This window comes from Pelobates fuscus, chromosome 8 (genome assembly GCF_036172605.1).
Source record: "Pelobates fuscus isolate aPelFus1 chromosome 8, aPelFus1.pri, whole genome shotgun sequence".
Taxonomy (NCBI): domain Eukaryota; kingdom Metazoa; phylum Chordata; class Amphibia; order Anura; family Pelobatidae; genus Pelobates; species Pelobates fuscus.
Window position 1 is genome coordinate 52,568,157 of NC_086324.1, and position 72,089 is coordinate 52,640,245.

Consider the following 72,089-nt stretch of genomic DNA (forward strand, 5'->3'; position numbering starts at 1 on the left):
TCTAGTGAACCAAAGGACCACGGCTGTGGCCAAAATACACCTCTTCTGTTGAAAACAAACAATTTTTAAAGGGTTTGAACAAAATAGGGGGGGGGGGGCACTTGAAAATACAAGGAAAGGCAAATGAGATAAGAAGATAAAAAGAAAAAAATAATATCCTACATATCCCTACATCAGAGTCATTCATATTATTATTATTATTATTATTATTATTATTATTATTATTATACACGAAAATATAAAATAAGTTTGTTTAACTCTGATACTGTGATAACCATGGGTAGTTCAACCATAAAATACTTACCTGTTTTTACAGGGCAGTGAATCAAGAAATAGAAGATTTACTGCATTGAACTTTCGAATTATAAAATAACTAATATAGAAACAAAAAACTGTGATGTGAACATAAAGTAAATCAATTCTGACTGGTTCTTAGCAGCACTGTATTACATTATGATTAATATCAATGTGAGGGAATGTTTAGAAAAACACAGAGAAATAGTTCGAAAACAATGATATATAATTATTTAGATGCAAATGCAGGGGTTGCAAGCAATGTTTTTATAAACCGTGAATCTTACTGATTTAACAAGTACATTCTATGTTACATAGTTACATAGCTGAAAAGAGACTTGCATCCATCAAGTTCAGCCTTCCTCAAATTAGTTTTTTGCTGTTGATCCAAAAGAAGGCAAAAAAAACCAGTTTGAAGCACTTCCAATTTTGCAACAAGCTAGGAAAAAAATTCCTTCTTGACCCCAGAATGGCAGTCAGATTTATCCATGGATCAAGCAGTTATTACCCTACATTGAAAGATTATATCCTTGAATATTCTGTTTTTGCAAGTATGCATCTAGTAGCTGTTTGAACATCTGTATGGACTCTGACTATGGACTATGTATTCATAATTTGTTCAGTTGCACAGGACAATCATTTACTTTATTTTAAAAAAAAAAAACCCTCTCTTATTTGAATACACATAACATTGTTTAGGAATGTTGAATTAGACAGTTTAGTCTGGGTTCCACATCACGTTTCTCGTGCTGGATCGTATATTTCTCCCTTTGACCTATATATCAGGAAAAAGAGTGTATTTTCCAAGATGTTCCGGTAATGATTCTACACAAGTCTATTCCCGTTGGCCATGGTGTGATGTGACCTGAATGTCAAGTCAGTGGCAAGTTCCTTTGGGTAGACTGCCAAGAAGAACCAAGTGAACGTTGGTTTGGAACAAGGTAGACTAGATCAGCCAGGTCTTGGTACCACTAACTAGACAATCTATCCTGGGCTGCCGATGTATAAAGGGAAGGGGAAGGTATATTGGGGAAGTAATTTTGCATAGACAGAAAAGTCTTATAATGGCTTATCTTACTGACTTTCATAGTGCTCTTATAAATGCTATGCTTTGGAGGACTTTCCTGTGTATCCCCCACATTAGGACCACAGAAGGATTGAGATCCCAAAAGGCCCTAGGCAGTTTCCCAGTACATTCCCCACCCTTTAGTCTTCATATAGGGATAGTTAATGTGGCCAACCAAATGAATGTTTCTTGGGCCCCTGTCTAACCCCTGGGCCCTAGGCAGCTTCCACCTTATGGTTAATCCTGCTCTGATTAGAACATCAGATTACAAAATAAAACATGAAGTTATAAAATGGGTTGCAAAATTGGGATTATTTATCCAGATATGAGGCTGTTTGAAGCTATGTTATCTTATTATTTCTAAAAGTGTTTTATAGGGAGAGAACTATCATTAGTTCATTCTGAACTTTGCATGATTCTGATCACTGGCTATAATTTACATTCCTGCTCTATTCTTTTCTGTTTAGAACACCAAGACGGTGCAGCTTTCAATTCAAATAGTTTAAACACTTTGGGGGAGATTTATCAAAGTGATGCAGACAATCCTACACCAGTTTGACGTTGTTTTGGGACAATTTATTAAATATGTTTGGAGCTCTTTGAAAATGGGTATGTCTGTGAAAATGCCAAAATTTAGACAGAGAAAAGCCAAAACCTTTTTAAAAATTATTTTTAAAAATATAAACAAATCAAAGACCAACATTAAAAGACACATTTCAGAACAACTTTTATTAATCTCTTCCTCTCTGCCCCCTTCCCCCGTCCCCCACGCTCATTATTTTATTCCTTATTGCAAGTATTATATCCAGATTTCTCTATCAAACCACCGGCAACTATTTTACAGTTATTTTTCTCCAACACACTTGCTCCCCAACCCAACACTAAATGATAACTCCTCACTTTAATTGCATGGTGTAATTATCCAGTTACTCTAGACCAATCAGGTCTTCTGCTGTTTAAAACAGCTCTGCGTTGTTATTGGCCTAATGTACAACAATTCAACTAAACATCCAACCATCAGTGAGAAACCCATACAGGAACTATTTCCTTTGACTTCAATACATTCAAAATCCATTGAAGTCGATGACAAAAAAAACACTGTGCAACGCTCGTGCACGTATATCCAAAGTCAATGTACTGTTCAATGCTCAGTGGTTTGATGAGAGATTTCTCTATGATTTGCAGGATGTAGTTATTTTGTTTGTTTGTTTTTGTTAGAACAGGACTGTAATAATAGCATTATCACAGCAGGTATTTAAAAACGTTAGTTAACAAGAGTGCATGAGAATATTTGACATAAAGGGGATTTATATATAGAAATTATCATGTTCAATTTTAGATTTGCACTGATTTTGTGCATATAAAAAGCAGTTACTCCATTCTAAATATGAAAAAAAAAATGCAACAGGAATATAAAATAATAAAATAAACAATAAAATAATGGAAGAGGCGGAGGCGGAGCCTGAACGCCGAGGAGAACGGTTGCAAGCAAAGCGAGCTCCGAGGCTCACGCAGGGAAAAACACGCTGAACAACCTACCCCACAACCCACCCGAAAGGCAATCACCCCAGGACCACATGGGGAGAAAGGGGGGGAAAAAAACGGTACCAAACAAGCCCGCCCCGGGCCTCACGATCGGGGAGATGTGGAAGCAAACACGTGGAGTCACTGCATCAAGCATGGCGGCACTACATGGCGGGTGCTCAGACTTCTCGGAGGAGATGTCTGACGACGCGGAGGAGGTGCACCCACAGCCCTCTTACCCACCACGGAAGGTAAAATACCAAGGTCTGGAGGCAGACTCTGCCCCAATCACCACAGCGACCATGAAAACATTGCTGGAGGATCTGAAGAAAAGCTTCCATGACGATGTCACAGCGCTACGTGCAGACCTCAGAGGCCTGACAGGCCGCATCACCAAACTGGAGGGCTCCTCACAATCGCAGGCCCAAACCATAGCCACACTGCAGCACAATATGCTGGACCTGAAACAGCAAACCCAACAATGCGAACACCGCCTCGCTGAACTGGAGGATGCCAGGCGTAGCCCTAACATCAAAATCAGGGGAGTCCCTGAGGACATCCCAGGGACAGAACGGCCGAACCTAATGGGGCGCCTGCTACTAACAATCTTGCCACACAGGCCGCCACGACCACCACAGAAGAGGTCTTCAGAGTCCCCAAACCGAAAGGAGCACCACCCACAGCTACGAGGGACGTCATTGTCACCCTCCGCAGTGGCAGGGACAAGGCGGCGATAATGGCCTCCCTCCGCGGTAAAACCCCCTACCGCTTCGAGAACATGGATCTCTCGTTCTATGCAGATCTGTCCAATGGCACCCTGGCCTGGAGAAGATCGCTCAAACCGCTCACCTCAGTACTCCGCACTCACAAAATAGAGTACCGCTGGCGCCCCTCCAGAGCACTGACAGTCCAACGAGGATCGAACATCTACACCATCCGAGACATCCAGGACGCTCCGGCCATGCTGATTTCCTTGAACCTGCCCCAGGACTCATTACGCCCAGTAGGACCAGCAGGTACCAATAACAACTCCCCAGCTTGCACCCACTCCTGGAATCCAGAGCGGATTACTCCTTTCGTCCCCCAGCACTCCACTCCTGACACATATGCCGCGGTCACAACCTAAGACCACAAGCTGCTTACCTGCAGAAGTATCCTGCCACATACCCTTTTATCTTCGGTCCGGAGGATGGGGCCCCAAGTAACTACCTGACTTACCCTTGCTACACTATGCAGAAACCGTACGTGCCCCTGCCTGGGATCACAGTAAGCCATCACTGCAGTCATGACGGATGTGACATTTAGAAAGCAAAGAGCTTGGGTTATATATTGGTGTTCACTTTTAAAGTTAAATTCTTATTTTAAATACAGCACACCCATACAAAACAAAGCTATCCAGTCTAAAGTCACACGACTGCTAACTCTCTTGTAAACGCAACACCAAACAACCATAACCTTAAACTCCATTCCTGCGGCAGTAGACATTTCCAACCTTGTCCCCTTTAACACACGCGACATAGACGGCATAGACTGCTACACTACCAGATCTGTGTTTCTGCTGTCGGCACAGCATGTTACCCACAGCCCCTAGCATACCCCGTAAGTGTTCTCCCTCTGTGAAGGCTGCACACTCAAACCCATAATACCCAAAATATTATTAGCGAATAGGCACCAACCGTCAACATACATTATACAGCCTGGCGGCTTCATTGCATGGCTGCTTCACTTACCTAAACTCTTCTAATGAACAAGCATAGGGGGCTACCCGTCAATCAGCTACCAAATTGAATACCTCCAAACACCCCGCCTGTATCACACACGATGCCATCTGATCCTGCAATACTGATACACTAGTACACTAGAATTCGTACACGATACTCACCAGCTAAAACATGCCTATTCTCTTTTTCCTTTTTCCCTTTTTAGTTTCCTTTTCTTAAATCAAAACTAAGCGCTGTACACTTACCCATGCAAAGGTTTAAACTGTCTAAATTTTTAGCACACTGTCGAAACGTCGGACCCTATTAGACTCTCTCATACAACTTAAAATGTGCTGTATGATTATATGCCACGTTACGTTATCTCTGTTTGACGTATTACTGCTTGTGTCACATAAGCTAAGCGATCTCACTGGGTGTCATTTATTGCATTAATTGCATGTGTAATCCAGCATGTTACTCAATGTTAATAATATTTAGGCAGTGTGACGAAATGCCTTCCGTCACTGAGTTTATTGGTGACAAGCTGCCCTTTACCCATGGCTATTGGAGGAGCCTGATTGCCAGCCTCCTACCTGTTGACTATGGTCCCTGGGAGATTTGGCCCTTCAGGTGCATCATTTGGGCATATTGTACTTTATTGTGCGACTGCTGGCCCTTTAAGAACTGTCGGGGGACATATTGAGACTTTGGGTAATAATACCCGTTAAGACTATGGCCCCTGGAAGGTATTACCCGTTAAAGACTCGGTTAGCAGATTGGATTTTATTAGACTGTACCTTTAAATAATATGGAACAATTCTGCAGCTTTAAATGGGCACTTTGGATGCAGCCGAAGTGCCGAAGTAGTCGAAGTGGCCGCCATTCGACAAACGAACACGTGGCGGCGGCCATCTTTGTTCCTTCGAACGAGGTCAGCGGTGTGTGTAGCCAAATCCATGGAACTGAAATCGGCTACACACTCTACCGAACACCGCTGACCCTTACCTTCTTTTACGCTTCGTTTTTAAGCTTCAGAGACTAAGTCCCGTTCGAATATTCGAACGGCCGTTCGAATGGGACTTAGCCGTTTTTCTGCATGGAATTGACCGACCGCACAGCCCAAATCTATGGAACTGTTTTGGGCAGGAAATTGTGCTTGCAGTCGGTCATAAAGGACTTCCACCTAACTTTTGATTCACTGGAGGGATCTGTGTGATTTTTGGAAGGGTTTATGTTTAAAGTGTGCTGATTCTAAACATGCAGTTTAGGGCGATTGGATGTATGGATTTAAAGTTATAGCCCATGTATAAAAACTGTAGTTTTCTTAGCTGTATAATTATGTGAACTGGTTATCTGAGGGGAGGGAACTTGTGGGTTGCAACCGTTATGCTATTGGCTGTTTTACCCCGCCCCTGTGGGCGGTCTTTTATGTGTAAGATGGAAATAAAAGCAGACTGTGTGTGCTAGCACCTCAGATCATCTTGTACCTTCCTGAAGTCTCGACTCATGTTTGGGGGATTGGAGAACTACACTCTGGGGATTGCTATAATCACTATACTCCCCAGGGTTTTATTGCTGAGCTCTGCTAAGAGCTGTTCCTGTGCCTGCCCTCTGGAATTCGGAGAGGTCCATCTACTGGAAGCTAGACCCTGGTCTTGGGTCCAGAGTGGGAAGCGTGGCGAGACCCCAACCAAGCTGCGGCGGTTCGTGGGAGTCTACAGTGGTTATGGTGTCTGGTGGAGCGCTTGGAGTCCTTGGAAAGCACTAGGAGCATCCGTCAGCGGAAGGTACCCGGTCGGGGTGCAGCGGTTCCGTTACAGTGGTGGCAGCGGTGGGATGGCGTCCTAGTGCGTGGAGAAGCAGCTCGGAGACACTGGTAACGTTTGGAATTACAATTGAGGGCAACGCTAGTATCCGTACAGCACCCCTGGCTACAGCAGGATGGAATCGGCTAGTTTTCGGACAGCGTTCCATGATGAGGAGGAGGAGGCGGCCGCAGATTACAGGGATACAGACAGAAAGGAACTCTGGTATGATGCCCTGGAAGACGCCCAGTGGCGGCGAGGTGAGAGTCTCCCCAGTGATGAGCAGCAGCTACAGAAGCGTGTGGCGATGCGGATGTATCTATTGGGAGAGCAGCCCCTGGATGAGTGGGTGACAAGACTAGAGACCCTGGTAGGGCGAGAGATCTGGCTAGACAACGCATACCAGGCCCTCTGGTGGCATACCATTCGACTTACCCCCTGGACGGCCGAGCACGACTTACCGGAGGGGGATGATTATGATGGCCCGTGTCTATTATGGGATGCCTTGGAGGACGGCATTGATCTTGGCAGCACAGAGGGGTCTAGGTTTTGGGACATCTACAACTACCGGATGGGCATGTATGTCTGGGCTGACGAACGTGAGGTGAGCAAAGACATGACCCACCTAGTAACAAGGTAGTGGGAGCTGGAACAGGACTACCAACACCTGCTCAGCTACGTGCAGCCCCAACCTACCCGACAAGCAGAATCAGACCTCACTGACTGGTCCTGCAATGACCTCCAGATGTAGAGATGGGACCGAGGTCTCTCTACCGGCCCTACAGGGGGACTGGGCACCCGGCCCAGATCCCCAGCGGCAGTGTGTGTTACAGGGAGCCGAAGGTGTCGTCCTTCCTCCCCAGCGGCCGTGTGTGTTACAGGGAGCCGAAGGTGTCGTCCTTCCTCCCCAGCGGCCGTGTGAGTTACAGGGAGCCGAAGGTGTCGTCCTTCCTCCCCAGCGGCCGTGTGAGTTACAGGGAGCCGAAGGTGTCGTCCTTCCTCCCCAGCAGCAGTGTGTGTTACAGGGAGCCGAAGGTGTCGTCCTTCCTCCCCAGCGGCCGTGTGAGTTACAGGGAGCCGAAGGTGTCGTCCTTCCTCCCCAGCGGCAGTGTGTGTTACAGGGAGCCGAAGGTGTCGTCCTTCCTCCCCAGCGGCCGTGTGAGTTACAGGGAGCCGAAGGTGTCGTCCTTCCTCCCCAGCGGCAGTGTGTGTTACAGGGAGCCGAAGGTGTCGTCCTTCCTCCCCAGCGGCCGCGTGAGTTACAGGGAGCCGAAGGTGTCGTCCTTCCTCCCCAGCGGCAGTGTGTACCCCAGGGGGCCGAAGGTGTCGTCCTTCCCCCCCCAGCGGCAGTGTGAACCACCGGGAGCTGGAGGTGTCGTCCCTCCTCCCCAGCGGCAGTGTGAGTTACAGGGGGCCGAAGTTGTCATCCTTTCCCCCCAGCAGTAGTGTGTCCTACAGAGAGCAGAGACAGTTGGTCCCTCTCTCCAGCAGCAGGACAATGTTACGGGAGTGGAGACAGGCGGTCTCCCTCTCCAGCGGCAGCCTGTGTTTCAGGGAGAGGAGCACAGCACCCCCTCTCCCCAGCGGCAGCGTACCCTAACAAGGGGAGACACCAATCTCCCAGACGGCGCAGATGGGACCGTGGTCTCTGTGCCTGACCTACAGGGATACTGGCCAGCCTGTCCAGATCCCCAACTACCCTCACAAGAACACCGGGTGGAAGAGGTAAGCGATGTCTCTCCTCCCCAACCAAGTTGCGTCCAGGCTACCTCAGCAGAAGCGCTGGCATCGGGGCAGAACGCAGTTGGCCTCTGCCCCCCCAGTCTCCACCACGTGTTGCCCAGCAGCACCAAAGGAACCACCAGGTGCAGTAAATGTGTGTTGTGAGTGGGCGACTCCAGTACTTGTTCACTGTGGGTGGGTTTATCGACTAACTCAGGCACTGACCGAGAGGTCAGGTACCTGGTTAGTCTCCCCCCCAAAGGGGAGATATGTGACGAAATGCCTTCCGTCACTGAGTTTATTGGTGACAAGCTGCCCTTTACCCATGGCTATTGGAGGAGCCTGATTGACAGCCTCCTACTTGTTGACTATGGTCCCTGGGAGATTTGGCCCTTCAGGTGCATCATTTGGGCATATTGTACTTTATTGTGCGACTGCTGGCCCTTTAAGAACTGTCGGGGGACATATTGAGACTTTGGGTAATAATACCCGTTAAGACTATGGCCCCTGGAAGGTATTACCCGTTAAAGACTCGGTTAGCAGATTGGATTTTATAAGACTGTACCTTTAAATAATATGGAACAATTCTGCAGCTTTAAATGGGCACTTCGGATGCAGCCGAAGTGCCGAAGTAGTCGAAGTGGCCGCCATTCGACAAACGAACACGTGGCGGCGGCCATCTTTGTTCCTTCGAACGAGGTCAGCGGTGTGTGTAGCCAAATCCATGGAACTGAAATCGGCTACACACACTACCGAACACCGCTGACCCTTACCTTCTTTTACGCTTCATTTTTCAGCTTCCGAGACTAAGTCCCGTTCGAATATTCGAACGGCCGTTCGAATGGGACTTAGCCGTTTTTCTGCATGGAATTGACCGACCGCACAGCCCAAATCTATGGAACTGTTTTGGGCAGGAAATTGTGCTTGCGGTCGGTCATAAAGGACTTCCACCTAACTTTTGATTCACTGGAGGGATCTGTTTGATTTTTGGAAGGGTTTATGTTTAAAGTGTGCTGATTCTAAACATGCAGTTTTTAGGAAGATGTATGGATTTAAAGTTATAGCCCATGTATAAAAACTGTAGTTTTCTTAGCTGTATAATTATGTTAACTGGTTATCTGAGGGGAGGGAACTTGTGGGTTGCAACCGTTATGCTATTGGCTGTTTTACCCCGCCCCTGTGGGCGGTCTTTTATGTGTAAGATGGAAATAAAAGCAGACTTGGTGTGCTAGCACCTCAGATCATCTTGTACCTTCCTGAAGTCTCGACTCATGTTTGGGGGATTGGAGAACTACACTCTGGGGATTGCTATAATCACTATACTCCCCAGGGTTTTATTGCTGAGCTCTGCTAAGAGCTGTTCCTGTGCCTGCCCTCTGGAATTCGGAGAGGTCCATCTACTGGAAGCTAGACCCTGGTCTTGGGTCCAGAGTGGGAAGCGTGGCGAGACCCCAACCAAGCTGCGGCGGTTCGTGGGAGTCTACAGTGGTTATGGTGTCTGGTGGAGCGCTTGGAGTCCTTGGAAAGCACTAGGAGCATCCGTCAGCGGAAGGTACCCGGTCGGGGTGCAGCGGTTCCGTTACAGGCAGTCTTATTTAAAAAAACAATCTACACGTTTTAAGCACTGGGCATAGCCTACATGTTCAATACCTACTAACTGGCTTTACATAGCTACTTGGATAAAGCGACTTACTTTAATATATAAAATGAAACAGCCCCGCATAGGAGAATATATATATTGTTGTTTTATTTCTGCTTAATTACTCTAGCATGCCATGTACTATAAGATCTTGAAATCGCATGTACAACCACAGCCTATATTATACTATATTGGTCATCTACTGTAACCTAGCCTGAAATTGCTGGTCTAGCCTGCGATGGAGTAATCCTACCAATACCTCTGCATAAAGCTAACCCCCTGTAAGCATACCCCACTAAGTGCAGTGCCCCGTTAATCGCATGGGCTACATGCTGTTTCCCTGCAGATTTTTAAGGCTCGACTGTACCCAATAATGAGACTACACCTGCATCTACCGGTTTAACCAGTATAGTAATACACTGTCGTGACATTCAACGCAACTTAAGCGACTATATCATGCCTGCCCATTGATATGCCTTATAACAAGACAGAGCGCCTTACCGCATTTGAACAGGCATATATGTCTATTGACACGTCTGTTGCCCTAACGTGCCTTACCACCTCAGATACGCTACATCAACCTATACTACTTTAACTTTATTTGCCTACAAATATGCACCTACTTTTTGCTGTGTTAATTAGTTAGCATGTTACCATTCGGATCATATGATCCATAACTTGTACTTTCAAACTCTAGGCCAACGACAAAACTTTAAAAAAAGCAAACAACCTGTCTAGCTTGTATAGTACTACTGTTGTAACGCTCATAAAATGAGGCCGTCTTACCCTGGATTATATGCAACAATTGTACAATCAGTTATGCATTCCGTACGTATTTCATGCATTAACCCCTTGTTTTATTTTCTGTACTGACCCATCTTATGCCTCAATAAAAACAAAGATTGACAAAAAAAAAAAAATAATAATGGAAGAGGCACAAAAAGGAATATTTTGGCACAAATATGGGAATATATAAGAGCAAATAGGAAAGGGAGGCACCCTAAGAGCGCTTATACCGTCTACATCTTGTGAGTGCAAAAGATTGCTGCGCACAGAATACTTTGTTTTATAACAATATCACACTATGTTTTGTTTTATGTTTTCTCTGTAGATTTACACAGCCATATCCCGAATCTTCTTTGTCTTGGTTCGACCTTGGGTAGCGACCTAGGGAGGCTGTTACACATCTTTATAAGCTAAGTACTATTGCTTTTTATATTATTTTATTTTTTGTATATTGTTTGAGATATACTTGTTAGCCAAATAGGAAAGTGCCAGAAACTGTTTGTACATAACCTCCATAGTGCAGACATTCACTTGAAACAAAATACAATTTAAATATGAACCAAACAATAACAAATGTCAATGCTAAAAAGATTAAGACCAGTGCTTATGCAGTCGCTTGCTACAAAAGCAAAAAGAGTCCCATATCAGAAATAAAAAACAGAAATTATTTTTGGACACACTTTTCAGATTGTTTAATATTTTTGGATAAACTAATAAAATATTTTTTCCAAAATACTAAAATATCAAAAAATATATAATTAAATATGCCAATATATAAAACTCATATTTTAAATTATATTTTAATATTTTGATACTTTTTTTTAAAATGTATCTATACATATTAAATCATTTGAAATGCCATACTTTGTAAGATAACATCACTTAACTATCAAGCACTTTTAGATTGAAAAAATATTAGCATAGCATTTCTTTTAAGCAAGAGTTGTATACACAAATAATAAAACTGCAAATTTGCGTCTAGATTGCTTTTCAGGCAAACTGAAATGTAAAATCTTGGATATTTTGTAAATTTTTATTTTTCACTTATTTGTTTAACCTTTATAAAACATTTTGTAGAATGAAAAGCTTTAGACAGTAAACGGTGTCCTTTATCTTCCAATATTTCACTGACTGTCTGAAATGATTTTATAAACATAAAAATGTAGTGTTTCTCACATATAGCAGATGTAACAAAAATAGGTAAATAAAGCTGATCAAATGACTTGTTTATAGGTATTTGTAAGGGTCCTGACAATATTACTAGCAGTACAGCTGAGGTTAGCAAAATGACAACAGAATGTGAAATGAATATCTGCATTTGAGCACAATGCGCACATTTAGTAAATACTGTTAAATAATATATTTCTAAAATAAATGTATTCAAAGCTGCTTTAGCAGTCTTTATCAATCTCTAGAATGCTAATAATGAGTCTATTCACTCCTCTTCCCTCCCTGATTGTAGGCATGATATGATCCATTGAAACTCCATTCTCTGTGCTGTGGGGGTTAATTCCCCTGCAGCATGGAGTCTGTTATACGAACGAAAAGGTAATGCATTCGGCATTTGCCCTTTCGTTTCGCTTATATTTCGTTTGTAGGGCTTTCATTTACGTTTTAGTAAACGAATTCGAAAAAAACGGAATTTTCGGACGAAATCATATTCATATAAAAACGAATAAATATGTCTCATATGATCAGCCACCGATCTACTAACTTACCTTTAATGTGCAGGCTTCCCAGGATCCTGCTGACTGAGGCTGATATTATTATTATTATTATTATTATTATTATTATTATTATGATATTTATAGAGCGCCGTCAAATTCCACAGCGCTTTACAATGGGTGGACGAACAGACATGTAGTTGTAACCAGACAAGTTGGACACACAGGAACAGAGGGGTTGAGGGCCCTGCTCAATGAGCTTACATGCTAGAGGGAGTGGGGTAAAGTGATACAAAAGGTAAGGAGAGTATTAGACTAGTGACAGTTGCAGAAGAGGAATCAGTTGGGAGATATTAACAGTTTAATTGATACGCTTTTATGAAGAAGTGGGTTTTTAATGATTTTTTGAAGGAATGGAGACTGGGTGAGCATCTAACGGAGGAGGGAAGAGAGTTCCACAGGAACGGTGCCGCCCTTGAGAAATCTTGAAGGCGAACATCAGAGGTGGGAGTACGGACATAAGATAGACGTAAGTCTTCAGCAGATCGTAAGGGCCTAGACGGGACATACTTGTGTATAAGGGAGGATAGATAGGTGGGAGCAGCATTATGTAGAGATTTGAAAGCAAGAACCAGAATTTTAAATTGAGCTCTATATTTTATAGGAAGCCAATGTAGGGACTGACAGAAGGGTGAGGCATGGGAGGTGCGGGTGGACAGGAAGATGAGCCTCGCCGCCACATTCATTATGGACTGTAACGGCGCAAGTTGGGAGCATGTAAGACCACTGAGAAGCGGATTACAGTAGTCAAGGCGAGAAAGGACAGTGGAATGGACCAACACCTTAGTCACATCTGGCGTTAAGTAGGGGCGGATGCGCGCAATGTTTTGGAGATGGAAATGACAGGATTTGGAGATAGATTGAACATGAGGCTTGAAGGAGAGGTCGGCGTCAAAGAGAACACCTAGGCAGTGAGCCTGCGTGGTGGAGCTGATGGTAGCACCATTGACTTGGAGGGAGACAGACACAGGAGTAACAACACTTGAGGGAGGAAAGACCAGAATTTCAGTTTTGGTCAAGTTTAGTTTAAGGAAGTGGGCAGCCATCCTGTCAGAAACAGCAGAGAGGCAATCAGACACACTAGTCAAGAGGGACGGGGAGAGATCAGGAGAGGACAGGTAGATTTGCGTGTCATCTGCATAGAAATTATATTGGAATCCAAAAGAGCTAATGAGCTTACCAAGGGAGGCAGTATAGATGGAGAACAGTAGGGGACCAAGGGGGACACCAACAGAGAGGAGTTGGGGAGAAGAAGCAGAGCCAGAGAAAGAAACACTGAAAGAGCGCTGGGAGAGGTAGGAGGAGCACCAGGAGAGAGCAATATCTGGTAGACCGATATTGCGGAGAATGAGAAGAAGCAGTTGATGATCAACAGTGCCAAAAGCCGCAGACAGGTCAAGGAGAATTAGGATAGAGTAGTGACCATGAGATTTTGCAGTGAGTAGATCATTGGATACTTTGGTCAGTGCCGTTTCCACAGAGTGCTTAGCGCGGAAACCAAACTGAAGCGGGTCTAGCAGAGAGTTGTCAATCTCGCATACACAATACATTCAAGGAAATTGGAAGCAAAAGGCAGTAGCGAGATAGGACGATAGTTGGATGGGGAGTTAGGGTCAAGATTGGGCTTCTTTAGCATTGGGGTTACAGTTGCATGTTTGAAGGGCGATGGAAATATACCAGAGGAGAGAGAGATTGAGAATTTTAGTGAGAGGTGGCCGCCTAAGCCTGAATCTGCGTTTAGGCGGCTGCTGCACGTGGGACAAGAGGCGGCACAGAGAGTACAGCAGAGGCGGTCGATGGACCCCCTTCTCCAATGTAACCCTAGGTTACTGCCTATCTCGCCTATAGGAAGCGCCACCACTGTGTGTCAGTCACCAAAATAGTTTGTTTTCTTTATGGGAAAGGGGGGCCATCCCCCTGGTTTTTAGGTATCGATCGTTGGCTTGTCCCTCCTCTACCTCCCCTCCACAAAGTGCTCTTGTAGATGTTAATTTGAGGGAGTAGAAACTGACATTAGTTTTACCAGGCAGCCGCACTGGACCAGGCCGACTTAAATCTTTATGTAATTTCTGCCTGGTCCCACTGGAGGTATTGTGACTAGTGATGTACCGAACTGTCCGCCGGCGAACAGTTCCCGGAGAAATTAGCGTGTTCGCGTTCGCCGCGGCGGGCGGACACATGCACAGTTCGATCCGCTCCCTATTCGTCATCATTGGGCAAACTTTGACCCTGTGCCTCTCGGTCAGCAGACACATTCCAGCCAATCAGCAGCACTCCCTCCCTTCCACACCCTCCAACCTCCCTCCCAGCATCCATTTTCGATTCATTCGGAAGATGCATGCTTAGTGAGAGGAGGGAAAGTTTAGCTGCTGCTGATTAGATAGGGAAATTGATAGCTAGGCTAGGGTATTCAGTGTCCACTACAATCCTGAAGGACTCATCTGATCTCTGCTGTAAGGACAGCACCCCAAAAAGCCCTTTTTAGGGCTATAACATCAGGCTGCTTTTTTTTTTTTTCCTGTGTAATGTAATTGCAGGTGCCTGCCTGCCAGCTTCTGTGTGAGGTTCACATTGGATACTGTGCCTACTTGCCCAGTGCCACCACTCATATCTGTTTTAACAATAGGTTAAGCTTTACATTTAAAATAAATATTTTTTTTTCACTGTAATAGAAGAGCAGTTGCCTGCCTGCCAGCTTCTGTGTGAGGTTCACATTGGATACTGTGCCCACTTGCCCAGTGCCACCACTCATATCTGTTTTAACAATTGGTTAAGCTTTAGATTTAAAATAAATCATTTTTTTTCACTGTAATAGAAGAGCAGTTGCCTGCCTGCCAGCTTCTGTGTCAGGTTGGATGCCTTGCCCATTTGCACAGTCAGTGCCACCACTCATATCTGTTTTAACAATTGGTTAAGCTTTAGATTTTAAATAAATAATTTTTTTTCACTGTAATAGAAGAGCAGTTGCCTGCCTGCCAGCTGCTGTGTGAGGTTCACATTGGATACTGTGCCCACTAGCCCAGTGCCACCACTCATATCTGTTTTAACAATTGGTTAAGCTTTAGATTTAAAATAAATAATTTTTTTTCACTGTAATAGAAGAGCAGTTGCCTGCCTGCCAGCTTCTGTGTCAGGTTGGATGCCTTGCCCATTTGCACAGTCAGTGCCACCACTCATATCTGTTTTAACAATAGCTTAAGCTTTAGATTTTAAAGAAATCATTTTTTTTCACTGTAATAGAAGATCAGTTAGTTGTCTGCAAGCATCTGGGTGTCAGGCCTACTTCAGCGTGTGCTCTGCAGACCTGTGCCAGCGTGCTTTGACAGTTGCCAATCATATCTGGTGTCTCTTTAGCGTGCTTTTACAAAGAAAAAAGGTTTCCAGTGTAAGCTAATAGCAGACAGTCAGTGTCCTTCAAGCGGCTCTGTCAGGCCTTCCTTCAGCGTGTGCCCTGCACAACCCTGCCAGCGTACTTTGACAGTTGCCACTCATATCTGGTGTCTCTATAGCGTGCTTTTACAACCAAAATTTTGTTTCCACTGTAATAGAAGAGCAGTTGCCTGCCTGCCAGCTTCTGTGTGAGGTTCACATTGGATACTGTGCCTACTTGCCCAGTGCCACCACTCATATCTGTTTTAACAATTGGTTAAGCTTTACATTTAAAATAAATATTTTTTTTTCACTGTAATAGAAGAGCAGTTAGTTGTCTGCAAGCGTCTGGGTGTCAGGCCTACTTCAGCGTGTGCTCTGCAGACCTGTGCCAGCGTGCTTTGACAGCGTTCACATTGGATACTGGATTCAGGATACTGGATTCACATTGGATACAGCGTTCACATTGGATACTGTGCCTACTTGCCCAGTGCCACCACTCATATCTGTTTTAACAATTGGTTAAGCTTTACATTTAAAATAAATATTTTTTTTTCACTGTAATAGAAGAGCAGTTAGTTGTCTGCAAGCGTCTGGGTGTCAGGCCTACTTCAGCGTGTGCTCTGCAGACCTGTGCCAGCGTGCTTTGACAGTTGCCACTCATATCTGGTGTCTCTTTAGCGTGCTTTTACAAAGAAAAAAGTTTTCCAGTGTAAGCTAATAGCAGACAGTCAGTGTCCTTCAAGCGGCTCTGTCAGGCCTTCCTTCAGCGTGTGCCCTGCACAACCCTGCCAGCGTACTTTGACAGTTGCCACTCATATCTGGTGTCTCTATAGCGTGCTTTTACAACCAAAATTTTGTTTCCACTGTAATTGCACTGTAATAGAAGAGCAAGTTGTCTGCAAGCGTCTGGGTGTCAGGCCTACTTCAGCATGTGCTCTGCAGACCTGTGCCAGCGTGCTTTGACAGTTGCCACTCATATCTTGTGTCTCTATAGCGTGCTTTTACAACCAAAATTTAGTTTCCACTGTAATAGAAGAGTAGTTGCCTGCCTGCCAGCTTCTGTGTGAGGTTCACATTGGATACTGTGCCTACTTGCCCAGTGCCACCACTCATATCTGTTTTAACAATTGGTTAAGCTTTACATTTAAAATAAATATTTTTTTTTCACTGTAATAGAAGAGCAGTTAGTTGTCTGCAAGCGTCTGGGTGTCAGGCCTACTTCAGCGTGTGCTCTGCAGACCTGTGCCAGCGTGCTTTGACAGTTGCCACTCATATCTGGTGTCTCTTTAGCGTGCTTTTACAAAGAAAAAAGTTTTCCAGTGTAAGCTAATAGCAGACAGTCAGTGTCCTTCAAGCGGCTCTGTCAGGCCTTCCTTCAGCGTGTGCCCTGCACAACCCTGCCAGCGTACTTTGACAGTTGCCACTCATATCTGGTGTCTCTATAGCGTGCTTTTACAACCAAAATTTTGTTTCCACTGTAATAGAAGAGCAGTTGCCTGCCTGCCAGCTTCTGTGTGAGGTTCACATTGGATAATGTGCCTACTTGCCCAGTGCCACCACTCATATCTGTTTTAACAATTGGTTAAGCTTTACATTTAAAATAAATAATTTGTTTTCACTGTAATAGAAGAGCAGTTGCCTGCCTGCCAGCTTCTGTGTCAGGTTGGATGCCTTGCCCATTTGCACAGTCAGTGCCACCACTCATATCTGTTTTAACAATAGCTTAAGCTTTAGATTTTAAAGAAATCATTTTTTTTCACTGTAATAGAAGATCAATTAGTTGTCTGCAAGCATCTGGGTGTCAGGCCTACTTCAGCGTGTGCTCTGCAGACCTGTGCCAGCGTGCTTTGACAGTTGCCAATCATATCTGGTGTCTCTTTAGCGTGCTTTTACAAAGAAAAAAGGTTTCCAGTGTAAGCTAATAGCAGACAGTCAGTGTCCTTCAAGCGGCTCTGTCAGGCCTTCCTTCAGCGTGTGCCCTGCACAACCCTGCCAGCGTACTTTGACAGTTGCCACTCATATCTGGTGTCTCTATAGCGTGCTTTTACAACCAAAATTTTGTTTCCACTGTAATAGAAGAGCAGTTGCCTGCCTGCCAGCTTCTGTGTGAGGTTCACATTGGATACTGTGCCCACTTGCCCAGTGCCACCACTCATATCTGTTTTAACAATAGCTTAAGCTTTAGATTTTAAAGAAATCATTTTTTTTCACTGTAATAGAAGATCAGTTAGTTGTCTGCAAGCGTCTGGGTGTCAGGCCTACTTCAGCGTGTGCTCTGTAGACCTGTTCCAGCGTGCTTTGACAGTTGCCAATCATATTTGGTGTCTCTATAGCGTGCTTTTAAAACCAAAATTAGTTTTTCACTGTTATAGATTGAATAGCAGTTACTTGTCTTCAAGCGGCTCTGTCAGTCCTTCCTTCAGCGTGTGCTCTGCAGAACTGTTCCAGTGCACATTGCCAATCATATCTGGTCTCACAGTAGCTTGCACGCATAGTACCACTAATCCCCCAAAAAATGACAGGCAGAGGCAGGCCACCCCGCAGGGGCCGTCGTGGTCATGGTGCTGTGATTCCCTTTTGCCCTAGAATAATGCCCAGTTTTCAGAAGCCACGTACCCTGAACTTGAAAAGTTCTGAGGACTTAGTTGACTGGCTAACACAGGACACCCAATCTTGTACAGCCTCCGCTCGGAACCTTGACGCACCATCCTCCTCCAGCTTAGCTTCAGGCACCTCTCAAGATACCACTCACCCGCCTGCCGCCACCACCAAAACTAGCACCACAGCCGCTTTGCTTGGTATGTCAGAGGAGTTATTCACACACCCGTTTGAAGAAATGAGTGATGCGCAACCATTATTGCTAGAGGATGTAGATAACAGGGATATGTCTCAGGCAGGACGCATTAAACACATGGAGGTACGGTGTGATGATGATGATGTTGTACCCGCTGCTGCTTCCTTTTCTGAGTTGTCAGATACAAGCGAAGCGGTTGATGATGACGATGCGTCCATGGATGTCACGTGGGTGCCCGCTCGGCAAGAAGAAGAACAGGGCGAAAGTTCAGATGGGGAGACAGAGAGGAGGAGGAGACGAGTTGGAAGCAGGGGGGGTCGTCGCAAGGAGCTAGTGGCACAGTCAGACAGCATGCATCGGCACCCGGGGTCAGCCCGACAGCACGCCAATCAACGCATGCTGTGTCCACCACCAGAATGCCGTCATTGCAGAGCTCAGCAGTGTGGCATTTTTCTTGTGTGTCTGCCTCTGACAACAGCGATGCCATTTGCAACCTGTGCCAAAGGAAACTGAGTCGTGGGAGGTCCAACACCCACCTAGGTACAACTGCTTTGCGTAGGCACATGATCTCACATCACAAACGCCTATGGGATCAACACATGAGTATAAGCAGCACGCCTACTCTAAGCCGCCATCCTCCTCCTGGTCCAGCATCTTCAGCCACGTCAACCACTGCTGTCCTTCTTGCCCCCTCTCAACCATCCGCCACTCCGTCTCCCGCCTTGAGCAGTTCCCGCTCATCTGCCCACAGTCATGTGTCTGTCAAGGACATGTTTGAGCGTAAGAAGCCAATGTCACCAAGTTACCCCCTTGCCCAGCGTCTGACAGCTGGCTTGTCCGAACTATTAGCCCGCCAGCTTTTACCATACAATATGGTTGAGTCTGAGGCGTTCAAAAAATTTGTAGCTATTGGGACACCGCAGTGGAAGGTACCCGGCCGGAATTTCTTTTCACAAAAGGCAATCCCCAACTTGTACTCGATTGTGCAAAAGGAAGTCATGGCATGTCTGGCACACAGTGTTGGGGCAAGGGTCCATCTGACCACTGATACCTGGTCTGCAAAGCATGGTCAGGGCAGGTATATCACCTACACTGCGCACTGGGTAAACCTGCTGACGGCTGACAAGCAAGGAATGCGTGGCATTGCAGAGGAGTTGGTGACACCGCCACGAATTGCAGGCAGTCCTGCTGCCACCTCCTCTACTCCTCCTACTCCATCCTCTTCCATAACCTCCTCGGCTGAGTCCTCTTGTGCCGCTGCTTCTTGCTCCACATCAACGGCACCCCCCCAGCTCCCCAGGTACTATTCCACATCCCGGATACGGCAGTGTCACGCCGTCTTGGGTTTGACTTGCTTGAAAGCAGAGAGTCACACCGGACAAGCACTCCTGTCCGCCCTGAATGCACAGGTGGAAAAGTGGCTGACTCCGCAGCAACTGGATATCGGCAAAGTGGTGTGTGACAACGGAAAAAATTTGATAGCGACATTGAAGTTGGGCAAGTTGACACATGTGCCGTGCATGGCACATGTGTGTAATCTGATCGTACAACGCTTTGTGCATAAGTACACAGGCTTACAGGACGTCCTGAAGCAGGCCAGGAAGGTGTGTGGCCATTTCAGGCGTTCCTACACGGCCATGGCTCACTTTGCCGATATCCAGCGGCGAAACAACATGCCAGTGAGGCGCTTGATTTGCGACAGCCCTACGCGTTGGAATTCAACACTCCTAATGTTCGACCGCCTGCTCCAACAAGAAAAAGCTGTTAATGAATATTTGTATGACCGGGGTGCTAGGACAGCCTCTGGGGAGCTGGGAATTTTTTTGCCACGTTACTGGACGCTCATGCGCAATGCCTGTAGGCTCATGCGTCCTTTTGAGGAGGTGACAAACCTAGTCAGTCACAGTTGTGTGTGTGCGTGTGTATGGCTGTCTGCCTGTGTGTGTGTGTGTGACAGGGTGAAGATTTCTTGCACATGGGTGTGACAGGGTGAAGATTTCTTGCACAGGGCGCCCAAAGGCCTAAGGCCCTGCGCATGGGTCAGTGGCTCTGCACCAGACTTCCCTCCAATTGATCAAAGTTAAAGGATTTCAAGTGGACTGATTACAATTACAGGGCCTCTAAAGAGTCCTGTATTGTTATTTGTCGTCACTACCTTCCCGCGTCGGGAGTGGGTAATTTGCGCCCCTGCTGCCTTCCTTGCATGTGGTAGCTGTTTGTCAGGGATTTGTCAATCCATATCTGCCAAGTGACCCTATGTAGGGGTAACAGTCCCTATTCTGCTCTGTGTCAGTGTGTATCATGGCCTCTGTGGACAGGGAACAGTCTCTATTCTGCTCTGTGTCAGTGTGTATCAGGGGTTTTGAGGACAGGTGTCAATCCATATCTGCCAAGTGACCCTATGTAGGGGGAACAGTCCCTATTCTGCTCTGTGTCAGTGTGTATCATGGTCTCTGTGGACGGTGAACAGTCTCTATTCTGCTCTGTGTCAGTGTGTATCATGGTCTCTGTGGACAGGGAACAGTCTCTATTCTGCTCTGTGTCAGTGTGTATCAGGGGCTTTGAGGACAGGTGTCAATCCATACCTGCCAAGTGACCCTATGTAGGGGGGACAGTCTCTATTCTGCTCTGTGTCAGTGTGTAGCATGGTCTCTGTGGACAGGGAACAGTCTCTATTCTGCTCTGTGTCAGTGTGTATCAGGGGTTTTGAGGACAGGTGTCAATCCATATATGCCAAGTGACCCTATGTAGGAGGAACAGTCCCTATTCTGCTCTGTGTCAGTGTGTATCAGGGGCTTTGAGGACAGGTGTCAATCCATACCTGCCAAGTGACCCTATGTAGGGGGGACAGTCTCTATTCTGCTCTGTGTCAGTGTGTATTATGGTCTCTGTGGACGGTGAACAGTCTCTATTCTGCTCTGTGTCAGTGTGTATCATGGTCTCTGTGGACAGGGAACAGTCTCTATTCTGCTCTGTGTCAGTGTGTATCATGGTCTCTGTGGACGGTGAACAGTCTCTATTCTGCTCTGTGTCAGTGTGTATCATGGTCTCTGTGGACAGGGAACAGTCTCTATTCTGCTCTGTGTCAGTGTGTATCAGGGGTTTTGAGGACAGGTGTCAATCCATATCTGCCAAGTGACCCTATGTAGGGGGAACAGTCCCTATTCTGCTCTGTGTCAGTGTGTATCATGGTCTCTGTGGACAGGGAACAGTCTCTATTCTGCTCTGTGTCAGTGTGTATCAGGGGTTTTGAGGACAGGTGTCAATCCATATCTGCCAAGTGACCCTATGTAGGGGTAACAGTCCCTATTCTACTCTGTGTCAGTGTGTATCATGGTCTCTGTGGACGGTGAACAGTCGCTATTCTGCTCTGTGTCAGTGTGTATCATGGTCTCTGTGGACAGGGAACAGTCTCTATTCTGCTCTGTGTCAGTGTGTATCAGGGGTTTTGAGGACAGGTGTCAATCCATATCTGCCAAGTGACCCTATGTAGGGGTAACAGTACCTATTCTGCTCTGTGTCAGTGTGTATCATGGTCTCTGTGGACAGGGAACAGTCTCTATTCTGCTCTGTGTCAGTGTGTATCAGGGGTTTTGAGGACAGGTGTCAATCCATATCTGCCAAGTGACCCTATGTAGGGGGAACAGTCCCTATTCTGCTCTGTGTCAGTGTGTATCATGGTCTCTGTGGACAGGGAACAGTCTCTATTCTGCTCTGTGTCAGTGTGTATCAGGGGTTTTGAGGACAGGTGTCAATCCATATCTGCCAAGTAACCCTATGTAGGGGGAACAGTCCCTATTCTGCTCTGTGTCAGTGTGTATCAGGGGTTTTGAGGACAGGTGTCAATCCATATCTGCCAAGTGACCCTATGTAGGGGGAACAGTCCCTATTCTGCTCTGTGTCAGTGTGTATCAGGGCTGGGCTTTGAGGACAGGTGTCAATGTTAGGTGATTTCTGCCCTTTATGGATTAAAAGCAGACTCTGCATCAACTGTGCAATTTTCCATGGGAGTTTTGCCATGGATCCCCCTCCGGCATGCCACAGTCCAGGTGTTAGTCCCCTTGAAACAACTTTTCCATCACTTTTGTGGCCAGAAAGAGTCCCTATTGGTTTTAAAATTCGCCTGCCCATTGAAGTCAATGGCGGTTCGCGCGGTTCGCCGGTTCGCGAACATTTGCGGAAGTTCGCGTTCGCCGTTCGCGAACCGAAAATTCCGGGTTCGCGACAACACTAATTGTGACTGACCATTTTGCGGCTAAGAGAGGGAGGGTTCAGCATTATAAGGGGTAGGAGAGTATAGAAGGTGACCAAGGGTGATGAGCTCTTTTGCTGGATTGTGTGTTTAGGGGTCCTGCACTGATTGATCCACAGTTATGTTGCACAGCCCTCAATGCACCCCACTCAATGCACCCCACTCAATCAAATACACAATAAAACTCATCCAACTCTACACATAAATATCACACTCAGCCAGCCCCCATGCAATCATATACAGCCACCACACACATCCCACTCAGGTGAATTGCTTAGGAGGGAGCAATAAGTGAGGGGTGGGCTTCTTTGATTCTTTCAGTTGGGAACCAATGGTTCCTAGTTACGCCCCTAATGCTAGCAGCTCATCTCACACTTATATCTGATTAAATGAGTTTTCAGTCACCTCAAATTTGTTCTTTAGTTTATCTATCCTGAGAAAGTTATATCACCCACAGAATAACATCCATTCAGAAGGAGAGTCACAAAACAAGATATAGATGATTTGAATTCTAAACACAATCTTAAAACACAGTATTCAAGTTTATTGCTTTAAGTGTACGTTTATGAAATCTGACAGTAGTTTGGTTTTAAAAACACAGTAATTTCACAGTAATTTAGAAGTGAATTCCCACTCCGTAAAAGTATGGATATATTGAGTCTCAATAAAATGCAATCAAACTACATAGTTAAACATGGCATTATTCAGTTTAGGCAAAAAAAAAATTATTTAGCTACAGCTTTTATAAAAGACCACAGTACCGTTAAGAAAAAAAAAAGGTAAAACAATTACAAAGCAAGTTTATATTATCTCAGTTAGGAAAATTGTACATCTATTCATAAAATATCTCTTTCACACAAATTGTGATTATTGGTCACTCGAAGCTCCATAACAACTTTATATCATTGCAAAAAGATATGGCGGAGACACTCTGTTCCTTCCCTTGGTGGCTTTAACTGCAGCACTATTGCTACCATTTGAAGAAGAGTAATTAAAAAGTTGACGTTCTATTGTCTCCGTTGCAGTCTCAGATTTGTCCAGCTTGTGCGTGTGGCTTGCCCCAGCTTGGACAAACTCTTTTGACGAACGCTTAAACTGGAGCCGCATGTATGTCTGGTCAGCTAAGGAGATCTCTGTACACAGCACAGTTTGCAAAACTGTGAACATGACTGTGTATGAAATGATAGCAGCGTATGGCTGCTACCAACATATTCAGTAGTTTCCTTCATACAATGTGATCAGTGGAACTGCAGTCGGCAGAACTACTTATGTATTCCATAAACTCCTGTTGGATGGTGTTTTATGGGATAATAAAAGTCCACAGACCAGTAGGAGAGGCTTCTACCTGGTCAAAGAGGTGTCCCCCAGATGCTAATTCTTGTATGTGACAGTGTAGCTACTCTAGAAACTTTTATTTTTTACTTTTTCATTTTCTTCTTCTTTTTTTTTTTTAACGTAATTTTCAATGCATTACCTAATGTATATATATAAAAAAAAATGGGGGTCAGTTATTGTCCATTGTGTCACTTTAAAGGGAGATGATTACCATGATCTGTACATTAATATTTATGTGTCAGCATAGTTTAACATAGTGTAGTGCAATCATTTGTTTTGTAAACATGGTAATTTGTATATCGTTCTATGTTCATGATTTTTTTTATATATGTATTTTCCATGTCACCCTACATAGATCTTACCAATAGGTCCCTTTATTGTTTTGTTGCAGGAATGATTTTGCATTTAAACATTCTAACTAAACAATGAATAGCCTTTTTTGTGAAAAAAAAAGTAAATTTGAAACAATAAAAACAAAACATAAACATTCAACATATTTGGGAAATGTCTCCAATTTTTTTTCTAAACTCACTAATTTCATCTAGAATTATGCATGTCAGTTAGTATCAACTCTAGCTCAGGAAACTCTCCTAAAGACTTTAAAAAATAATAATAATAATTAAAATATTATTTGTCAATGCTTACTATGGGAGACCTTTGCAAAAACATCATACGTTTGACATCTGTATACTTGACATTTAATTTTGTATTTAAAAGTACAAAATCAAATAAAAAAATTTTTAACCATATTGGCTATTAAAGTTTAAACCCTAGAAATGATCCGCTTTTTATATACAGGTATATCTGGAACATCAACGTACATCTTGATTGACACAGTGCAAATCCCATAGTCTTGTCTAGTTAGTTAAATGCTGCCTGATGGACAGAATAAAAGTCTTTGAGCCATTTGGATGTGACAGATTACATCAGGATACAGCAGTCAGCGAACCCGCAAGTGCTTCGGAGCTGGGGCGTAGGGCTGATGGTGTTTGGGTCTCTGTGGTACCACATTAATGTATTCACTTTGTAAAATCCTGGTTTTCCTTCCTTTCAGCTGTAAATTAAATTAAATTAAAAGTCAAAAAAGAGATAACTTTTTAATTTTTCTTCAAAAATAGCGAGTTTGTACAGAGATAAATGGGTGTATTTAGAAAAAAACATTTTAGTTATCAAACACATCTAGCTAGTATTCTTTCCAAACACAGTATTTATTACACCAGTCTATTATATGTAAATGCATTATATATAGATGTACTCATCAAATAGTTAAATATGATTGAATTTAATATAGATTACGCACTAAAAGATAGGATAAAAAAAATGAAATTGCACATAAAAAAAGATGATCACGATGAAGCTTCCTGCTCTGCAACACTTGCACTTGTAATTAAAAGCAGAGAACCCATCCACAAACCGAAAGAAGCCCCATCAGTCAGGAACCTCTCAGTTCGGTCTGTGGGATTTACTGTTAACCAAAAATACTCTTGTTCATCAGGAGTTTATGGGATATGCAGAGCCTGATTAAGATCTGCCAAGGCTGTAGGCAGGTTGCCATCCTCGTCACCTTTGCCTTACTACCTCTCTGCTGGTTGGGTACCTAGCAATTTGCAATACAGACAGGGGAGGGCTGGCAGCCTTAGGCCTGGGGGGCAAAACCAGTCAAGTGGCCCATTGCGCCACCAAATCAGTTCACCATCCATGCCCACCTTTTCCTGATTTTATAACGGATATTGATGTTATGCTAATCCGTAGCTCTTTGCCATACCCGCTCCTTCATGGCTCTGACTTTCAATGTTGTCAGAGCACAGGCTGAGAATCTCTGAGCCTGTGCTCTGACTCACTAACTGAGCGCCGGAACCACGAGGGAGAGGATATGATCTGACTGCACCTACTGCTGGTGCGCACCAGTGGACCACCAGCGAATCGTTTAAATTAAATATGCTGGTGTACCCAACTTGTGAGCTGTGTTGGCCGCCGGGTGCCTCTGTTGTCATGGCACCCTGCGTGACTGCACAGCTTGCCCACCCCAACGGCTGGCCCTGCTGACACACACTGATGTTACTACTTAGACATCCCTCAATATTAATACAGACATCAGAGTAAACACCAATAAACTGTGGAAACAGAGCTGATCCCCCCAAATTTATAAAGGTTTGCTTAGAGGATTTATTCAAGATTAAATCATGCCTCCTCCTCTCTCCCCCATGCGCTGCTCTGTAGGCTGGGAGGAAGTGAAGAGTAATCACAGTCTCCCAGCACAATGCCACCTGTGGCTGCATGGGGAACAGCTGTTTAATGTAATGCTTGCAGGACGGCTAGCTGCCGCAGAACCTCTTTGTTTCCGTCTCTGCAAAGGGCTCCAGGCACTGCTTGTTGTGAGTGTGAGCCACTGTAAATTAGGGGCAGAGGGCACTTGCACTGCGGTCAAGACGGGTCTGGGCAGAAGGAAAGTACAGTGCAATCAGTGCACTCCCCTCCTGTGGGTCACCAGTACACTGGTGCACCTGCCCAGGATCAGAGCCGGTGCAAGGATTTTTGCCGCCCTAGACAAAATATAAATTTGCCGCCCCCCCCATGTGACATCACAATGCCCCACCCATATGATCTGCCATATGAACTAACGCCAGTGCTGCACACAGTGTGTGTTTACATTAAAAAGCCTGCAGGGACCAGCTATAGACACCAGAACCACTTCATTAAGCTATAGTGTCCCTTTAATGTGAGGTAAATTATAGATTAGTGTCACTAATAATATACTAGATTGCCTACTTACAATTAGATGAGGATGATGATGGGCTGCAGTTTGGCTCCACTGGTCTGGTGTAGAACAGGATCTCTGGAGGCTGTTTGCAACTGTGGTCACAAAATTCAATGTTCTGGGAGAATTGGAAGCAGCTCCATTTTTGGGGGCCTCTTACACAGCTCAAGGTCTGGGCCCCAGTGCCTGACGGTGAGTATGCCCATAAGGCCCACTCATAAGTCCACTTATATGTTCCACCCACCCATGAGTTCGCTCACAGGGAGTGGAGTGTGTAGGGGATGTGTTATGTGTTATTGTAGAGGATCTAATATGTGTGCTTATGGTATGTAGTGTATAGGGATACCAGTTTGTGCAGGTGATGCAGTGTGTATTTGTGTATAAGGGATGTATTATGTGTTTCTGGTTGTGTGTAAGGGATGCATTGTGTGAATCTGTGTTTGTATGCATAAGGGATGCAATGTGTGTGTTTGTATGTGTGTGCATTGAGTGTAAGAGATGCATTGTGTTTCTGTGTGTATGTAAGAAAAACAGTGTGTGTGTTTGCATGTGTGTGTAAGGGTTTGCATTGTATGTTTCTGTGTATGTGTGCAAATGATGCATTGTCTTTGTGTGTAAGGGTTGCATTGTGTGTGTGTGTGTGTGTGTGTGTAATGGATGCATTGTGTGTTTCTCGGTGTGTAAGGGAAGCATGTTGTGTTTCTGTGTATGTATAGGGATGCATTGTGTGTTTCTGTGTATGTATAGGGATGCATTGTGTGTGTGTGTGTGTGTGTGTGTGTGCGTAGTGTGAAAGAGCTCCCTGTCTTGCCCCCTGTCCTATAGAGCTGTCCCTTCTGTCCCTTAGAGCTCTCCCCTGCCCCTTAGTGGTTTCTCCTCTCCCCCACCCTCCCCTAGCGGTCTCTTCTCACACTCACCCACCCTCCCTGTGCTCTTCTCATCCCCCCTCCACCCTCCCTGTGTTCTTCTCACTCCTCCCTCTGTGTGTTCTCCTCACCCCCCCTGTGTTCTTCTTACCCCCCTCCTCCCTGTGTTCTTCTTACTTCCCCCCTTGTTCTTCTTACTCCACCCCCTTGTTCTTCTTACTCCCCCCTTGTTCTTCTTATTACTCCCCCCTTCTTCTTACTCCCCCCTTCTCCTTCTTCTTACTCCCCCTTCTTCTTCTTCTTCTTACTCCCCCCTTCTTCTTCTTAACCCTCCTACTTCTTCTTACTCCCCTTCTTCTTATCCCTTCTTCTTCTTAACCCCTTCTTCTAATTACTTCCCACTCTTGTTCTTCTTACTCCCCACTCTTTTTCTTACTCCCCCTTCTTCTTCTTACCCCCTCTTTTTCTTTTCTCCCCTCCTTCTTACACTCACCCCTCCCCTCTTTTTACTCCCCCCTCCTCTTACTCCGCCCCTCCCCTTACTCCGCCCCTCCCCTTACTACCCCCCTCCCCTCTTACTCCCCCCTCTTATTATCCCCCCTCCCCTTTTCTTACTCCCCCCTTCTTCTTACTCTCCCCCCTCGCCTCTTCTTACTCCCCCCATCTTCTTACTCCCCCCTCCCCTCTTACTCCCCCCTCTTCTTACTCCCCTCTCCCCTCTTCCTACTCCCCCCCTTCCCTCTTCTTACTCTCCCCCCTCCCCTCTTCTTACTCCCCCTTCCCTCCCCTCCTCTTACCTCTCCCCCCTCCCCTTACTCCCCCCCTCCCCTCCCCTTACTCCCCCTCCTCTTACTCTCCCCCTCCCTTCCTCTTACTCCCCCCTCCCTTCTTCTTACTCCCCCCTCCCCTCCCCTTACTCTCCCCCTCCCCTCTTCTTACTCCCCCCCTCCCCTCCCCTCCCCTCCCCTCTTCTTACTCTCCCCCCTCCCCTCCCCTTACTCCCCCCTCCCCTCTTCTTACTCCCCCCTCCCCTCTTCTTACTCCCCCCCTCCCCTCTTCTTACTCCTTCCCCACTCCCCTCTTCTTACTTCCACCCCCCTCCCCTCTTCTTACTTCCACCCCCCCTCCTCTTCTTACTTCCACCCCCACGCTCCCCTCTTCTTACTTCCACCCCCACCCTCCCCTCTTCTTACTTCCACCCCCACCCTCCCCTCTTCTTACTTCCACCCCCCTCCCCTCTTCTTACTTCCACCCCCTCCCCTCTTCTTACTTCCACCCCCCCTCCTCTTCTTACTTCCACCCCCACCCTCCCCTCTTCTTACTTCCACCCCCACCCTCCCCTCTTCTTACTTCCACCCCCTCCCCTCTTCTTACTTCCACCCCCTCCCCTCTTCTTACTTCCACCCCCCTCCTCTTCTTACTTCCACCCCCACCCTCCCCTTCTTACTTCCACCCCCACCCTCCCCTCTTCTTACTTCCACCCCCACCCTCCCCTCTTCTTACTTCCACCCCCACCCTCCCCTCTTCTTACTTCCACCCACCCCTCCCCTCTTCTTACTTCCACCCCCACCCTCCCCTCTTCTTACTTCCACCCCCACCCTCCCCTCTTCTTACTTCCACCCACCCCTCCCCTCTTCTTACTTCCACCCCCCCCTCCCCTCTTCTTACTTCCACCCCCCCCTCCCTCTTCTTACTTCCCCCCTCCCCTCTTCTTACTTCCCCCCTCCCTCTTCTTACTTCCCCCCTCCCTCTTCTTACTTCCCCCCTCCCTCTTCTTACTTCCCCCCCTCCCTCCCCTCTTCTTACTTCCCCCCCTCCCCCCCCTCTTCTTACTTCCCCCCTCCCCTCTTCTTCTTACCCCCTCCCCTGTAGCGTGGCCGAGCTGCTCTCCGGTCCCGGCCGGAGTGATGGGAAAGTGCACGCTCAGTGTGCACTTCCTGTCAGTCCGGCCGGTTACAGGAAACAGAAACTCCGCGCGGAACAGGAGTTTCCGTTTCCTGTAACCGGCCGGACTGAAAGGAAGGTGCACACTGAGCGTGCACTTTCCCATCACTCCGGCCGGGACCGGAGAGCAGCTCGGCCACGCTACAGGGGAGGGGAGGGGAGAATCTGTTCTGCAGCCGCCTGAGCGCTCTTTACAGAGCGCTCAGGCGGCTGCAGCATTTAAAGGGCCGGCCCGCCGCGGCCGATCTTAATGGGATTTAGGGCGGCCTGGGGGGCAATTGCCTCCCTGCCCCCCGGCCCAGCCCGCCCCTGAATACAGAGGCTGAGCTCATAATCATTTCACGATCTCTAACTGATCCAGAAAATTGCTGCTGGCGTCTGGCTTGGCAACTTAAACCTATGCGCGGAATGAGGCTCACTCGATCTGCAGCACATATTGTAGAGGTTTTTTGAGAGTCTGACAAGGTGAAAGATAAATGGGTATGTGTGATGCAGCCAATATCCTATCTTAACTCAGGGCACTGTGTAGCTACTATCAGCCTATTAATATTCCCATTTGCAGACTGTGTAAATTGTCTGTGCAATTGCAAATGGCTGTTCAGACTAGACTTAGGGCCATAGAGCAGGGGTTTCCAATAATTTTTTTCTGTGGAACCCTTTGACATAGTGTATTAACATTGTAGAACCCCCACAGTGTGTGTACCCCCGGTAAGAATTAAAATAAAAAATTGCGCCTTTTTTTTTGTGCCAGTGTGTATCTGTGTTTGTATGTGCCAGTGTGTGTATCTGTGTGTCAATGTGTATCTGTGTGTGTATTTGACACACAGATACACACACACTGGCATATAATGGCACACAGATACACACACTGACACACAGTGCATATCTGTGTGTATGTATGTATCTATCTGTGTGTCAAGGTGTGTGTGTATCGGTGTGTGTATCTGTGTTTGTATGTGCCAGTGTGTGTATCTGTGTGTCAGTGTGTATGAATCTGACACACAGATGCACACAAATACACATACACACAATGACACACAGATACACACACCTTGACACAGTGTGTATCTCTGTGTATGTGTGTATATGTATCTGTGACAAGGTGTGTGTATCTGTGTTTGTATGTGCCAGTGTGTGTATATGTGTCAGTATGTATCTCTCTGTGTGTGTGTGTGTGTGTGTGTGTGTGTATCTGACACACAAATACACATAGTGGCACACAGACACACACACACCTTGACATACAGATAAACACACTCAGATAAGCATACACACACTCAGATGCACACAGTGACACATACACAGTGTCATATATACACACTGACACACACAGACACAGACACACGCACACAGGCATAGACAAGCACACTGATATAGTTGGGAACATACACACACAAACACACAAACACACCAATACACACATACTGACATAGACACACACACACACAGTGACACATACACAAACCTTGATACACTGACACACACATACACTCTCACTGACAAACACACATACTCTTTGACAGACACACATACAAACACACATACAATATCACTGACAAACACACACACTCACACACCCACTGACAAGCACACATACACTCGCACTGACAAACACATATACACTCTTTGACAGACACACAAACACATACAAACTCCCTAACAGACACACATACAATTTTTTTATTTTATTTTTATTTTACTCCACCCAGCCTCTCTACCTTTGGGAGTACTGGCATAGAGTCTCTGTCCCTGTGGTCCAGTGGGGCAGCTGGGCTGGGCGTGCTGTCCCTTGGGTCCAGTGGTGCTGCTTAGTGGCTGGTGGGCGGCAAGGGAGCAGTGATCTTCCTGCTCAGCTCCCTTACGCACTTCTTAGTGATGCCGGAGCCAGAGTGATGTCATATTCCGGCTCCGGCATCACTGTTGTACGTATGAGGGGTTTGAGCCAGAGAGAGTGCTCCCTTTCCGCCCGCGGCCATTTTGTTTTACACAATTTTGGCGCAACCCCATTTGTGTTCTCGCGGAACCCCAATTGGGATACGTTGTCATAGAGGATGGGTAGGGACTTGCAAGAGACTTGACTACACAGTAAGCACATCTCTACAGATATAGGCAGCTATGTACAAGGACACATTGACAGAGGACCTGCTTTGTACCACAGCCTAGCCTTGGCAATGAGCACAGAAGTTATGGTGCTGAGAGAGTCCCTATAAAGGACCACTATAGGCACCCACATCTCTTTGTCTCAATGAAGGGGTCTGGGTACCATGTGCACCCTGTGTCAGAATTATATTGATCCAGCACACAAGAATAGTATCACACCTTAGAACTAAGGGTAATCCTGGCAACTCACCTACATGGTGACATGGGAATTACTGATTTGTTTATGCTGTATTATAACCACATAATACAGGAATAAATTGCCACTGGAAACTAAAGTTCTGCTGAAATAAGCTTCATATATAGAATAAATAAAAAAAAATAGAAGAAGCAATGGCTCCAGAAAGGAAGAGCAACTGTTGGGTTTGCAATCTGTAGCTAACTATACAAAAGGTAGGAAAAACAGAATATGTTAAGAGTGAAAAATAGGTGGAATGATGTGAAACAAACTGAGACTACATTTGTGTGTGGATGGACACTGGTAGATTGATGAAGGGAGAGGAATAACATGGTTAGCTGATGTACTATATAAATAAACCACTATAAAGTATATCATCAATAAAGATAAGGAACAATGAGACGTAAACAGAGAATTATAGATTATATACCCCAGATAAATCCTTAACATTGATATTCAGGGAGCCTGTGTGCAATATTATTTGGATCTAAAAATGTGAAAAACAGCAAACACATTTAAAATTGCTGCATAAGCTTTCCTAATGATTTGATATTTATAGATTTTTATATATTTATGGAAAAACTTTTCAAATGATTTGTTCAACATATTCAAAAAAATAAAAACATATACCATATATGAAAAATATCAAAACAAGTGCAAAATGTAAATATTTTTCATAATATTAAATCATTTTAAAAGTTTATGCAAAAATATAAATTCCTTTGGAAAACATATCCAACAGTATTAAATTGAGGCCATAATCAGCATATTTTTCTTTTAATTGGCAGATTGATATTTTCAATTCATTTACTGGATTCCGGACAAAGAATTACACTAATCATGTCAGTCTCTAAAGGGAATGCCCCCTTTGGTAACACTGCCATGAATGTGGGTGATATTGTTTTCATATTTAACAGCTTTGTCAATTTCCAAGAATTGCTGTTGAATTATTTGTTTGGGGTATAGTTTTAATGTTTTATCTTCTCACTGTCTAATAAAAAGCCACCACAACCTTTGATATAACACCCAGGTATAAATGCTAGACACCAAACACATAAACTTTTAAAATGACTTAATTAAAGAAAAAAAAATATTTTGCAATATTTTGATATATTGATATATTTTATATATATTGTTTATATTTTAATATATTTAAAAAATATTTTTAAATGTCTGTCAAAAAATAGCTTGTGTGATCTCAGCTATTTCCAGGATTAGACTGTAGGTACAGCAATTTCTATGAATTTATAGTATCTAAATCTGTATCTATATCATGTTTTAAATAAATGTGTTACAAGAACCCCTTGCCATGATCTTGTGTTTTCACTATAAAGGCAAAGTACATTTAGAAATACATTGTATTGATGTTAACTCACCAAAGTGTAAATTAATGCTATTGTAATGCCAGAACTGTATATTGCTAAAGCTACAACTGAAGCCAACATAGGCCATGGAGACTGCTCTTTCGCCAGGATAGGTGGTGGTTGTAGCACAATCTCTAAAAAAAAAAAATATGAAACATAAGAGGAATAATTAAAAAAACAAAGTACATTCAAATGTGCTATTCCAACATTACACATTATATGACCTTCAACACTAAACACATAGTAATGATAATTTGTAGTCAATGGAGTATATTCGAAGCTTGGGCTTGTCACCAGTGGGGTACCTCAGGGATCTGTACTTGGACCCATTCTCTTTAATATTTTTATTTTTATTAGTGATATTGCAGAAGGTCTTGATGGTAAGGTATGTCTTTTTGCGGATGATACTAAGATATGTAACAGGGTTGATGTTCCAGGAGGGATAAGCCAAATGGCAAATGATTTAGGTAAACTAGAAAAATGGTCAGACTTGTGGCAACTGACATTTAATGTGGATAAGTGCAAGATAATGCATCTTGGACGTAAAAACCCAAGGGCAGAGTACAGAATATTTGATAGAGTCCTAACCTCAACATCTGAGGAAAGGGATTTAGGGGTGATTATTTCTGAGGACTTAAAGGTAGGCAGACAATGTAATAGAGCAGCAGGAAATGCTAGCAGAATGCTTGGTTGTATAGGGAGAGGTATTAGCAGTAGAAAGAGGGAAGTGCTCATGCCATTGTACAGAACACTGGTGAGACCTCACTTAGAGTACTGTACACAGTACTGGAGACCATATCTTCAGAAGGATATTGATACCTTAGAGAGAGTTCAAAGAAGGGCTACTAAACTTGTTCATGGATTACAGGATAAAACTTACCAGGAAAGGTTAAAGGATCTTAACATGTATAGCTTGGAGGAAAGACGAGACAGGGGGGATATGATAGAAACATTTAAATACATAAAGGGAATCAACACAGTAAAGGAGGAGACTATATTTAAAAGAAGAAAAACTACCACAACCAGAGGACATAGTCTAAAATTAGAAGGACAAAGGTTTAAAAATAATATCAGGAAGTATTACTTTACTGAGAGGGTAGTGGATGCATGGAATAGCCTTCCAGCTGAAGTGGTAGAGGTTAACACAGTAAAGGAGTTTAAGCATGCGTGGGATAGGCATAAGGCTATCCTAACTATAAGATAATGCCAGGGACTAATGAAAGTATTTAGAAAACTGGGCAGACTAGATGGGCCGAATGGTTCTTATCTGCCGTCACATTCTATGTTTCTATGTTTCTATGTTTCTATTTCTTATGTGTTTATTTTTTACTTTGTTAAATAAATGGACATGGTTTTTAAAGAGACTATCTGAGCACCATAACTACTACAGTGCTCTTTAAAGGTTGTAGTGCAAGGAGTCGCAACAGTAAACTATCAAACTTCTTAAGAATAGTTTAGGACTTAATTGGCATGGAAGTGTACACTTCTATATTATCCTAACAATTTGAGACATTATTCATTGACTGAGAGCGGCTTTTGAAAGGTTTTATAGTATACTGTAAGGACGCTCCAGGGGACTTATAAGAACGAAAGGGGTCATTCACTAAACAGGGAACTTTTGGTGATTTTACAAAATAGTGACAAGGTGCAGGTGAAAAAGAAAACATGAAAAATATCCAAATAAAATGGAGGCTTTTTCCAACCTTTCTCTAGTGGTCTACGTTTGAAATGCATTTGTCAATTTATTACAGCTTATCATTTAGTGAAGTAAAGATGTGACAGTTGCACTTCCTATTTCTTAATCTGCTACTGCACTCAGTGGATTTTTTTATTATTATCACAATGATTATTAATTATTAAAAGAGACACTGTCTACCATGACAGTTCAGGCACGTCACTTCTCTCTCAGTATCTCTTGAAGATTTGAATAATCGTGATGATGATAAAAAAAATAATACTCCAATGACTATAGTAGAATATTAGGAAATGGGAGGTGCAATTATTACATCTTTGCTATTCTAAATGATGAGCTGTAGTCAGTAGACAAATGTGCTGCAAATTTAGATTTGCCTAACCTCTCATTGCAAAGATATTTAAAAAGCAGCATTGGCATGTCTATAGATCAATGAGCCATTTAAATACAATACAAATACAAACATGTATTCCTGACACTAGAGTGACCTGCTAACTGTTAATGTGTCTGCCACCCCATCCCACCCAAGTGAAGTAAAAAGGCAATACTTTTCATCCTGCGGAACACTGGTTTCTCCTTGTCAGTCATGCCTCCTTGGTTGGAAGCATCAGTCTTGATGATCTCAGCCAATCCAGGGCTTCCTCAAATGAAAGCATTGGGAGGTTATAGCGCATGCACAGCAGAAGCGGCGCCATGCCAACCAGCATCTCCTCAGAGACATGCATTGATTCAATGCATCTATATGGCTGGGCGTTCAACATCTCCATGCAGAATGTGAAGACATTGAACATTTGCAGGACTTAACCCAGGAAGTACCTCTTCTGGCTGTTTGAGTGACTGCCACTAGAGGTGTTACTAGGCAGCAATGTAAAAATTGCATATATCTAAAAAACCAAGTGTTTACAATGCTTAGCCTGCAGGGACAGTCTAGAGACACCAGCAGCACTAAGCTGTAGTGGCTATGGTGACTATAGTGTTCCTTTAACCCCTTAAGAAGCAAACTTCTGGAATAAAAGGGAATCATGACATGTCACGTGTCCTTAAGGGGTTAAGCATCACTCGTTACTCATGCAACAATTAATTCTGACATTTATTACCTTTTACATGAATGACAGTGCCATTATCATACTTGGCTATATAGGGTGGTGGCTCCATGTGTTCCTTCAGCAAATAATAAATATCTGTATCGTTTTCAGAGAGGTCATTGAGGTAAAACGTGACATTGCTTGCAGTGGGAGTTATTCTACACTTGTTGTGCTGGAAAGGCTGATGAGAAGCATTGAAGGATCCATGGCAAATTACTACTCCTTTGTTGGAACCTTTGATTAGTGTCACTTTATATTCCATTTTTGTGTTGCTAAAGTCGCAGTGAAATAATAAGTTTATAGTTCCATTCAAAACACGGTATATGTTTTTATCAGCCTTACATTCTGAAAAACAAAAGTAAAATATGATCATTGATATAGCAACAAAACATAGAACAGTGACACGAACAATAATACGTATAATTAAGTATGTTGCATATATGTGTGTATATTTTATGTATGTGTTCTCTAGGGCAGGGGTAGGCAACCTTTTAGCAGCACTGTGCCGAAATAAGATTTTGATGTCCCGTAGTGTGCCGGTCCTATTTTTTCAAATTGAGGTGTGGATGTTGCTGTATTCTGCTTGTGTAACTTATACTGCAGTTGCTTTGGATTTTGTGCGTATATGCAAGGCCGTCTTTAACGCGGGGCAAATGGGGCAGCTGCCCCGGGCCCAGTTTCTCTTGGGGGGCCCGAGGCACCTGCCCCGTGGGCCCCGCTGCCCTCATCAATTTCTTTCTTCCCCGTCCCACCGGGTGGCCCATGCACTTAGGGTCACCTAAGTTTGTATCAGCAGGGGCCCGGTCGGGGGCGCTGTTTCCGTTTAACACTGCGACTGGGCCCCTTGCTTTCCGGCAGCCGGCTGGGAGGAAGTGACAGCCGCAACTCACTTCCTCCCATAAAGAGAGGAGCTGCATGGAAGGTGGCAGGAGGAGTCGCGAGGGAGAGAGGACGAGGCTGCAGTGAGGATGGGGGATCCTCACTCCCATCATCCTCAGGCACCACACTGGACCCCAGGGAATCCACCCTCCAGCAAAAGGTAGGAAACTGGAGGGTGGGTTTAAAAATTTACATTTTACATGTGTGTCAGTATGTCTGTTTGTCTGTGTATCAGTATGTCTGTTTGTGTGTGTGTCAGTATGTCTGTTTGTGTGTGTGTCAGTATGTCTGTGTGTGTGTCAGTATGTCTGTTTGTCTGTGTGTCAATATATCTGTGTGTGTGTCAGTATGTATGTTTGTCTGTGTGTCAGTATGTCTGTTTGTGTGTGTGTCAGTATGTCTGTAAGTGTGTCAGTATGTCTGTTTGTCTGTGTGTCAATATATCTGTGTGTGTGTCAGTATGTCTGTTTGTCTGTGTGTCAATATATCTGTGTGTGTGTCAGTATGTCTATGTGTCAGTATGTCTGTTTGTCTGTGTGTCAATATATCTGTGTGTGTGTTGGTATATGTCTGTTTGTCTATGTGTCAGTATGTCTGTTTGTCTGTGTGTCAGTATGTCTGTTTGTCTGTGTGTCAATATATCTGTGTGTGTCAGTATGTCTGTGTGTGTGTCAATATATCTGTGTGTGTGTCAGTATGTCTGTCTGTGTGTGTGTCAGCATGTCTATGTGTGTGTGTCAGTATGTCTGTCAGTGCATGTGCATGCATGTGTCAGTTTCTGTGTGTGTGTGTGTGTGTTTGTGTGTCTGTCAGTATATCAGTCTGTGTGTGTCAGTATATGTGCCTGTATGTGTGTCAGTATTTCTCAGTGTATGTGGGTGTCAGTGTGTCTGTCAGTGTGTGTGTGTGTGTGTGTCAGTATCTCGGTCAGTGTATGTGCCTGTGTGTGGGTGTCAGTATTTCTGCCAGTGTATGTGTGTCAGTATGTTGATCAGTGTGTGTGTCAGTATGTCTGTATATGTGCCTGTGTGTCAGTATGTCTGTATATGAGCCTGTGTGTGTCTGTCAGTACGTCTACCAGTGTATGTGTCTGTGTGTGTCAATATATGTACCTGTGTGTCAGTATGTCTGTCAGTGTATGTGCCTGCTTATCTGTATGTAGCCAGTGTATGTATCTGTGTATCTGCTTGTGTGTCAGAGTGTGTACCTGTGCATCTGAGCCGCAACTTTAAATACAAATACACCCCTTCATTCAAACTTCAACACTACATACAAGCACACTCCTGCATTCGAAAACAAACACTACACATAAATGCACACTTGCATTCAAACTCCAGTACCACATACAAACACATTCACACAAACATACTTCATACAAACACATGCTTACATTCAAACACAGAAACAGTGCTAAATACAACCCTGCAAGCATGGGAAATTGGTAGAGCCCCAGCTGTCAAAGCATTGTTGGAGTTGCACGACAGATGGGGTTCTACCTTTAGTTCAATCTTGCAATTGGGTTTCCCAATAAAATTCATTCTATTTTAGTGCCGCTACTGCATTGGGATGAATGCCGTGATTGCATACCAGGGTGTGAGGGGCGATGGCGGCAGGGCCCAGGGGATCCAAGCAAACGCTTGCCCAGGGTCCAATCATTATTAAAGACGGCCCTGCGTATATGAGCTGTTATATTGTATATGTTCATGAGTAGTTTGTGGTATCGTGTAGAATAGGCTGTGTATGGGTGCTATTTGTTGAATTGTGTGTGTGGATGGATATGTCACATTGTGTGTTTGGTAGTGTATGTATGTGTGTATGGGCTGTTTGGGGTATTGCATGGGAGAGGCTGCATGTGGGGTTGTGTGCATGTATGTGGATTGTCAGTGGTGTTGAGTTTGTGCGGATTGTGTGTTGTGTTTGGGCTGTTCGTATTATTTGTATTATTCTGCATTTCTGTGTATATCTAGCAGTGTGGGTGGCTTCCCTGGGTTCCAGTGGGGACCAGGCTGGCCAGGTCAAGGACAGGAGCTGCAACAACAGCTGCGGGCTGCTCTACTACAGTGTGGATTCCTATTCACAAGTGATGGAATGAAGTGATCTGAGATCACTTCCTCTGCGTGCCGCAATGTATAAATTGTGGATTGTCCTTCACCACATTTTCGTATTACCAGATATCTGAAGTTTCACTGGGACTCCTGATAGGCCAGAGCCTGTTTGGCTCTAGCAGCCTTGAGTGCCGTGCAAAGACACCTCGAGTGCCGTGTATGGCACTAGTGCCGTAGGTTGCCTACCCCTGCTCCAGGGCATTGCCAAAATGAAGATATCCTTCAATATATTTTTCTTTGTGTAACTCCCTTCGTAGCAAAATGCAATCATTTTATTCCTGCTCATTGTGCTTTTGGATAAGATTTGTGATGTCATCCATTCAGTTTCCATTGGGACATTTGAGCCAACTGCTCCAGAATAGAAGCATACTCTTTGCCTTCTCTTGTGGACGCTTATTGGCTTAAAGAAAGGGGAAGGGGTTAAAGTGCTTAGAAATATCCAACACTCGGAAGCAATTTTAGAACGCAGTGCAAATATGCAGCATATCTTTCACTCCTCCCTACTAGCAGATTGAGCAGGACTGTAATATATCTATGAATCATGAGGATATCTGTCTATGCCATGCCACCCAAAGCTCACATGTAAAAGCAAATTGCCAATGTATTTGCTTTGTTAGATATGAGGAGTACATGTCAGGGGAAATGAAGGCAATAAGCCAGCACTATATGCAGTATAGTAATCATTAAATAAATTAACTGATACATGACATGGAGAAGCATTTGCTTGGACTGTTTTGCTGGTCAGAGCGCATGGGCACTCTGAACTGGCAAGAAGAGGGAGGAAAGGAGAAGGGGCCGGAGGAAGGAAGGGTTTTAAAAAATAAAATAAAATATCAAGTACAGCTACAGAGTCAGGAGGGAGCACACAGAGGGGGGGGGGGGAGGGGGGAGAACAATATTCTTCTTGCATTGCTCTAATGAGATTTGACTGTTAGAGTGTTCTGATTGGTTGGCTTACTAGCTAACCAATCTGAGAGCTCTCTTACTCATACTGCAAAGCGTGGGTTATATGTCACACTTTGCAATAGCTGACATAGCTAATGCCAAAGCTCTGGCCTTAAATTTGAAATTCACTTTCAATTTACTAAGAATTACCCACAATTGTTGCTATAGTGAATAAACCCTATTTGTGTTTTAGAAAAACTTGACGGAAATACTAAAAATAAAAGGTGTGTGATCTCTTTTCATTTATTTTGATGCTAGTCACACTATTTAGATATGTAACCGCATATTACAACGTATTACACCACAGTAAGGAAGACCCCCGAGTTCCTGTGAAAGCTCTATTTCCTCTTTCTTCTGGGGTCTACCCCAACCGAACGCTCAACCTTGTGACCCAGATTACTTGCCTTGCAGCGTTTATAAAAGATAACACCATACACTGAAGAACCCAGGAAGTTGGTGCAGAGTAAGTGAAAAAAAAAAAACCCACAGTATAAAAAAGCAGGTAAAAAAAACTTTTTTTTTAATTTTAGTTTTTTTTTTTTTTGCTTGTGGTGTTAGATAAATATGCTAACCTATATGTAACTACAAAAAAAGTCACAGCAATATTCACTACTCCCCTGAAACGGATGTGGCAACAGAAGTGGTATAATTTAACTTTAAAAAACAATTTTATACAGGGAGTTCTAACGTGAGAACATCTATGTATTAATAATGATTTTCAGTATTCGGTTGTTGGTGAAATAAACAAATAAACAGCTGCAGTAAAAAAAAAAGGCTTAAAAGGCCTTGTGAGGACTAAGACATATCTGGAGATAATGGTTAATGAGCATACACATTTATAATATATATATATATATATATATATATATATATATATATATATATATATATATATATATATATATATATATATATATATATATATATATATATATATATATATATATATATATATATATGCAGATAGTGAATAGAGCACTCCAGAGGTCTTGTTTAAAGATTATTTATCGGTGTAGAAAAATCAAAGTTTCGACCCTCAGGTCTTTATCAAGATCATATATATATATATATATATATATATATATTATTTTATATAATCAAAATATTGCACAAGTGAAGTATTTTTCATAATCTTTTTGATCCCAATGTTCCTGTTTTCTAGCAGCTCCATACTGTCGGTATATCCGAATGTGCAATAGAGCTCTATAGCAATAATGTCTTTAAAGTACAATAAATGTGTTTAGAAATCAGTCTGTGTGAATAAGATACATCGTTCATCTTCTAAATTACATTTTAGTTGCATACATTTTTATTATTAAGTCAACAAAAAATTCTAACAGCCCTGCCTTGGTCACAGCCCCACTCACACCCCTAAAATGAAAGTGACCCTCTTTGTCCATTTGAAATGTTGGGATGTACGTAGCCAATTCTTACATTAGAGCTATTTTCTACTTATAGTTTAAATTCACTCAAATTTACTATGAATTTTCACTTTAGTAAATAACACTGATTGTGTTTTATATAATAAAGCAGAACCTGTAGGGAACTGAAAAAGGCAAACACATATTTTGTAATAAAAACCAAAGAAAAACAAGTTACCTGCGCTCTCTCCTTAATCCCTATGTATTTTTAAACAAATGTAGGTTTTTTAGTTACCTCCAATGGCCATGAGAGGATGAGCCCACCTGCCAACGTCAAGGCAGACCCCCCTTAGTGGGTCCTAACTCTAACCATTCACCTTGCTTCCTTGAGCCTCTGGCAAAAATCTCTACTGAGAAACACATATTTTAGGCAAAAATAACTGAGCTGTAAAAATTGAATACTTAAAATTGCTTCATATTATCCTACAGAAAATGTGCTAATCTTGTCAGTTACCATACTTTTTGGTTTAGTGTAAAACACGCCCAATAGCATTGAGTGTAATTCTAAAGCAAGGAGTCTGTTCCAAGGCATCTAAATATTAATATTCTGCTACTGCTAGTAATTGACAACTAGATCTTGGCAACTAGCTCCAGTAGACTACTACCTATTATCTCTACAACTAGTTCCAAACTACTACCTACTAGCTCTACAACCAGCTACAAACAGTCTACTACCTACTAGCTCTACAACAAGTTCCAAACAGACAACTACCTACTAGCTCTACAACTAGCTGCAACCATACTACTAGCCTACTAGTTTTGCAACAAACCACTACCTCCTAGCTCAAAAACTAGCTCCACACAGACTACAACCTACTAGCTCTACAACTAGTTCCAAACAGACTACTGACTACTAACTCTACAAATAGCTCCACTACCTCCTAGCTCAAAAACTAGCTCCAAACAGTTTACTACCTACTAACTCTACAGCTAGCTGCAAACAGACTACAACCTACTAGCTCTGAAACTAGCTGCACGCAAACCACTACCTACTAGGTCTACAACTAGCTCCACACAGACTACTAGCCTACTATCTCTACAACTAGGTGCAAACAGACTAAAACCTACTAGCTCTACAACTAGCTCCAGTTGACTACTGCCTATTAGTTCTACACCTAGTTCCAAACAGACTACTGCTTACTAGCTCTACAACTAGTTCAAAACAGACCACTATTTACAAGCTCTTCAACTAGCACCAGTAGACTACTCTCAACTCTACAACTAGCCTTAACAGACTACCCACTTTTCTCTACAACCAGTTCCAGCAGGCTATTAACTACTAGCTCTACAACTAGCCCTAGTAGACTACTACCTACTAGCTCTACAACTTGCCCCAATAGGCTACTATCTACTAGCTCTACAAATATCAAAATAGACTATTATCTACTAGTTCTACAAATAGTCCCCTACACCACAACTCAACACTTGACACTACTCTGACTGACACCAACACCTTGCATCTCTCATACAGATGACATTATGAGCTTGCCAATATGCAATATCCAGTCTTGTCTTTACTAAGCAATGTTTCCCTAAGTTACGGAAATTCAATCTACTATAACTTATCTGTAGATTTTTGAACATTAATCCTTACTATTTGGCAGTAACCGGGCCTGAGTCACATAATATTAGTTTCACTCATACACTTTAATAAAATTCCAGTTTCATTATAGTGACTCCATATTAAGTGGCTCCAAGAAGTTTAATCTAAATATATATTTTGATTATATTATAGCATTTATTTTAATAATGCAAAAAGTAATGGTTCGAAAAGGATTTTTAAAAAATAGGCGTGATAAATGCCTAAATGATAGGTGTGATAAATGCCTATTTTTTTTTTTTTAAGACATAAAATCATTATCAAACCATTAATGTGAATGTGAAAATGCTGACACTATTAATCAGTTTAATATAATGCAATTGCAAAAACAAGTGATAAAGACCAACACCTAAACCACAGCATGTTTTTCACCGACTTCCTCAGACAGTTTTCATGTACGGTGTGTAAACAACAAACAGGTGTTAACGAGAAAGAAACAAACAAATCTATTAAATATCCTCTGGATCTAAACGTGCATGCTACAACACAGACAATAAATAAGAATGCACATTGTGATGCAGTTTACTACACTGTTTTGTGTTTTGTTTTGTTTTTTCGTTTTTTTTTTACTGCCAAAATACCCATGTCAAAAATATCTGTACTTGTTTTAAAGATATGTCAATGCAGCTATGTGAATCAAAAAACTTCTACTTAAATAGTTTAATAAATTACTTTGAGAGTAAAGTTGATAAAATGCACTGAATCAAACAGAATCTGGCGAACCTCCACCCATATGGGCAGAGAAGCTCCTAGAATACTTGTGATGCAGCTTGATAATCAAAATAGGTATGTTTTGTTTGCTTAAACAACAAAGCGCAGGAAACAAGACAAGGTCAGAACCACACAAAAACAAGAACGAGCTGACAATTCCGTTTCATGTATCCTAAAGCACTTAGTCACAGGCAATGAAATAGCCCAGCAATTATGAGGTACAGTCAGATAAGAATTGACATGGCAAGGGTGGTATATGAAGAGCGTGTATAGATCTGAAATGCAGTTAGAGGAAATGGAAGCAGATCCCTTTGTACAGCGCTACGGAATCTGATGGTGCTATATAAATAATAAAATAAGAATAATAAATAAAATTGCATGAAAGGGGAGAGGGTTGGTATGCATGGGTCAATTACACAAAATTTCACAGCAAAGCTAGGGATTCAGAGAAGATATGGAATGTCATAGTAAAGGGTGGGAGAAGAAATCAGATAAGAAATAGTGTGACAAAAGAAATGAAAAAGGAAGCATAATTGAACATGCACGGTAAGAAGGAAGCCGACATCAATAAGGAAAAAAAACTGGGATTAATTGGAACGTATAGCAAATAGAATTCACACCACTAAATGGAAAAGAAAGCATAGAGAAATATAAAATGGAGAGCAAGTGGGAGCAAACACAAAATTATGAAATGAAAAGAAAAGGGGGAGCAGATGTAAAATGTTAATAAAAAGGGGATCATACATATACCTCCCAAATGTCCCTATTTAGAAGGGACAATCCCTCTGTCCATCTTTTCTATCCTAATATACCTCTTTTCTAGGAGCTCATTAATGTTGATGTGTCTGAGTGTATAACAGAGCTCCACGGCAATAATACTCAGAGTAATGTGTCTTTAAACTAAAATTAATGTGTTTAGAAATCAGTCTGTGTGAATAATATACATTGTTCTTGTTCTAAATTACATTTTAGTTGCATAAATTGTAATTAATAAGTCACCAAAAAATTCTCAGAATATCCCGCCACTGTCCACACCCCTAAAATGAAAGTGTCACACTTTGTCCATTTCAGAGTTTGGGTGCTATGCATATATGAAATGGAAAATAAAGTAGGTACAGATCTGTCGTAGGGTGGTAGAGAAAATGGCACCGGATGTCAAATGCTGAAGAAAAGGTGGCACAGATATAAACTGGTAAAAATAAATAAAAAGGAATACAGAAATATAAAAAGGAAAAAGAAAAGGGGAGCTGGCAAAAAAAAAATGGATAGAGGACATGTCAGAGAAGAATATACGTTAATATTACTGCACCGTTTGATGAAGATTATGTTTATACTGTTACCAAATATGGACATGAAAGAAAAATGTAATAACACCACATTTGAATTAATACTTCTTATAACATTGAAGTCGTAGAAATATCCAGTCCATTTCACTACCTTTGCTAACATACTGTTATTCCTCTGAAGGGCTGTGCCTATACTACACGTGATCAGTAAACATTTCAAACTTCCCATAATCCAGTTTTTCTATTTTCAACCTTTCAAAAGCTTTAATGTATATTAAGGAATGTGTGCGTGCTAGGCCAATGCCTTAGAGGCAGGGTCTCCCTTGGAGAAATAATGTGATCTCTTACAATTTATAGATGAAATGATGGTTGCATGTGTGATGCAGCTGTGGAGATGTGTCTGATGGCTATAGCCCATTGTGCTCTCTGATGTGGTCTATGTGTCAAAACTGCTTCTACTGACTTTTAAACATAATTTTGGCAGATTTAAACATCTTTATTTTTTAAGTGAGGTGGAAAAGTACCTTACTTTCCCAGGACAGGTAAACTAATTTCAAGGTTGATCAACACTTGGACATTTTTGCCCCTCAAAGGCATTCACATAATGGTCTGAAAATAATTTTAAAAGAATCTTCTAATCACATTCGAACTGATATAATATTTTGTCAAATCCAGTAATGATTCTATCATCACCATCAAAACTGCATGTTAGGATGCTCCTTCCAGTATCATTATAATAAAGGGCACACTGAGACCTTTACATGCAAAAACACATCTTAACATCCATACAATTGTTAATAGTTTGTCTCTTTCGGCCCTGGAGGTCTCGTGCATATACACCAACACCACCTAGTTCTGCCTTTCATATACTTTAGAATTGTCTGAATTGTTTTTCCTATCCCACACAATTCTCTGGGCAGGTGGAGTAAAATGCAATATGTGTACCTGTTTCCAACAACAAACTTGGAAATCCTTCATTGGGCAGAAGGTCACAACATGACCTTGTTAGTCATTCACACTCCAGTGGTGGAAGAAGACTATCACCACGAATGAATGCGGAACTGCTTGTCAAGTTCAACCAGTAATAAGGACTCATACCCTCTTCGAAGGTACACTGTGGTGGCCATCAGAACCCTAATGTATCTCATTCTATCATTAATCTTGGTACCTGGGATTGCAACATGGAACAATCAGGAAACCATCATGATCCATTCTGATGTCATGCTGTATTTCAAAAACTACAATACACAGTGTGAAAGCAACAGTTCAAACATTCCTAGGCAGCAGTTGCTATATGAAGCCGCCATTATTATTATAGTACTTTCCTAGTTTAATGTACTCATAGAACCACTTACTGGCATTATTTTCCCAAACTACATGCTTTTTTTTGGTATGAATCATATATGTATCTGAAGAGTTGAGCTTGTTCGGTAAATATCTTTCAAAGAGTTGCATATAATTTTTTTAATCTACCATAGAGGGTTATATGTTTTCACCTAGAGGTTGGAAGGGATATATAAAGTATATCGATTTGTAATATCAGAAAAAATAAACAACTGTGATTCAAAAAAAGTAAAAAAAAAAAAAAAAAAATTAGAGGAAAAAAAAGAAAGTTGCAATAAGCAATACTAAAAGTGAAATGGCCTTTTCGTCAACACAATTCTGTGGTGGCTAAGAATAATGTAAACTATGTGGTAAATTTGACCTTAGTTGCTGCTAGGGGTTACACATTGGTTAAGTGGTTAGTATTAGGAATTAGGTTCAGTATTGGGCTAGAATTAAAAGAATACCTCAGATACACTTCAGGAACTAACACAATTTCTGCATTTTTATGCTGTTTTTTATTTTATTTTTTTTCTTTAAAAAAAAAAAAAAAAAAAAACCTTTGAAGAGGGAGAAAAAAATATTGTGAGACTAAAATTCACGTAATTTGTATTGGTGCCCAGAGTTTTCTTTTAAAAATTAGTAGTTGGGATTAGGCATTAAGGTTAGAGGCATTAGGTTTAAGTTGTTCTTGGCAACACCCAAATGGGGATGTGAATGTGTTTCTTACAACAGGTATGCACCAAAGTGGCTGTACCTAAAAATCACTGATCCTTACACACATTTCTTAAAGTGTTAATTATGTTGGAAATATCTTTAACCCCTTAAGGACACATGACATGTGTGACATGTCATGTTCCCTTTTATTCCAGAAGTTTGGTCCTTAAAGGGGTTAAATTGCCACTTTCTAAAACATATTGAAATGAACAGAACTTCTGTTGCACTTGTTTTCCCTAAATCATATAAGAGATACGGGTGGACATCCCCACTACAGCCCTTAACCATTAGTGGCAGGTTCGGACCATTTGGAATTACCCTGTCAGTCTTTACAAAGACAAATATGAGGATCGAAATAGCGTCTCATGAAACTCATGTGTTACACCCATGCAGAGACTAAATAATGACGCATATAGGTGTTAATAATCATATTATTCCTAAAATCAGCAAATGTAAACTTGGTGCAGCAATATAAAATTAAATAATAGATCAAATAAAATAAAATAAAGCAAAAAAATACAATTAAAAGTGCATAGTGATAAAATCCTCAATGTATTGTTTATGTACGTGTGTATGTATAATTTCGTACATAGCCCGGTGTCTTTACTCCTCTCCAGCCTTTTTATGTTGTTTCTGCTGAAAATGGTAAAAAAAAAAAAAACACATACTCAGCGCTGTACATATACATCTGCATCAGTAATCACACAACACACTGTCCATGCACAGTTGTACAAATAATTAAGAACACTGTGGAAACACACATTATGTATACATGAACATAATATTGACATACCTCCCAAGTGTCCCTGTTTAGGGAGTATTATTGCTATTATACACCCAATCAACATGGAGCTCCTAGAAAAGAGGGACATTAGGATAGAAAATGGCAACAGAGGAATTTAAGCCCAAAATAGTGACTGTCACTATTTTGGGCTTAAATTCCTCTGTTGCCATTTTCTATCCTAATGTCCCTCTTTTCTAGGAGCTCCATGTTGATTGGGTGTATAATAGCAATAATACTGCTAGATTACTGACAGTAACATGTCTTTAACCCTTTAAGAACCAAACTAAGAAATCAGTCTGTCTAAATAAGGTACTCTGTTCTTGTTCTAAATTGCAAATTGCATTTTAGTTACATATATTGTTATTAGAAAGTCACCTAAAATTTATCAGAACTGCCCCACCCCTGATCCCTCCACTCACACATCGACAATCAAAGTGTCCCTCTCTGTCCATATGAAATGGTGGAAGGTATGCAATGTAAGTGATCTACATGCAAATGTAGCACATACAAATGTGTGTTACAGATGCATTACATATTACATTTATAGTTACATATATACACAGCACTACATACATATACACTTACACAGTCCTTCAAAAGCATGCATATTCAATACTACACCTACATAGCACTATACATACACACACTCAAGTATATATACTTATGGATATATAGCCTCTCCATTTTTTATTCAAAGATACATACATCCACAAACACACCAACGACACACAAAGTCATACACACATACATCCAGAAACATACCGACACACAAAGTCATACACACATACATCCAGAAACACACCGACACACAAAGTTATGGACACATACATCTACAAACACACCAACGACACACACAGTCATACACACATACATCCACAAACACACCAATGACACACAAAGTTATGGACACATACATCCACAAACACACCAATGACACACAAAGTCATACACACAAACATCCACAAACACACCAACGACACACAAAGTTATGGACACATACAGATGCATAGTTCTACAAATTCTTGTTAATAAATAAATGTGTTTAAAAACTCACTGTTGTACGGCAATAAACAGACTCACCTTCATATATTCATACATGCACATACTCACTATCACATACACACACAAACACATTCTTACAGGGTTATTCATGAAAGTGAGAATTCAAAGTGAATTTCAGATTTAAGGCCAGAGTAGCCAAATTGAAACCATACCTGATATAGAGAATTTTTCAAGTTTGGCTATTTTTACCTAGAAATTAAAATTCACTTTGCGTTCTCACTTCAGTGAATAACCTTGCAAATGTGTAGATGGATTGATTCTGGGTGTGTACTGGACTGTGCGGTTGCTCGATGTGTCACTCGATGTAAGTGATATTGTCAAGCATGCTGCTGGATTTGCTGTGGCATTTTCCAGTCTGTAACCAAATTGTTTTTGAACAACAAATCATGAATGGAAAATGGACGATAAAGAAGCTTCCCGGAAAAATCCACCAAGGAAACTACAGATTTTTTTTTAATGGGTATTTTTGCTGTTAGATAAATGGTTTTATACCCCTCCTTTAGTAAAGGTACCAGGAATGTAAATACCGTATATACTCGAGTATAAGCCGATCCGAATATAAGCCGAGGCCCCTAATTTTACCCCCCAAAACTGGGAAAACTTATGGACTCGAGTATAAGACTAGGGTGAGAAATGCAGCAGCTACTGGTAAATCTCTAAATAAAATTAGATCCTAAAAAAATTATATTAATTGAATATTTATTTACAGTGTGTGTGTATGAGTGCAGTGTGTGTGTATGAGTGCAGTGTGTGTGCATGAGAATGCAGTGTGTGTATGAGTGCAATGTGTGTATGAGTGCAGTGTGTGTGTATGAGTGCAGTGTGTGTATGAGTGCAGTGTATGTGTATGAGTGCAGTGTGTGTATGAATGCAGTGTGTGTATGAGTGCAGTGTGTGTATGAGTGCAGTGTGTGTGTATGAGTGCAGTGTGTGTGTATGAGTGCAGTGTGTGTGTAAGAGTGCAGCGTGTGTGTATGAGTGCAGTGTGTATGAGTGCAGTGTGTGTATGAGTGCAGTGTGTGTGTATGAGTGCAGTGTGTGTGTAAGAGTGCAGTGTGTGTGTATGAGTGCAGTGTGTGTATGAGTGCAGTGTGTGTAAGAGTGCAATGTGTGTGTATGAGTGTAGTGTGTGTGTATGAGTGCAGTGTGTGTGTATGAGTGCAGTGTGTATGAATGCAGTATGTGTGTATGAGTGCAGTGTGTGTGTGTGTGTGTGTGTATGAGTGCAGTGTGTGTATGAGTGCAGTGTGTGTATGAGTGCATGTGTGTGTATGAGTGCATGTGTGTGTGTGAGTGCAGTGTTTGTGTATGAGTGCAGTGTGTGTATGAATGCAGTGTGTGTGTATGAGTGCAGTGTGTGTGTGTGTGATGCAGTGTGTGTATGAATGCAGTGTGTGTGTATGAGTGCAGTGTGTAGGAATGCAGTATTTGCGTGTGTGATGCAGAGCCTTGGTGGGGGTGGGCATTTTTATTATTTTTTTATTTTATTTTAATAGTTTTTTTTGTTATATTAATTTTATTTTAATTATTATTATTTAATTATTTATTTTTATTATTTATTTTTATTATTATTATTATTATTATTATTATTAATAGTTTTATTATTTTTTTCGTCCTCCCTCCCTGCTTGATACATGGCAGGGAGGGGGGCTCTCACTCCCTGGTGGTCCAGTGGCATTGGCAGTTCAGTGGGGGAGGGGGGCTGGCAGGAAGCACTTACCTCTCCTGCAGCTCCTGTCAGCTCCCTTCTCCTCCGCGCCGGTCCGTGCAGCTCCTCTGTCAGCTCACAGTGTAAGTCTCGCGAGAGCCGCACTATGACCCCGCGGCTCTCGCGAGACTTACACTGGGAGCTGACAGAGGTGCTGAAAGGACCGGCGCGGAGGAGAAGGGAGCTGACAGGAGCTGCAGGAGAGGTAAGTAAAAGCTCTCTGCCAGCCCCCCCCCCCCCCCCCCCCCCACCCTACACAGCCCCCAGTCTGTATTATGGCAATATAAATTGCCATAATACAGACACTGACTCGGGTATAAACCGAGTTGGGGTTTTTCAGCACAAAAAATGTGCTGAAAAACTCGGCTTATACTCGAGTATATACGGTAAGATTAATATTTCGAAGCAATCAATGTGACCAATCCTGGAAAGTGCTGCTCCCTCTATGCTTCTTATCCTTCAAACATATGGTTATTTTCCAGAACCGGAGCTTCTACCTACCTCACTGATATGATTAATGGACTTGTGCACACATGCATTTCAGCTGGTACGAACGATTCAAATGCATTTTAGATTTACCTGTGGATTTACCTATTCAATGATTCTGCTCTCAGCCCCAGCTATTAATGATTGACGCTTCCCAGCAACTTTCTCCTATCTTCTCTTTCCCCACTCTTTCCCAGGATTGTTCTTTTTTCTTTTCATGTTTTTTTTTTCATTACATATATTACATACACTGTATATCATGCTATGTTACTTTGTTATCTTGTTTATTTATAAAATTTAGAATTTTAGGTTTTTGACAATCAAAACGTGTTTAAAATACTTTTGCTCATATAGTTTATGTGATCAGACCATTCGTATATATATATATATATATGAAAATATTACAAAAGTGAAATATTTTTAATAATCCTTTCTATCCTAATGTCCCTCCATATTGTTGGTGTGTCTCAGTGTATAACAGAGTTCCACAGCAATAATACTCACAGTAATGAAGAAATGTGTCTGTGTGAATAAGATACATTGTTCTTATTCTAAATTACATTTTAGTTGCATAACTTGTTATTAGTGTGCCACCTAAAATTCCTCACAAACAGCCCTGCCACGTATCACACACCACTCACACCCCTAAAATTAAACTGTGCCTATTTGTCCATTTGAAATGTTGAGATGCATAAGCCAACTGCTCCAGAGGAGAAACATGCTCTATGCCCTCTCTTGATGTTAATAAAGAGTTAGGGTAAATGCAAAATATTCCCAGAATACTTCTTGGTAGTATACCTAGCCTTCATCACCTTGCCTCTTCTTACAGGTGTAGGGATATGGGATTTGGAAGTGTATATTTTTTTATTTTTTTGCATCTCTGATACAGAGTCTGTCTGGATCCCATGTCATGTATGAGGTCGGTTTATGTTGTCATTTGTACCATGTTAGTTTTTATAATTAGGCATATTGGCTATAACTAATTTGATTTTTTTTTACAATAAATTGCCCTTATTATTTTCTATTTTTTATACTACCAGGTTTTTCATGATACATTGTAAATTATACAATTTTCTCTATTATACAGTTTATTGTTTTAAATTCATATAAACTGTTGGTTTTGTTGTTTGTTTGTTTGTGTTTATAATACGAAATTTGGGAAGTCGAACAGGCAGCTGGTTCAGAATTTGCAATGTGTTTTAACAAAAAGAAACCCTGAAAAAGAGGTCACATATTATCTATTAATACACTAAGCAAATCTTAGTTCCATTAGCCACTTCACTACCAGAATCAAATATAAATGTCTTTATTGTCATGTATTTTGCAGAACAAAATTTAGTCCATAAAGCCTTCCTCGCGTTCATTTATACACTAGGAATGACTATCAGCCTGAAGTGGAACTAATGTCTCTATCATAAGCATCTAGCCACTGCTATAATGACTTCAAGTGTGCTAAAACATCACTTGACCCCCTGCTTTCAACCAGTTAAGGATGTTTCAATGGGCCACATCATTCCTACAGTTGGCATGGGGGGGAGGAGTGAATGGACTCTTTATTTTAGAAATATATTACTGCATGTGGGCATTATGCTCAAATACAACATTATTTTTATATTCTGTTGCCATGTTCCGTAAGCTGTATTGATAGTAATGACTTACAAACAGGGTTCTTACAAATACCTTTCAGTGGGCCATTTTACCATTTTTATTTATCTATTTTTGTCACACGTGCTATATGTGAGAAAAATAGCATTTTTGCTTTTTTTCTAACATTTCAGACTCTATTTTGAATATTGGAAGATAATGGACACTATACACTGTCTAAAGATATTAATTTCTCAGATATTTTTTATAAAGGCAGAATGAATATGTGAATTCATTGTTGGGTTTGTCTACAAAGCAATCTATACACAATATTACTGTTAATATACATTCATATGGTAGCAAATAAATGTTACACTAATATTTATTCAATCAAAATGTGTTTGGTAGTGAAGGGGTCAACTGACCAGTGAAATGTCCTGATAAAAAAAAAATGGAAATATGTGTACCTTTGCCTCTTGCTATGCAAAAAAAAAAAAAAAAGAATAAAAAATAGAATACATCTCAACTTTTCAAAGCTATATAGGAAACTCCCAATACCAAAACACACAAAATACAGCGTAGATGTTTATCAGATAATTGTATGTACATAGAATGCAGTGCAAGAGTCCAACAAGTGCATCATTCACCACCTATGCTAGTTCCCTGGGTCCTAAGTTTGATCTCATTGAAGTAAAATAAGGAATGAATAGCCTGGGAAAGTTTGAGAGGAAGCGAGAAGCACTATTTAATGTCATTATTTCACTGCAATATGTCTGTATAAGCATTTATTTGTGTGTGAGAATTAGAAGTGGGAAGAAGTTTTAGTCTCATTTTCTATGTATTTTAAGTACAGGTTTCTTTAAAAAATGGTGACTATTTAATGAGTAGACAATCAACTTGAAAAATATAGGCCACAAACTTCCAAGGTGGTTAAAATCCCAATTTAATTTGTTGTTGTTTTTCTTTTAAATTGCACAGTTTTGATCTACATTTTGTAAGTTGACCATCAGCTTCTCACATTCAGTGATAGACACAGGTATGCATTTCTTCATAACTCAAAACAAAAGAAGATAGACCAAAAAGAAAAATGTGACTAAATTGGGGCTGAATTTTTACCTCTGTGTAATCACATATATTTATATGTGCACCCTGTACCCTGCACCCTGTTACTATATATATATATATAAGTCGATATGAAAAAAAATGATAGTAACAGGGTGCGCATAAGATGGGGATGTCCAAAAATACACTCATACTTTAAGGAGCTATTAAGAGCTCTGCTATATTCTGCACAGACGTTACAATCCCCGTCATGGAATATATAATGTTGTCAAAGATGGTCTGTGGTCTCCTTAACAACATTATATTTCCCATGACAGGGGTTGTACCATCCATGCAGAGTACAGCTGAGCTCTTAATAGCTCCTTAAAGTGTGAGTGTGTTTTTTGGCATCCCTATCTTATGCCCACCCGTTTTTTGAAGATTCACACTGCTGTTTATAAACAATTCATATCGACTTATGTAACTATATAAATATATGTGATTACACAGAGATACATTCCAAATTTAGTCACATTTTTCTGTTTGGGCAAGGTCTATCTTCATTTTGTTTTTGCTTGTTTTATACTGATATAAGGTATAGGGAATCATTGTGTGATTTACTGCTGCCCTCCCCTTTTTCATTATATTGAGCATCTAAATATTCCTATTTTGTAGCCAGCTTGGCCATTTTTGGGGGCAGGAAGACAGATTGGTTGGCAGTATTTTATGTATTTATTGATTGATATACAGAAGACAAATATCTGTTTAATAAGACATCTTGCTTACAGTAACATTTCTCTGGTAAAGACAGTGCTAGGAGGGATAGGACTCTGTGCTAGCCCTACCAACAGACACCAAGGGCACTAAAGCTTAGGCCTACTGTTCCTACCCCCAGTGCTGATAGAAGTAAGCTGCACAGGGTGAATAGGGGGAGGTTTCTTAATAAAAAAAAAAAAAGTTTTGTTAGTGTCAGCACTGCACTTTGTTTGTATGTGAGTGTATCTATGCATATTTATGTGACAGCGTGTTATTCTGTGTCAATCTATGTATATGACTGTGTGTGACAGTGCGTGTCTACGTAAATAAGTGACTGTGTGTGTGCCTCTATATGTATGTGACTGTGTGAAACTGTATCTCTGCACATATGTGATTGTGCAATTGTGTGTCTCTGTATGTATGTGAAAATGTGTGATTGTGTGTCTGTATACATATGTGATTGTGTGTGTGATTGTGTCTGTATGTATATGACTTTGTGTGTGACTGCCTGTCTCTGGTATTGTATGTGTGATTGTGTGTCCATGCATCTATTGACTGTGTTTGTGTGTGACTATGCTTCTAGGTATGTGACTGTGTGTATGATTCTATTAAGCTGTGCACGTGTTGATGTATATGTGAATAATCTTATTTACCTCTTGAATGGTTTGTTGTACATATGTGTATGTATTTGTGTGTAAGGGTCATATATGGGAAAGGGGCTCATAGCTTTGACTTGCCTAAGGCAGCCACAATCCTAAATTCATCACAAAATAGACTCCAAGATAATCTGAAAGGTTTGTTTAACAGTTAAGATTTGTTTAAATTAGCTAAAAGTAGGTTTGGAACAAGAGTAAATTTGGAGAAAGACTAATTCATTGTAGACACTGACAGGGTGTATTGAAATACAAGAAGGGAAATACATTAAAGGAATTAAAAGATACAAATAATCTTATAGATATAAATGCTGTACACTGCATGAGTACAGATGAAGCTTCTTAGATTTACAGAAGACACAGGTAATTTAACCAGCCATCAACAGTTTGAGCATAGCCGGGTGATAAACGTATGTGTGTCAGTGCAGCATCCTGTGTCAAAGAGGCTCAAGAAAAGCATGAAAATATCTAACTGAAATGGGTCAAGTCAAGTGGATAGCAGGAGATTGGCAAGCAGAAGTCTGGTACAGAAGACATGAGGGTAACAGACATTGCAAAATAAGATGAGAGTGGATGGGTGTGGGACACAGACAGCGAGCAAGTAGACAAGATGAAGGGAACAAGAGAGAGGAAGTTACATTTTATACATTGAAAGTGACTTGGGAGCAAGAAGGTACTAGTGTCATGAGGCGGCATTGGCTGGGTCAAGTGACGTGTGGTGAGTAGGAGGTAGGTCACATGAAGAGGGAGTTGATGGGCAAACTGATTCATAAACGAACAGGAACTAGATAGAACTAGATTTCTGTAATTAGTTTTTTTCTATGCATCCAGTTTGACAGAAAGAAAATCTGAGTGTTATGAGAATATTCAGTATACCACGGAGTCCATAAAACACCTGGACTTGTGTCATCTGTAATATACTAGTATATCTTACCTCAGCAAAAATGCCAAACAAAATGGTTCTAGTTTGTTTATTCTGGCTTAGAATGTAATATTCCCTTTGAAAGACCCTTGTCAGTTCTCCACATCTCTCATTTTAGTGACAAACCCTACTGTAAATCATATAGAGGTTTGCTCACAAAAAATAAATAAAAAATATGTAGTGAGCTGAAAAAAAATTGCACAATGTGTGGCTAGAGTTCAGCAGTCAATGTTTATATAAGTGTGTACGTATTTGTAATGTGTGGTCTGGCTTTGTCTGGACTCAACTGGATTGTGATGTCATTTGTTAAATCATCAATATATATTTAAAAGAACATGATGTATCACATCAAAAGGTTAGCACAAGTTCTAGTGGATTTTAAATGGTCTATATTGAATGGGGTAATTTCAAGGAAGTAACAGTTTCGCAATGCTAAACATAAGAGACTTTCAATTTGTACTGCCGCCTATTACTTACAATGAGCATCTTGCAAAAATGTTACTCAATATTCAGTTAAAAAATATTTTTTATCTATACATTTGCTGGTAATTCCACCAAACCAATATACAATTATGTATGTACCTATATCAGACCTTTATTTAATATTATTGGATAATCTTTTCAAATTGTTTAATATATATTTTTTTAAATTAAAAATGTATATTAACTTTTTTGATATTTTAAAAAATAAATTGAATATTTAGAAAAAAAATAATTTTAACACTTTACCAAAAAAATATGACATCTATTAAAACCTTAAATAGGTATTAAAGAGAGTCTGTGATCCAAAACATACGACATCCCAACCCCTGTATATATTAAAAAAAAAGATCAATACAACAAGAATCCATTCCTTTTGAGAAAGTAACGAGATGTACAGTATCTGAAATCAAAGCTGTATTATGATTGGCTGTTTAGTTTTTTAGCTAACCAGGATGCACCTGTAATTCTACTCAAAGATCAAAGATCACCAATAAGAATTAACTAATGGCAGCCCCCGGCTTGCTGTAAAACGCAGAACTCCTAGAACAATGAAAGTAGAAACAGATGTGTTTATGAATCAGTTTTAATATTTCTTAATGTGATCTTTTGTGTAGACACATTAAGCTGATATTATACTTATCTCTTTAAGATTTCCTTATAATTCCTAGGAAAATGTTAATTAATAGAAGAAGGGTTCTTGAGGACTTTTAAACGTAATGGTAATCATATAAATGCAGGATTACAATATACAGCAACACATATGAATATTACGTGTTTTTGATTTTTTGTAAAAAAGTGTTAATGTACAATCCACCTGCAATCATACGACAAATTATTTAAATAATGGTTTTAAAACTACTAAGTATTTTTTTTCATAGCGAGGTTTCAACCAACCATTAATACAGAAGAAGCTCAGCAAGAGCTAACCAAAATCAGTGAAATTGACAGAAACCCGTAATTAATGCATTTTAAACCAAACCTCAACAAGTGTAGAAAACCAACACACACATAAACAGACCACTACAAGCGATAGTGCTATAAAATGAACAGTGATAAACTCAAATATAAGCAGACTGAGGGGGCAACATGGTTTCACAAACAGGAAATAGCAAGCTCTTAATGTCATTTAGTTCATGAATATATTGCTAGAGCGTAAGGAGAGATGCATAGATTGGTGCCATATCTCAGTGCTATATAATTAAAGAGGAATTTTAAATATTTATCTATTCCTATTTTTAATGAACTTGTAAGGTGTGAAAGACAATATTAAATGTAGAAATTCACACATCTCTATCAGCTGTTCCTCCATCTTAGCTCCTTGTCCAATCATTGTTGTAAGCTCTGTCTTTTGCACCTGTCAGTCAGCATAGAGAAAGCGTACAGAAGAGGAGATATGAACCAATGCTTCTATTTCTCCCTATTTGAAAGGTTTGTCCTGGCTTTGCCATGAATTGTTGCATCATGGGAAATGCGATATTAGCATCTATGGTGCTATGGCTAGCCTCTCACTGCCAGAGGTAATTGTGACCTACCGTAAGTTGCACATCTCAGTCAAGACCCCTTAACATTGAGTTAAGTAAATAATAATTGAAAACATATGAACACTTTTGGTCAATTATGTAATACATTCTCATTTAGGCTTGTGTTATTTATTTCGAAACCCGTGCACACTTTCTCTTTCCTTGCTATGAGTTTTATAGGGCTGGATTCTGTTTCGAGAGATAAACTGGCTCTGTTCTCTTAATAGCAAATCTCCATTTGACATTTTTGGATTTAATTACTAGATAAATGCCTAAAAAAAGCAAAAACATTAAGTAGACAGATATAAAAATGAAAAGCATTTTTACAATGATAGTTACCATTGCTTGCTTTTCCTACTAACGATGCCTGTGTATTGTCTGAAGTTCCACCAGAATGCTTGTTCTTGGTTGGAAGCACAGATTGATCAGTGTATATTATGTATTGTAAACAACTTACCACTGCATGCGACCAACGGGGTGACAATTGCAACCAAGATCATCCAAAGCCTCATGGCGGCGTTAAGGCAACACATTTGGATCCATACACCTGGAGAAAAAAATTAAGCAATTCCTAGCTTAACTAGCTTAAAATAAACTATTTGGTCTCATTAGCACATCAGTGCAGAAGAGCAGAAATTTAGTTATGGCCTCTTTTCTTCTCTGGGGATTATCTTCAAAGACCCGGTTGTTGGGTTGATATCTGTGTGTCTCATTGTTTCCTTTACCATGTCCCCGCCCCTATTGCACACAATACATTTTCATTCAACGTTACCAGGTATAAGGCAGGAAACTGGCTTGATGACTTCAACTTTTCTATCAAACATTTTCAGCAAAAACAAGTTAAATAGGTTCCTAAAAGCTCAAATCTCACTTCTTGTTTTAACGTTTTCCCATAAATAAGAATTGTGTCAGTATAGATTAAAGAAAAAATTAACTGTGCAACATTGCAGACTAAGACAAATCCAGTTTCAGGGCAAACTGTTTTTTATATTGGTTACTTTCTTTCTTTTTTCTAAGTCTTCGATTATTTTAATCATTATAATGTATCCTTTAATTCTGTGTTAATTGGACGTAGTATAGGTATGTTTTGAATATAAATCTAGCAACATCAAAAGAAGAACACTCCACATTATGAAGCACAGACATAAAATGTAACCCACAGAATTTGTTGCTGGTAAATTGGGCTGGGATAAGATTTAAATAAAAAAGGTGCATTTATGTAAAGTGCGTTGCATTATTACAATTTGGAAATAAAATAGATTTTATTGAAACTTTTGAATTACACAACACACAATTTAAAGGTACAATAAAAATGGTTGGTGCAGAACACATAGCAGAAACACTTCGAAGGTAATGTCTAGATCATATTTAAGAGTCCAGAAGATATTAAAGTGGACCTTTTGTTGAAATTTAACCTTTTTTTACACCTGTTCCTTCTGCTGTATAATTTTTTTCTTCTTCTTCTTCTATGGAGCTTCATCTACTTTTCAGCCATTCTCACTTCCCTAGGATGGATCCAGTCTCATTAGACCACCTTTGTAGGCGTGATCCTCATTCTTTGCATTATCTCCATTTGTGAAGCCTGCCATGGCTACCCAACATCTGGTACCACCTCCCATGATCCCGCCAGCAGCAGAAGTACCGAGGTGCAGCCGGTGTGGCTGCACCAGGGCCCACACACTAAAGGGGGGCGATGCACTTAGTGCCCCCTGGTGGGCATTTGTTCTCAGGGGTCTGAGAGGGGCCTGGTCACACTGTTAAATCACAGTGCAAGAGCAGGCACCTCTCGGAGCCAGTTATGGGAGGAGGTGAGTGCAGGTCACTTCCTCCAACTAACAGGCATGAAGCCACCCACTACAAGTTAGGAAATAGGAGGATGACTAAAAGGTGAACAGCATGTGTGTCTTTGTTATTGTGTGTGTGTCTGTATTTGTATGTGTAGAAGAGAAGAAACATCAATATCTTGGAACAGCTAAAGGTTTTTTATGAAAGCAGACTTTATTTGAAGTGCATGTCTGTGTAGCTGAATGTGTGTCAGTGTGTGTGTCAGTGTATCCGTATTTGTGTCATTGTGTGCATCATTGTATCTGTATATCTGTCTGTGTGTCTGTGTATTATATATTAAAATATATAATGTGTTTATATTTATTTTTCTAATTAAAAATATTGGTCCTTTCAGGGTAGAAAAAGAAGATTAAATTATACAGTAAGCATACTCACATGCAGATACAGACAATCTCACATACACAAGATCATTGATACACAGGCTCACAGACAGACAATAGCATTGACATACATAAACTCATAAAATACATAAAACACAAGCTCACTAATGCACACACATTGGCTCACTGACAAACAATCTCACTAACAGACACACACATGCTTGCTACAGAAAGGTTCACTGAAACACACACACACACATGCTTACGTACCAATAAGCTCACAGACACACACATGCTCACTACAGAAAGGTTTACTGACACACATGCTCCCTACAGAAAAGCTCACTGACACACACATGCTTAATGACACACACAAACTCACTACAGTAAAGTTCACTGACACACACATGCTCCCTAGAGACAAGCTCACTGACACACACATGATCCTCAAAGGCAAGCTCACTGACACATGCTCATACAGACATGCTCACGGACATACACACACATTCTCACTACAGACAAGCTCACTGACACATACAGACATACTCCCTAGAGAAAAGCCCACTGACACACCTATTCCATACAGAAAAGCCCACTGACACACACATGCTCACTACAGACAAGCTCATTGATGCACACATGTTCCCTACAGAAAAGCTCACTGACACACATGCTCATTAGAGAAAAGCTTACTGACACACATGCTCACTACCAACAAGCTTACTGACACACACAAACTCACTACAGTCATGCAAACATATGCTCCCTACAAACAAGCTCATTGACGTACACATGTTCCCTACAGAAAAGCTCACTGACACACACAGACATACTCCCTACAGAAAAGCTCACTGACACACACATGCTCACTAAAGAAAAGCTTGCTGACACACATGCTCACTACCGACAAGCTTACTGATACACACAAACTCACTGCAGTCAAGTACACATATGCTCCCTACAGACACGCTTACTGACACACAAGCTTACTGGTATACACAAACAAACTTAGTACAGACAGGCAAACTCCCTTGCATACACACAGAAGCATACTACAGACAAACTCATAGTTAAACAAACAGAAGCTCACTGTCACACACACATGCTCACTATAAACAAGCTCACTGACACAAACATGCTCACTTAAGACAATCTCACACACATGCTCACTATAGTCAAGCTCACTGACACACACAGATATACTTCCTACAGAAAAGCTAACTGACACACACATGTTCCCTACAGACAAGCTCACAGAAACACACATGTTCCCTACAAAAAAGCTCACTGCAGACAAGCTTACTGACACACACATACAAGTCAGGCACTGGTCTAAGGTAAAGGAATATAATAACATTAAGGTAGAGTGGGTTTGAATACAGGAAAATGGTGATCACACAGAGAATCTGAGAAGTTTGTTAATAGTGTTAGGTAAAACTGATGTCCAATGAATTACCAGTTTTTTTGCATAGATACGTTTGTAGCTTAGAGAGAAAGTTATCAATGTAATACACAGCAAAATTAAGGGAAAATAGATGCTTATAAAAGCACAATCTAGTGCAGCTAGTCTAGTCTAGTCTGGGTGACAACTCCCACCAACCTTAACCCCGCAAGTCTAATTATTGCAGTTTTTATAAACTGCAATAATTACCTTGCAGGGTTAAGTCCTCCTCTAGTGGCTGTCTAACAGACAGCCACTAGAGGAACTTCCGTGTTCCTAGAACACGACAAGTTTTTTAAACAATGCTGGACATCCTCACACTATGCATGAGGACCTCCAGCTTCGCCGGAATCCCCACAGGAAAGCATTGAATAATGCTTTCCTATGGGGAGGTCTAATGCGCATGCGTTGGCGGGGCAGGAGCGTGGGCAGAGCCTGACCCAGTGCCGAGGGACATCGGTGCTGGATTCAGGTAAGTCACTGAAGGTGATTTAACCCCTTCAGCGACATGGGATGGGGGTGGGAGGGAGAGGGGCACTGCAGGGTCCTGCAGTGCCAGGAAAACGGATATGTTTTCCTGGCACTGGAGAGTCTCTTTAATAAAAGTGATACGGACCACATAAAAGAGGTGAGAAAGTGCAAAAAATGATTATGATTGTCTCTTGTAGTTTAAAAATCTTTGTGACGTAAAAAATAAATATCATAGTGCAGCATGTATGTACAAAAATAGATCGGGGGTGTTGGAAAATTTCACAATCTTTAGAGCCTATAAGCTAGCTCTAAACTGTGGAGGCATCAAACAGAAACTTGTAGTTACACCTTGCTTCAGGTTGATATATATCCAAGAGATAGACTTGAAGTTACACCTTGTTTCATGTAAATTGAGGTCCCAAAAGTAGCAGGATGGTAGCAGCATAAAATATCAGGAACCAATATAATAAAGTTAAAACAAAAGGTTGGGCTACCTTTTGTCAAGCCTGTTATTTCTGACTGCTGTAGGGGTAAAAAAGCTATTTCTATGGAGGATCCTGCAGTCTCACGAGATTCTACATAGACCTGAATGCTGTACTCTGTGCATGCGTGAGAGTACAGCACTGGCGTTGGCTCCTTGCAGGTGAAGCTCCAGCAGCTGAAGAGAACTGCACAGAATAAGGATGGCAGTGCCCGTGAAGAAAAAGCCCAATGTCCCCCTTCTCACCCAGCAGCCACCTGCCCCCTCTCACCAGCAGCCCCATGTCCCCTCTTACACCCAGAAGCCCCATGATACCATCTCTCAACATGCAGCCCCTGTCTCTCCCAGCAGCCCCATGTCCCCTTCTCACACCTTGCAACCCCATATTCCACCCTCACACAACATCCTGTATCGCCCTCTCCTCACACACATCGCCTTTCACCCTTACGCTACACGTGGACTGCCCGGAGGGGTATTAAACTTTGGATTTGCATGAATGTCATTGATGATGATACAACATGCACCCTCTTGGGCCACTCCTCTTCTAAGGCTGCTCTGCCTTTAAATGCCCAGGCTGACGTCCCTGCTTGACCCTGCAACTCCTCACTATCCTCACTTGCCTATTTACAACAAAGGTAGTAGGGAGGAGTCGGGCAGCTCTATGCCAGTAAGTCTTAGTTCAGGAGTGGGGAAAGTAATGGAAACCATGTTAAAGGATAGGATTAGTGAACATCTAAGATCACATGGATTTCAAGATCAGAGACAACATGGGTTTACTACAGGGAGATCATGCCAAACTAATCTTATTGATTTTTTAGATTGGGTAACTAAAATAATAGATCTGGGTGGTGCAGTAGACATTGCTTACCTAGATTTCAGTAAGGCTTTTTTTGACACTGTCGCACATAGCAGGCTCATCAATAAACTGCAATCTTTAAGTTTGGATTCCAATATTGTTAAATGGGTTAGGCAGTGACTGAATGACAGGCAACAGAGGGTTGTAGTCAATGGAGTATATTCAAAGCAAGGTCTTGTGTGAAGGAGTTGGGATAGTGTAGGAAGAAACCCCTTTTAGTCATAACAATTTACCCAGAAAAATTCGATGCAAGACGTACATGGTGACAAACAGGCCACAGCTTTATTTAAAACAATACAATTAACATAATGCATTAACATGACAATCATTAACAGCAACTTCCATTACCAGATCCTTGCCAACCATTTAATATAACCTGGGTGCTTGCCTCCCTCTTCGTCCATACACCACAATTGGCCTTCCAACTGGCCTTCCAATACCAACCATGCTAAACACTGGCTTTATCTCAGTGGGCACGTCCTTCATCATAACTTAAACGCAAGGCTAGGGGAGGTATTATCCCATTTCCACTTGACCGCTGGTCCAACCCTGACTGGCAAGGACCTTCATCCGGCACAAGCCCCTGCTGTTTTACCCATAAAATCAGAGTGGCTGTCCCACCAACACCGCCATGGCCTCCTCCAAAGCATCTTGCAGCGCCAGATTGAAAAGATTCAGCCCCACGTCCGTGAGGTGAACACTATCACTACGAAAATACATGGCATTTTGTTAAAAAATGCGGTGCCGCACTGTACATCCCCCAATACCAATACCACAAACTTTGATATCCTTTTATTTAACTTCACCCTAGTGCACTTCATTGCCCGCTGGTCCCTAGCGCACCTCCAGTAGTTTGTGAAACAACCTCTGACCATTTCAAGTAGACGATCGGGAGCAAAATCATGAGTTGCGCCAGGTCCCTGCACATCATGTCCCCCAAACCCCCAACCAGGATCCTTCCCAAGTCATTACCCCCAAGATGAATCACCAAGACAGTCAAACGCGACCCACCGATCCTGAAGCAGATCGCCCCATAGTTTCACTGCCACCACAATCATAAACAGCTCCAAGAACGCCAAGTTCCTTGTCAGCCCCGCTGTCAGGTGGCCGGACCCACTGTCTTATCCAGCACCAGCTGAACCCCAAAGGACCACGACACTGATTCCAGGGATCTCAGCAGCCACGAGCAGACAGGCCAGCCAGCCGATCCCACACACAGAAAGTCATCCAAGTAGTGTAGTATCAAGGGCAAACCCAACTCCATCTGCACAAACCCACTCCAAGAGAGTGCCAGCAGGCCCAGAGGAGACCCCTGAGGGGCTCTCTGAGGCACTGGAGGCTGGGGACAGAACCCTCCGCAGCCTGCCTTGTAAGCACCACCCACGCACCCCACCCAGCGCACCCTGGGCCCCATTAAGATAGTTAAGCTGAGGGTAACAGAAAATGGCTCCCTTTATATATATGGTCACTCCCCTTAACCTCCCTTACCTACAGGACCTCCTTTCTTTGAACTGTACACACTGATTTTGGTTTCCCTTGACTACGATTCTGCTAATCCCTACTGTACAGCGACTTGGAGCACTTTTCCAGGAAAGCCCCCGTGCACAGACTCACAGGCTAGGTGGCGTCTTACCTGGTCACCCTGGTCTGTGTCTACTTTGCAAGGGTGAGCGTATAACTCTGCGAGCTGGACTCCCGATCCGGTAAGACTCATTACATGGGGTACCTCAGGGATCTGTACTTGGACTCATTCTCTTTAATATTTTTATTAGTGATATTGCAGAAGGTCCTGATGGTAAGGTGTGTCTTTTTGCTGATGATACTAAGATATGTAACAGGGTTGATGTTCCAGGAAGGATGGGCCAAATGTCAATGATTTAGGTAAACTAGAAAACTGGTCAGAGCTGTGGCAGCTGACATTTAATGTGGATAAGTGCAAGATAATGCATCTTGGGCATAAAAACCCAAGGGCAGAGTATAGAATATTTGATACAGTCCTAACCTCAACATCTGAGGAAAGGGATTTAGGTGTAATTATTTCAGATGACTTAAAGGCAGGCAGCCAATGTAATAAAGCAGATGGAAATGCTAGCAGAATGCTTGGTTGTATAGGGAGAGGTATTAGCAGTAGAAAGAGGGAAGTGCTCATGCCATTGTACAGAACACTGGTGAGACCTCACTTGGAGTATTGTACGCAGTACTGGAGACCATATCTCCACAAGGACATTCATGCTTTGGAGATAGTTCAGAGAAGGGCTACAAAACTAGTTCATGGATGAAACTTACCGGGAAAGGTTAAAGGATCTTAACACGTATAGCTTGGAGGAAAGACGAGACAGGGGGGATATGATAGAAACATTGAAATACATAAAGGGAATCAACACAGTAAAGGAGGAGAGTATATTTAAAAGAAGAAAAACAACCACAACAAGAGGACAGTCTTAAATTAGAGGGGCAAAGGTTTAAAAATAATATCAGGAAGTATTTACTTTACTGAGAGGCTAGTGAATGCATGGAATAGCCTTCAAGCTGAAGTGGTAAAGGTAACATAATGAGGGAGTTTAAGCATGTGTGGGATAGGCATAAGGCTATCCGAGCTAAAAGATAAGAACAGGGACTAATGAAAGTATTTAGAAAATTGGGCAGACTAGATCAGCGGAATGGTTCTTATCTGCCGTCACATTCTGTGTTTCTATGGTCTCCACCTCTATCAGATGTACATTTCTTTAAGATCTCCTCATGGTCCCTGTCCTCCTCAAAGACTAAGACTGCAGCTGCCAGCACTCAGTCATTGATAGAGCACAGAACCATGAGGGTGCTGTTAAAGTGCTTTAAACACCAGATAGAAGTGCAGCCACAACACTCCTGTACATGGCCATCAGGGATCCTGCTCCCCAACATGCCCTCCACTGGACCACCACAACATATATCCCCTTGTGCCAAAAGGTATGATGGAGGGAGGACATTTTTAAAAGGGGGAGGATTTATGGGGAGGCTTCCACACACACTCAACCTCCCCCCAACACAAACACGCAACACTCAGCCATAGACATCATACAGCACAACCCTGCTCACACACACAACACTTATACTCCCATTCACAACCAGAACACTCAACCTCCTCTTCACACAAAATTTAGCCACACAACACTTAACCAGCAAAAACAGGCACTGTGCCACACACATGCTACAGGATATTCCTTGAACCAGAACCACTGCAGCAGAACCTCATTTACCACTTTGGCAGGCTGAGACTGATAGGATTTTAGTCAGCAGTAGCGCTAGCCCTTGAACGTGAGTATCAATGAAAGTGATCTTCACAGGAAAAACACGGTAAAACAAATTTAGTTTGCTGCATGTGTGCGTATAACACAAGCAAGCATTTTAAATATAGATCTAACTGCCAGTCATTTTGCAATCTGTGCCAACAGATACAGTATGGAAACTACTGTAGGCAACTTCAAAACAATCACCTTATCAGATTCTCGCTCTTCTAATCTCTATCAAAAATATACATCTTGATGCTGAGATCTTCACACCTGCACAACAACCATGTGGTATGCCGTGGCGTTAACAGTGGCTTTAGGTTTTAGAGAATTGAAGTGAAAAAATGTGCTAACAAAATTAAAAGTCATAACACATACGCTTATCTTTGTTTTAAATCTTTTTTTATTGTCATCACATTGTATTTGTGGAATTCAAACATGGTATTGTAAAAGCATATGGTCGCCTACGCAGAGGCGTTAACATTGAAACAGGTAAATTGAACATGTGTAGTTAGTTTAATTAAGCAGGTGCGTACTTCAAGATACATTGACTAGGCGGGTATAACCTGGTGTGATATGGGTCTGTGTGGTTGTCCTGTTTTAATTGGTTTGCGTAGTTGTTTTGTGTTAGTTGTTTTGTGTAGTTGCCTTGTGTTAACTGGTTTGTGTAGATATTTTTTTTGTTATCTGGTTTGTATGGTCGCCGAACGTTAGCTGGTTTGTGTAGGTGCTTTGTGGTAGCTAGTTTATGTAGTAATCAAGCAACGTATGTCAGCGAGAAAAAGTTAATCTTTTGCTTTTAAATATTAAAGTGACATTTTGGCGTGTGTTAAAGTAAGCGGGTTTTCGAGATATAGCAGGTGATCTGACTGTGTATTGCTACCCGCAGTGTTAAACAGTTTGGACTGTTGCAAGATCGTTACGGTGTTATGCTAATTGATATAGGAAGGATATACATTTTTTTTAAGTTAATGGCTGACCCCATTACGTGCTTAATCGCCAGTGCTTTAGTGTATCTGCCAACCAGTCTAAAAACGTTGCAGCATAAACTGCGTGATCATAGCTAATACAGCTTCTGACATGCAACATATGACTGATGAGTCAGAGCCATTTGTCACGCATCAGCGTCTCATAAATTATGGCGTGGGTTTATAATAATTATGAATTATAAATGAAATGATCATACTATATAGTGCGGTCTGACCTAGGCTGTAGTTAACGGTGCGGTGTTAGCTTCTGAAATATATAATCGGACATAGTACATAGAATGCAGTGGTTGCGCCTAGTATGTTATGTCTCCAACATGCAAAAGTAACGTTCATTTTAGAAATTAAATGCTAAAAATAATAATCAATCAGCAGATATAGATTGACACATTGCTGCGTGTTCTGGGGCGTTGCAATCCGTAATGCTTTGCATCTCGCTGTTGCGGTGTAGCCCTCAGCTCTCCATGCCTCAGCCCGTTCACCCCACACCGGTCCGTGCCCACAGGCCTGGGTCCTCCGTGGCGCCGTGGGCACTCAGGGGCAGAGATTGTCCACCAGACCCCACCACAAAGTCCGTGGCCCTCCTGCCCCCTGCACCTCCCCAGCGTTGCATTGTGCCCCAGAAGGCGAGCACCTCCATGTCTCACCCACTGCCGGCCTCACTCTTGATGCTGGTACACAGTCCCCTCGGCCACTTATCCGCCTGTGGGTCCGCACACTCCTGCCTCACAGGGCTCACGGCAGCGGGGACATTGGACTCCAGGGACCCCCATACCTGGAGATCGGGGTACTCACTGCTCCAGCTGGCGCGAAGGCAGTGTGGAGATTCCGTTCAGTGCTTGATATCCTCAGGGCCTGCCTGTGCTGTCCATGTCGGTTTCCCTCATTATGTACTGCTGAGGCATTCTGAATGGACTGCTAGCTTGCTGTCTTAGTTATGATCTGCAAAACTGTGTAGCAAAACAAGTATCACCTATGGGCCAATTTGAATGTTCGCAGAAGTTTCTGGGTGCTTCCACTCAGTGGCCCCCTTAAGACTGCTGCAGTAGAGCGTCCATATATGAAGCTCATTGTAAGGGTTCTTGTTGCAAGTCCAGGCGTTGGTTATTCCATTCGAACCTTATATGCAGAACAAAAAGTTATAGAATCTGACTGGCTGAATGAGAGCAGTGCGGGTTTGGCCCCTGTTGGCTTGTGGATCATGTGGAGTGTCTGGGTCGCCCCCATAGTTCATGTGGCAGCCAGCGTCGCCTGCTTTCCCCGGGTGCCCGGTCTCCGCCCATCCCCCCAGTTCAGTCCAGGCTGCCTCCCGCAAGCACCTCGGTCCGGTGGGCAGTTGGGGGCGACATGTGCTCCTGCGGTGCCCCCTCCAAGAATCCGCATTCTCAGTGCCCCCTGCACCTCCCCCAAACCTTCGGTACCCCGGTAAGTACATGGGTTGCCTTGCCTGTCTCTCCCAGCGCCGGCTGCTTCTACGGGACAGGAGATGCATTGCCTCTCAGCCACAGGTCCGCCGGAGCCGTGCGGCGTCCAGTCCCGCCGGGCTCTCAGCGGTGGGGACAAGTTCCTCCGGATGCCCACCTCATCCAGAGGTCAGGCTGCCATGTTGTTGGCTCATGGGCCGCCCGGGTGGTCCGTCCACTGTCTCGGCCACCCCGGGTCTACATACGTGGCGCTGGTGCCTTTTATGCACGGGCTATCCGCCCTCCGCTCCCCTCCTCTGGCGGGTCTCATCTTAGCAGCCTCTGTCAGTTCAGGGGATCGGCATGGGCCGGGGTCGGAGGCTTCCGCCCCGGCGTGTGCAGTCGCCATGTGGCCAGGATAACCCCCACCGGCCAGGGGGGGAAAGCGGGGCTGTGCCCCGGGCCGGCTCTGTTCTACGTGAGGGTAAGCTCTCGTGATTTCGTATTATTTGTCTACCGCCGCATCTTGCTTACATGCAGCTGGTTTATGAAGACAGGTAGGCCGGGTATGTCGGTTTCGGTGCTCCCGGTGCATTGTTGGACTCTTATACGGTATTGAAATGAAGCTGGGGCGATGCTGTCTCAATCTGTAAATATCTCCGGCTTTGGAGCTATGTATATGCAGTTTTAGTGCCGGTTTTTGGGGCTCGAGCTTGGAGCTATGTCGGTCTGCTGCCATGCGGCCCGGCGGCCCGGCCCCGCCCCTCTACGCTTATCTTTGGATTACATAAACAAATAAAAAAAAACATACTGTAATTAGCAAAAAAAATAAAAAATTCCAAATGAAATGAACAATGAACGAAACAGTTTAACTTGTTCCATCCAAGACACCACAAAACATTGATGGAAAAAACATGATTGATGGTTAGAGGACAGCCACTAAATCAGGTGTCCTCAAACTCCGGCCCCCCAGATGTTGCTGAACTACAACTCCCATGATTCTTTGAATTACATAGAGAATCATGGGAGTTGTAGTTTAGCAACATCTGGGGGACCGGAGTTTGAGGACCCCTGCACTAAATATTGATTTCATTTACAGATCAAGTGACCAATAGAGGGGAAATTTAGGAGCAGAAAAAAACAATTTAATTTGTATATTATATATTTAATAAATGTCTGACCTGTAAATATATATATATTTTTTTACTGATCCTCCTCTTTTACCATATATTGGTAACTTCTAACTTGATGGATGAACCAAATGGCCCAAAAATGGTCCTTTTAGTGTATTTTAAAATATATACAATTACGTGGGTTATTCAGGTCTGAATGGCCAGGTACCAAATAGGGCCACCGCAGCCGGCTGTGTGCAGGGTCATTAGAACTGAAACACCTGGACTTTTTTCACGTCATTTATCAATGTCTGGATTTAACCCCCGAATGAGCCTGAATTTGATCTGGATTTCAGCTGGACTGAACACCGGCAGACTGCTGAAATCTGGACCAAATGCTACATAATTTAAAAACACTTGACGGTGCACAGATTAATTATGATGGTGCACAGATTATTTTTGACGGTGCACAGATTAATTAAGACCCCCATAAAACTATAGAGTGTATTAACCACCCTATGCCCTAACCTTCCATGTAGCACTTTTGTTAAAGAGTTTTAACTAGAGACTGGGCAGCCATTAGGGATGAGGCCTGTGAAAACAGATGGCGGAGACATAGTCCACCCCGTGTCCCATCAGGTGGGGGGATTTTTGAATACGAAACGGGCTGTGGAGAGATCACTGGTGGTGGTGGCAGGGGGGACACTCCCCCCAGTATTATAACAGAACCCACCCGCTGACCATTGGTAGTGGTTGGATAAAGATCTTTCCATCTCCCATTACTTATATCAAAGACCCCACCGGATTCTTATGGATGGGGGCACGAGGAGTGGGGAACCATGTCTACACCATGTTATTTCACAGACCTGGTCCCTATTTAGTATTCATGCCCCCACCTGCCACATGGAAGTGGAGGGCATAGGGAGGTTTTAAACTTCCCTTACAGTATAGTACAATATAGAAGTCTTATTGACCCACATAGACATTTAATTTTTATTTATTTTTTGATGTCGTGGATATCTAGCAAGTGCATCCACATAAGTAACCCTTGCATTGTTAAAGGGATGTTTAACGATTTGCCCACTGGTAGATAGCTCTCCCTGAGGACAAATAGTGCATAATATTAGTTCATTTGGGAACATGCATACTGCCAAATATATGCGTTCCAGAGTTATATTAAAACTGGTGCTTTGCGAATACTCCAAACTCTATACATTGTATAGGATTTGGATACAAAAGCACCGATTTTAATACAGACACAGAATGCAACAAGGTGATTGCTACAGATTCACTGTCTGGGAAAGCTGTGAATATTAGTATTTTGTTTTGTATTAGACATGTCAAATAAATATATTCATGCTGTGAGTGTGTGTGTGTGTGTGTGTGTGTGTGTATATACGTTCTGTGTTATTTCAATTATTTTCCATATACACACACACACATATACACCCACACACAGTCATAGGATTTCAGGAAAATGTCCAAATACACTAACAACACATAAACTATTCAGAATGGCTGGTTTGTTATATTTACCCATCTATCGTTTAACTCGATATATTAATTTTTTTGTCCATGTACTTACATATCACAGTTTGGGCTTAGAGGAGAATATATCCTCCCTCATTGCATTGCTCATGAAATAGCATTTTGTGCATATAACTACAATGAATTCCTCAATCTATATCCCAGCAGCTTAGTCAGATTTTTAACTAGAAATCATGGACCAAATGCATGGTCCCTTGTCTCACACATGCACATCTTCATTAGAAAATGGATGATACATACCCACAAATGTATACAATAATAGCAAGCCTGTTTATTGCAAATTGTAGGACAAAATTGGAAAGCTTGTAGTAAATGA

General features: G+C 42.2%; 1 protein-coding gene across 1 annotated transcript; it reads right to left on the bottom strand.

Moving 5' to 3' along the window:
* Positions 1–24,756: 24,756 nt before the first annotated feature.
* Positions 24,757–58,701, bottom strand: CD28 (CD28 molecule). Its single transcript, XM_063429814.1, has 4 exons — positions 58,502–58,701; positions 36,071–36,403; positions 33,293–33,414; positions 24,757–25,067 (listed from the first exon to the last, which is right to left on the bottom strand). Exons 1-4 carry the CDS (start codon positions 58,575–58,577, stop codon positions 24,954–24,956), a joined length of 645 nt encoding a protein of 214 aa, XP_063285884.1. The 5' UTR covers positions 58,578–58,701; the 3' UTR covers positions 24,757–24,953.
* Between the last annotated feature and the right edge of the window lie 13,388 nt (positions 58,702–72,089).

What these genes read in the sequence shown, in the direction of transcription:
- CD28 (XM_063429814.1), bottom strand. Translation starts at nt 58,577, where the DNA reads ATGTGTTGCCTTAACGCCGCCATGAGGCTTTGGATGATCTTGGTTGCA. An exon ending in CCCGTTGGTCGCATGCAGTG is followed by an intron (nt 36,404 to 58,501) that starts GTAAGTTGTTTA and finishes TTTGTTTTTCAG; the next exon opens with AATGTAAGGCTGATAAAAAC. An exon ending in TAGCATTAATTTACACTTTG is followed by an intron (nt 25,068 to 33,292) that starts GTGAGTTAACAT and finishes TTTAATTTACAG; the next exon opens with CTGAAAGGAAGGAAAACCAG.